Source organism: Mustela putorius, unplaced genomic scaffold (genome assembly GCF_011764305.1).
Source record: "Mustela putorius furo isolate JIRA1106 unplaced genomic scaffold, ASM1176430v1.1 tig00000145_pilon_pilon_pilon, whole genome shotgun sequence".
NCBI classification, from domain to species: Eukaryota; Metazoa; Chordata; class Mammalia; order Carnivora; family Mustelidae; genus Mustela; species Mustela putorius.
The window spans coordinates 49,110,501-49,176,374 of record NW_025421294.1 but is presented as its reverse complement, the minus strand read 5'-3'; the positions used below and the strand labels follow the sequence as shown (position 1 = coordinate 49,176,374).

Here is a 65,874-nt window from a genome sequence, read left to right as displayed (position 1 = left end):
GCAGACACCTGTTTTCATTTGTCTTAGATATATACTTAGGAGTAGAATTGCATTACCTGCTCATATGGTAACTCTATGTTTTACTTTTTGAGGAACTGTTTAGTCTCCAAAGCGGCTGCTCCACTTGACATTCCCACCAGCAGTGTATGAGGAGAGATTTACTCTTAGATTCATATACCCCTACCTGTTAGACATGGGACCCAAGTGTTATGCCAAGTGTTCATAATTTACAAACATTTCCATGTGTCATCTGTAAAACAGGGATAATGACTATTTCACAGGATTACAATAAAAAATAAAACAATGTATGCTAATATTCCTAGCACAAAATAAGCCCTCAATATATGTTATTAGTGGCTCCCTCTGTCTTTGGCATCTTTTGGTTGGCAACATTTATTCTGTAATAAAATCAGATAGAGATAAAATAACTCCCTATTAACAGTAAGAAATGCTAAATAACAGTTGATGCTAAATAAATACTTTTCATAGACAACTGGAAAAGCAATAGAACTTACACTGTTGTTGGGTTTTTTTTTTTTTTAAAGATTTTATTTATTTATTTGACAGACAGAGATCACAAGTAGGCAGAGAGAGAGGCAGAGAGAGGGGGAAGCAGGTTCCCTGCCAAGCAAAGAGCCCGATGTGGGGCTCAATCCCAGGACCCTGGGATCATGACCTGAGCTGAAGGCAGAAGCTTTAACCCACTGAGCCACCCAGGCGCCCCTATCCTGTTTTAATAACAAAATAAACTTATCTTTTTCTACCTCCTGTAGACCTAATGCCCGAGACTACAGGAAGAAAAAAATATACAGAAACAGGTCCTATTTTTGTTTGGTTTGGATTTTTCAGATTTTCCCCCAAACTTTTTTTATTGCCGCAACTTGTTATCTTGAAGAGTTTCAAATTGCAAATTTAAAATTGCAATCAACACTCATATACTCACCATCTAGATGCTACAATTGTTAGTTTTGAGTATTTGCTTTATCTGTATGTGTGTGTTGTTTGTTAAGCTATTTGAGAGTAAGTTGCAGACATCACACCGTACCCCTTAATACTCCAGCCTGCCTCTTCTAAAAATAACAGCTTTCTCCAATATTACCAAATGACCTTACCACACCTAAAAAAATGAATTAGAATTCCCTCATCTTTTACTAATTTCCTACTACTTTTAACTACTTATCTACCACAGCTCTCCCTGAAATACCTGTTAAAGGTTAACTTTTGTCCTAACCAAGATCCAATTAAGTTTTGCTCATTTCAAGTTGGTACACCTTACACAAACCGGCTTTCCTTTTAGTCAACCTGAGTGCTTGTCACTGTTTTGAATCACTAACATCACCAGGGCAGAAAATGTATGTTGTTGTTATTTTCAGATTTGAGCTCTGATGCTGTACCTCTATCCTAACCCAGACACATTCTCTGTATTGATTCTGATGGAGATTGAGATGGGTAGTAATACAAAATTGTGTGTTGCTTTTCAAGCATGATGATATTCAGTTAAATAAAGTGGATACTGATTGTCATAGACATTTGTTAGTTGCCTCCCCAACATCTATTATTCTCTTTTAATATCACCTTGAAGATTCTAGCCATATCTCTTGGTGGATTAATCAGTTTATCCCATCTGGGATTAGTCCAGGGAAAAACCCATGAACTGAGTCATTCAGGGCAAGACTTAACACCAGAACTTGTGACTGAACTATTGAGAGAACAAAGTTTCTCTCTCCTGCTAGATCTAAAAAAGGAATCCTATAATTTTAGGGACTACAGGCAGTCATCTTGGATCCAAAAGGTAAGAATCTGAAAATGTCTCAATGCAGGTAAAAGAACATAAAAAGAAACCAGGACCTGGTCATAGTGTCTTGAGTCCTGTTCTAAAACTCATCTGAAGCCAGCATGTCCCCCTCCTGTTTGTTAACTATAATAGCTGATAAATTACCTTTTTTTGTTTAGTCAGTTTGGGTTGTGTTTTCTGTTATTTGCAGTTAAAAGAATCCTAAGGCATTCAATCCTCTTAATTTGTTAGAGTAATATGCTCTTACAGACATAGGATTTAACTTTAAAAAATTATGATAAGTAGAAACACAGTTGTACCACTTAACAAATTATAAGACACAACTATTTAACCACTCTCCAGAAATAGAAGCTTGCTAATACTCTGGAAAATCCCCCACATACTCTTTCCCATAACAATATCTCACCACAAAGGTAACCATAAAGTCACCAAGTGACTTTAATATAGTCACTTCCTTTTCTTTGTTTAACCACCTAAGTGTGAATCTCTCAATGTTGTTTAGTTTTGCATGTACTTGAATTTTATATACATGGACTCACACAGTATGTATGATTGGTGACCAGCTTTTTCTGCTTAACCTTGTGTTTGAGAGTCAATTATATTTTTATGTGAAACTGTAGCTCAGCATTTTCATCGCACCATACAATTCTCTCACACACAGAGAACATTATGTATTGATTCATTCTGCTATATATGAACATTTGGGTTCACAAACACCCAAATTCCTGTTTGGGGCTACTGCAAATTACACTGCTATCAACATTTTTGCACTTGTCTCCAGTGCACACGGGCACACATTTCCTTAGAAGAGCATGGCTGGGCCATAGTCTGCGGGTATTCAGCTTTCTTACATGACTCCAAATTGTCTTCTGAGGTGCTTACACCAATTTACACTCCAAACAGCAATCCCTCAGAGTTCCTATTGCTCTATATTCTAACCTACAATTGATATTGTCAATCTTCCAAATTTTAAACACTCTAGTGGGGTTTTAAACTTGCGTTTCCCCAATTGCTGATGAGGTTGAGTACCTTTTCATATGTTTACTGGCCTTTTGGACTTCCTCTTTTGTGAACTGTTCAGGTCTCTTGCTCAATTTTCTCCTAGGTTGTCTTTTGCTTTTTGTTTTATAATCCTTTATATGCTGAATGCAAGCCCTTTGTCAAATATATACACTGCAGAAATCTCTTGTTCCATAACTTCCTTTTCTTTCCTTATATGGTGTTTTTAATGAACATAAATTCTTAATTTAATGTATTTTTTTATGTTGAATGCTTCTTTTGAGTCTGTTTCCCCCCAGCTCCACAGTGCCATCTCAAGTTTGGTGTGTATATTTCAGTAGGTCTGTTTCTGAACTTAATATTCCATCCCACAGGTTTTTTTGTCTATCTTTGTGTGGATACCAAACTGTTTTTATTACTATAGCTAAACAAGAATTCTTCAGAAGTGGTAAAGCAAGTTCTCTCCCTTGAGTTTCTTTGTTTTATTTTGTTTTCTTCAAGAGAAAGAAGGGGTTCTTTTCATTTTCTTGTCACTTTTAGAATCAAATTTAGAATTTTGGCTTGTCAAGTTTGTCAAGTCTCCTGAGATCTAGTTGAGATTTTTAGTTTTCAACCTGGAGATTTTATATTACCATTTATCACATTAATTCCTAGGAATTTTATGGTTTTTTTAAGATTTTTTTAAAGATTTTATTTATTTATTTGACAGAGAGAGATCAGAGGCAGGCAGAGAGAGAGATAGAGGGAAGCAGGCTCCCTGGTGAGCAGAGAGCCTGATGCAGGACTTGATCCCAGGACCCTGAGATCATGACCTGAGCCGAAGGCAGCGGCTTAACCCACTGAGCCACCCAGGCGCCCAGAATTTTATGTTTTGGGTGCTACTGCTAATGGTAATTTACATTTTATGTTAGTCTTTGAATATGTAACAATAAATCTCAAGAGTCCCTGTTCCCAACAACTTCCAATCTCTTGGGCTTGGGGACAGATACATAAATGGTTTTACTATAAAGTGAAATGGACTGGTTATACTAAGGTGGGCAAAAGTGACCATGGAAATACAAATGGGATGGACTTGCCCACTCTGTGGGGTCCTGGGTTGGAAGGAAGGGAAAGGCATTCTAAGTGTTGAAAAATAGGAATCAGCTGGTGAGAAAAGAGTGAGGCAAGGAAGGGAAGAGCACACATTTCACATCCACGTTTCAGGAGTTAGCATGGGACACTTCCGGCCTCGGTGTCAAGTGAGGTGCCAAAACAATAGAATCAGATGTCAGCATGGGTGTGAAGCAAATTCTCCTGTGGGCATAATTTATAAAAGGAATGTGAGCAAGCTAGTTTCAAGATTCCTGGACCGATTTAGCCAGACGAGGTTATTAAATGGTATAAAAGTGTGAGCACTTTTGGTAAAGGTTTCTTTGGAGAGAGCTACTGCTCTCAGTACTGCCAAGCAAAGGAGACATAATGGGGGACACTGCCTCCTCCTCTGGTCTAATGGTGCTGAGATCTTCAATGGGACCATTCACAGAGTTTGAAAGGCATCCCCTGCAAAGGGCTGGTGCCTGCTGCACATCTGAGAGAGAGAAAGCCACCTTTGGCTGTTGGGGGAGATGATCATTGTTAGAGTTTGTCAAAGGAAGCAAGAGGTATGTGGGTGTTTCCCATGGGACAGATGTGCACCACATGGGAAACAGGTCTGGCCCCAGTTGTTTGGGGTCCTGTACAACAGGACTAAAAGAAGAGGGGCCTGACAGTAGGAAGTTGGATAGAGATTTAAAAAAATTTCAAGGGTCACATGTGACCACCTAGAATTGAGATGCTTCCACCAAGGTAATTGATACTATAATGAGGAATCTTCAAACAACCCATGAAGTGTCACCAGCTTCTTGCCTTAGTTGATCAGTTATAAAACACAAGCTAGCTTCTCCTAGTTGATATATCAGTAGCAGTCACTGATCATTCCAACTCTACAAAATTACACTCTAGAAGCAGCCTAAGTACACTTATAACCAGGTCCTCCTTCTAAGTTACTGCACGGGCTAGCATCCTGGAGCTATTAGCAAATCAGAGATATTGTGGGTCCTCTCTCATCAATTATGTCACTTCCTGGTGTATTATCCATATATACTTCTCAATCAACTTCTAGTGGGAAAAAAAAAAAAAAAAAGAGGAAGAAGAATGTGTACCAGTCACCAGGAGAGAAAGATTGAAGTTTAGCTACCTGCCAGATTCAGAGAAGTTGAAGGCCACCAACAAGTGTGAACTTCCCCATCCCTGACCTGCCCTGCTTGGGGCAGCTTCCACCCAGGTGGGGTCTGATGGGGCTGCTGGTACAAAGGAAGGAAGGAGGTGGGGACAGAGCAGAAGTCCACCACTTCACATATGGAGAGAACCCTCAATGTTTGAAGGGAGATTGAAGCATTTAATTAATCTCTTGACTAGACACATTCTAATTACCAAATCAAGACTGCGGTTTGTAACTTAAAGTGAGTAGGACTACCTATTAATTAAGAAGTCTTGGAATCTGTCCAAGTTTGCACTGGAGGGCAGGGAAAATAAAATAAATTTTCTGAATAAAAATGTTAAGGGCTGGCAGGTAACAAAGTCAGATACCCCTCAGAGTGTAAAGTACATGCAAGAAATGAAAAGCAATACAATTATGACCAGATCTAAGATTTTGTATACAGAGGGAATGTTAGGAGAGATGAAGGAAATTTAGAACCTGGGGAAAGACTTTCCATGCCATGCTATGGAGTCTGCCTTTAACTGGAAATGAAGCAATACTGAGGAGTTTGTGCCAGAGAGTTTGTTATTGGGGATTTACTGTGTTCTTGGCTCTGTACTAGGTGGTTCACATGAATTACCACACTGTACCCTGCTTCCTGTCAGACTAACCATACCAGAAGAAGTAACTAGTTTAATCGCAGAGTCGCATCTGAGTCTATTTTTTAATTTTTTAATTTTTAAAAAGATTTTTATTTATTTGAAAGAGAGAAGAGAGGATGAGTAGGTGGAGAAGCAGAAGGAGAGGGACAAGCAGACTCTGCACTCAGCAGGAGTTCAATGCAGGAGGCTCAATCCCAGGACCCCTGAGATCATGACCTGAGCCAAAACCAAGAGTCAGATGCTTCTGACTGAGCCACCTAGGTGCCCCCACATCTCGGAGTCCAGAACCCTAACTCCAGTTAAATCTAAGCTTTACTCTTGACTAGTTGTGTGACACTACGCAAGTGACTTGACTTTTATATTCCTTCATTTTTAGGATGAAGATAATTACCCTATTGACTTCAACATAGATAATCCATATAGGGATTTTTCTTTTCCTTCTTTTTTTTTTTTTTTAAAGGGTTGTGGTTGTGATTGTGGTGAAATTCACCTAACATCAAATTAGCCATTTTAAAGTGAACAACTGAGTGTATTTAATATATCCCCAATGTTGTGCAAACACCACCTCTACCTAGTTCTAAAACATTTTTCATTGCCCCCAAACGGAACTCCATGCCTATTAAGCAGCTGTTTCTCATTCTCCCCTTATTAATCTCTTCCTTTAACCCTCTCACATAAATGATCTTTTCCTCCCTTTCATTTTCTCTCATAGTTATGTCCTAAACTGTCATTAACATCAATTTCCAAACCCTCAATTTTGAGCATCTTTTTCTCTGATCACTCCTATAAATATTGTGATTCTTTTCTATATATACTCATGTTTTCTTCTCAGCCTCAAGCTTCTAATCCACTGACTCTACCAACTCTTTACATACATTTATGTCCTTACATCTCTCCTTACCCAGCATAGACTCTACAGTGTATCCTTTAAATTTCTCACTTATAAAGGTCCTTAATTTTCTTCCCCACCATCTGCTGGGCAGCTGCACCTGAGAGGCTACTATTTCTGGATAAACCACAAAAGCAACCATGAATCTCAAGGCTTATCCTTCAGCACTGCTCCACAAACCCACTGCATTGCCTTGGTAAGACTGTTCTCTACTCCCCAGAGTGGCTCACTCTGCTTTCTTCTCAAACCTCCAAAATCACCCATTCTCCTCCACTCAAGTAGTAGCGTGGTAAGTAGCTTAGTAGTAGTAGCTTAGTAAGTAGCTAAGAAGATGGACACAGTCAATCAAATTCCTCATCTTTCTGCTATGATTGACCAGCTTTTGTGGTGATATTCTAGGCCTTCCTTCTCCTCCATAGGAGAGGGTTCCTGGCTCCTTTAAAAGGTCATACCCTCTGCTAGCCATCTGGATCACAGCCTCTCTTGCTGTCTCAAGGACTTAGAACCTGCAATAATTCCCCTCTTCCGTGTACCATGAACTTCTCTTCATCTCTCATAGATTACTGCCACCAGCATACAAACGTGCTTAGGATGGCAAGCTTTAAAAAAATCCCTCCCTTAACTTCATGTCCTACAACCACCACCCCAAAAACAGTACAAAGTTGTCTGAGAAGTTGCCTACAGGCACTGTGTTGACTTCCTCACCTTCCATTTGCCTCTCAACCTACTTCACTTGGTATTGAAGTGAACTCAATTTAGGGTGGACTCACCCTAAATACCTCACTGAAGCCATTCCCAGCATGGTCATGAAAGACTTCCTCATCAGCAGTCCCAGTGGTCCCTGGCCAGCCCTCATCTTACTCACTTCTACTATCAATAGCATTCCAGAGAGTCTGTCATCTTCTTTCGAAAACACTTCCAGTTCTTGATTTCTGCAGTGGATTCCTAGGACTGCTGTAACAAAGAACCACAAGTCGGGAGGCTAAAAACCACAGAAATTTATTCTCTCAACAGTTCTGGAGACTTGGGAGTCCAAAATCAGGGTATCAGCAGGGCCATGTTCTTTCTTGGGCCAGGCTCCAAGAAAGAACCACTCATAACCTGTTCCAGCTTCTGATGGCTCCCAGAAATCCTTGGCATTCCTTGACTTAGAGACAACACATTACTCCAATCTCTGCCTGTCACAAATGGTCTTCTTATATCAGTCATTGATTCAGAGGTCACCATTATCCCATTATCCAATATGACCTTATCTGAATTAACTACTATATTTCCCAATATGGTCACACTCTGAGATTCCAGATGGACATGACTTGGGGCAAGCCCTATTCAACTCAATATAACTTCCGTAACTGCACACTGCTGGTTTTCCTCCTTCCTCCTGGCTGCTCCTCCCCATTCTCCTTCTGGGGCTAGTTTGCTTCCTCTATCTCAGCAATGTTGTAGGTACCTAATAAGGCTTGGCTCAGGGCCCCTTGCCTTCTCTAAATACATTCTCTCTTGGAGGGAAATCATCTAATCCCACAGTTTTAAAATTCCACTGATGGAATTTTATGTTCCATCATCCCAAATTTATGTTCTGGTCCTTACCTGTACCCATACTGTTAATAGTAGTTAACCCTTATTGAATACTTACTATGTGCCAGACCTGCTTGTAAGCTTGTAGTTAATCGTATATTAGTTATTTAATCCTTACAAAAAATTGTGGCATATTATTTTATCCCCCATGAAGAAAGGGAAGCATAAGGAGGTTAAGTAAATTGTTCAGGCCCACATAAAAGGAGCCAGGATTTAAAACTTGGTAGGCAGGATCCATAGCTGTTTCTCTTGACCGCTACATACTCTGGCTTTCCACTGAGCTCCAGGCTCATACATTCAACTTCAAACTTGACATCTGTTCCTATATGTCTAATATGCATCATAGGCATGAACTAAATAGAATGCTTGACACGCCCCCCCACCATTTCCATCTCAATCTTTCTTTCCCTGCTTCCACATCTTAGTATATGGCACCAATCCCCAGTTGCTCAAATAAAAAAAGTCTGGAAATCAAATTTGATTTTTCTCTTTCCACATCCATCCCAGCCTCCATTCCCACCCACCCCCAACAATTCCAAGGAAGCCTATTTGCTTTACCTCTAGAATAGGTCCCCAATCTGTCTGCTCCATTTTCGCTACCACCCTAGTTCCATCTCACAAGTGACTGCAAGTATCTTCTACCTGGTCTTTCTGCTTCCACTTTTGCAGTCTGTATAACCAACCCAAAAGCCAAATGAGTTTTTTGAAACATAAATCAGAACGTGACATGCCCAAGTTTCAAAGAGTCCAAAATGCCAGCTTATATTGAGAACAAAATGCACACTCCTGTTCTTAACCTACAGGTCCCTGCTTGATCCAGCACTGTCTGCCTCTCTACCCTGACTCCTACCACTCCCTTTCTTGCTTATGCAGCTCCAGTCATGATCTCACCCCTACATTCCCAGAAGCTCTTTACGCCTGTACCAGCCACTTTGCACCTGTTCGCTTTCACTCCAGAAATGCTGTTGAAAATGCTGCACCGTCACATCTTCCCATGAGCTCAAACATCACCTCAAGCATCACTCAAGAAGTTCTCAACCTAAATCCTGACCTAATGCTATGCCCAGTCACTTTCTAACACGCTATCCTATGTTTCTGTTTTAAAAGCATTCACTACTATTTGGAAATACCTTAATTATGTATTTGGTTATTTGAACAAAGGCTTTCTCCATGCTATATTTGTCTCTAATGCCACAAACTGTCTAATACATAGCAACTGTTTAATATATATATTTTAAAAGGAAGAATGAATGAAACTGAGTTAGTAGACAAGTAAGGTCAATCACAGAAAGTTTTTTGAAGGTGAGTTTTAAGGCATAGTTTGAAAGAAGAAAAGCTGATTAACTATTAAAGAGGAGAGAAAATTTTAGCAAGGAAAACAAAATAGTGATGGTAGTCTTGAATAAGTGATAAACAGAAGCTATAACTAGACCATGACACGGAAAGTTGGTCAATACGGAAGTAAAATTAACTTATCAAAGCAAGGGTTTATCATCATTTGGTTAAACATACTGAATACCAACCTAAGGGGTTTAAGTTTATTTATGACTTCAGCAAATATTGAATTTCTACTGTGTTAGGTACTATTCTAGGTATTTTTAATACAATAATAAACAAGAGACATGATCTCTGCCCTCACAATGTTTATAATCTAGTGTAACCCTGACATCAAATATTAGTATTCTGTGAACTTTTGGAATTGCCAAACAAACTGCCAAAGTGTATGCTAAGTTAATATTTTTGTAACATTAATCAATGTGTTTTTTATCCCTAGTACTATCTGTTTCCCTTTGGCCCTTAGCCATTCATTCAGCCCAGTGTTCTGTATGTAATGACTCAAAAAAGGTATGACACAGTGGAATATAATACACAACTAACAGGAATCTTGTCCTAGCTCTTGAGTTTCAAAATCTAGGTCTCAGAAGGCACAGAACATGGGATGAACAGGAAAATACCTGATGAGTCAGAAAGGCTTCTGGGTCTACAGACTAGAAATATTTCCAAAGACTAGAGAAGAGGCAGGTCAGAAGGGAAGTCATTAGAGCTTAGGTGCTATTGGATCTCAGGAAAAGGGAGCCTCAATCCTATCTCCTTGCCCATGTCATACTTCATTGAGTGACAGAAATCCAAGATAGGTTTCTGGCACATGAGAGTGGAGAAGAACAATGCTCCCCTTCTCAGAAAGTTGACCCTCAGAGAAGATGGCTTTGTGATAGGTCTAAGCACCTGACCCTTAGAGCCCCAGAGAATCACCTGTGCTTCCCATTGGTGCAGAAACTCAAAGTGATCTAAAAAGGAGTAATATTCCAAAGAAGCATTGCATTGTTTTGTTGACAGCAACTCTTGTTATTTCCTGATGACTAGTTCTCTAATTCTCTAATACTCACTGGCCATCCAACAATCCATCTCAAGTTTGATACAAACTACCTAGAGTTAGCCAGACTCACAAGTTGAGAGCTCAGTCCCACAAAAGTGACCCTACTTCACATGCCTGCCACAAATGGGGTCCCCACGCTACTTGCACCTACCCAGGGCACTACCTGTTTGGGAGTTCCCATGAACCCTCCCCACCCAGGTTTGTCAATTCACTGGAATGAATGACTCAAGGAACTCAGGAAAGTGCTACAGTAGTCCCCCTTATCCATGGGGGATACTTTTCAAGACCCCCAGGGGAAGCCTGAAACCACAAATAGTACTTAACCCTATATATACTGTGTTTTTCCTATATACACATACCTATGATAAGATTTGATTTATAAATTAGGCACAGTAGAAATGAGCAACAACAATAATGAAATAGAACAATTATTACCATATACTGTAAAAAAGTTATATAAATGTGGTTTTTTTCTCAAAATATGTTATTGTACTATACTCACCACTCTTCTTGTGATCATGTGATATGAAAACATGTCTATGTGATGAGATGGAGTGGGGTGAAGGACATAGGCATTGTGATATAGCATTAGGCTACTACCATCCTGATCATTCATCAGAAGGAAGACCATCTGCTTTCAGACTGTGGTTACCACCAGAGATGACAACAGGTATCTGAAGCCGCAAAAAGTAAAATCACAGATAAGGGGGGGAACTATTGTTTACTTACCGATACAGTTTTATTATAAAGGATGTAACTCAGAAACAGCAAAATGAAAGAGATGCATAGGGCAAGGAGTGGGGAGTGGTACACAGAGCTTCTATGTCCTCTCCAGGCTTGCCACCCTCCCAGCACAACAATGTGTTTACCGACCTGCAAGATCGCCAAAACTTCTTGTTCTAGCGATTTTACTGAAGTTTAATGATGAGGCATGATTGATTAAATCATTGGGCATTAGTGATTAACTCAAATCTCCAGCCCCTCTCCACTGACCAGGGTTGGGGCTGCAGCAGAAATTTCCAACCTTCTAATCATGTAATTGATTCCTCTGGTAAACAGCCCCCATCCTGGAGCTATCTAAAGGCCAAGAATCATCTCATTAGAATAAATTCAGGTATGGTGGAAAGGGGTTTGTTATGAATGACAAAAGACACTAAATACTATCAGGAAATTTCTAGAGTTTTAGGAGCACTGTGCCAGGAACCAGAAACAAAGGCCAAATACATATACTTTTATTTATCATAGCACATACTGGTTGTTAGAAGGATTTTCAAAGAATTTTCCATAGCTCAGCAAGGTGCAGGAGCAGCAGAATGGATCGTCTCAGGTCTACAGGGTGCTTGGAAGGAGCAAGGCAGAGCTGCTCCTGTGAAACTGAGAGGACGAGGGACTTCACAGCAGAGATGAGCTTGAATGGATGGCTGTCAGAGACTAGATTCCTCTTCCCTAATGTCATGGCACTCAATAAGCTCCCAGGAACCTAGATAAAACCCCAGGAAGAAAAGGAGGGGTGAGTACTGACTTAAATATTGTTTTCAATTCCTGGTTGAATGAAGAGTCAAATTATTGATTAAGGTGTTATGTATATATAAAAAGTAAGAGTTTTTGCGTACCTGAGTTTGTAGATTGGGATCTAACCCTGTGACTAAATAGTGAACAAAACTACAGGAGATAGGTAAAATCCTATTTAAATATCAGAAAGAGCTGAGTCTGGCATGCTAGGAAGAATAAGAATTTAGAAATAACTTAATTTAGAAAACAATTTAAGAGATTAAATGAATCCAATCATTAAATGAAACAACCTAGGTGAAGGGCTATAGATTCAGATTTGACAAGAATTAGAGAAGTGCACATGGGACCCTTGCTGGCTATGGAATCCCTGTTACTGTGAACTCAGATAGGCCTTGGCGTGTTGGGAGAACACAAAGTCCCGAGTTCCAGGCAAATCATGGGTCAAAGTATCTCCAGTGCCCTCCTCCTCAAAAGATAACCCTAAATTGTGTGGTATAGTATAACTGTCTGCTCTATATGTCCATTTTAATTCCAGCAAGATTTAGAATTGAGATTAAAGATAATGGGATAAATGATGATGACTGATTAATTCATGCCCTTTGTATTTATATATCCGTGGTAAGTAGAGGAATAATAGGGGTATGCTTACTATTTGGAATACTTGTTATGTTTTAGATATTAGTATATTAATGAATCAAACAATTGTGGTTTCAATTTATACTATGTAATTGAACAGTTGATTAGACTTGTGATTTTTAAGTTCAGTTAATAAGAAAATTTTATTAAAGACAGCACTGGAATGTTTAAGAGAACCTCATATTCGCCATATCTATGTGTTTAATATATTACACCTACTTAAGGTATCTTTGTTAGGCACTGAATGTCTTCAAGTAAAAACAATTACATTAAACTTATAAATGTAATTTAGATGTTTGAGAAACTTAAATTAAGTTTGTAACTGGGCTTACATATTAATCAAGTCCCTCTTAAAAGCAAATGTTAATAATATATAAACTTGTCAAATCACTAAGTTGTACACCTAAAACTAATGTAATACTCACTGTGTATTGGCTATTAAATTTTTTTTTTAAATAAAGGGGAATGTTAAAAGTCTTATTTACTTATAAATAGAATGATGTCATTTTAATTTGGAATTTAAAAGCTTATAGATGAATAGATTTTTGATCTTATAACCTTAAGGAGAATATTAATTTTTAAAACCAAACTAATCAGGGCACCTGGGTGGCTCAGTGGGTTAGAGCCTCTGCCTTTGGCTTGGGTCATGATCCCAGGGTCCTGGGATCTAGCCCTGCCTCGGGCTCTCTGCTCGGCAGGGAGCCTGCTTCCTCCTCTCTCTCTCTGCCTGGCTCTCTGCCTACTTGTGATCTGTCTGTCAAATAAATCAATAAAATATTTTTAAAAAAACTAATCATATAAAATCTTTACGGGACATAACTGCCATTGACACCAAAAAACTCATACTGACAGTACCCACTCTAGTGTCTTGAAAGAGAAAGAATATGGTGTCATGGAAGAGACTAATAGAAAAAAAATCCTAGATTGTATTTTATTTTATTTTTAAAGATTTTATTTTTAAGAAATCTCTACACCCAACATCGGGCTTCAACTCACAACCCTGAGATCAACAGTCACAGGCTCCACTGACTGAGCCAGCCAGGAGCCCCTGCATTCATTTTAACTTACATGTAAGAACGGACAACAGTAAACTACAAAGTCTGCTTTTGTGAAAATAAAATTATTCATATTTTTAATAAATAGTCTTTGTCTAGAAGAAAAAGGAGACTAATTAAAGGGACTTAATTTAGATTAGGGCTTCAAGGAAGGCTTCCCTTAGAAAGTGTCTCAAGAGCAGAGACTTCAGAAAAAGGAATTGCCATGGGAAGATCAAGGAGAGGAGAGTTCGAGGTGGGGTCCTGGAAAGGCCTGATGTGCTGGAACAGAATAGACGGAGCTGGATTGAGAGGGGCCTTAGGTCAGATCATATAGCTCCTCAGAGGCCACGTTACACCATCTATTACACAAATACAAGTATTACACAATCCCAGAAGATAAGAAAACCCACCAAGGATTTTAAGCAGAGGCCAGAGGTGCTAAGTAAAGCTGAGTGTATAGCCTGGGGGCTACAGAACTTCACGGAACACAGCTGGCAGAGTCCCTGGTTTGGCACAACACTGCCTCCCTGCAGGTGACATAATCAAATAAGGCATTTTAAAAGATCACTCTGGGTGCTGTCTGGAGAATTTTATGGCCAGAGTGGGGGGAGGGGTCATCTAAATGGCTAATGCAGTCTTCAATCAAGTGGCCTGCATAGGACTTGTGATAGAGAAAGGTGAACAGACCATATTTGCAGTTTCCACAATCAGCATTAGATGTCCAGGCAGATTCCTGAATTTGAGAGTAGCCTGATTTAAATGGTGCTTGAGAAAAATTAATCTCCAGACCAGTGGTGTGCTGGAATGGACCTGTAGTGGCTTGCACTGGCTCGTGAAAGCTGAATGTTTGCACCTCTTTCCAACTCTTCATTCAATGACATTAAGTTGGTAGCTTGAAATCTGCCTTGGTGGGAGTGTTTACACCATGGAAATTGGCAAGTGCTACAAACAGAGCTTCTTTCCCCCAAGAGCCAGTTGTGATATATTTACTAGAACACCACTGCTTCCAGCTTTTTAAAAATATTTCAACACTAAAGAATCACTACATAAAATATGGTAAGAAGTGGTGGAACATTCATAAGGCTGCTGTAGTTAAAATACATGAGATAGTTATGAGGGACACTGGGAGAAAAAATCTCTAGGACTTGGTGGTTTCTTAATGGCAGCAATAGAGAAAGAGAAGCAGATTGTATTTTCTCCCCTGGAGAAAGGAGTCATTTCCAAGCACATCTCTTTGGAGAAGATTACAAAGAGAATATTTCAAAATTTGGTTCTCTGACATGTGTATTTTAAATTTCCCTGCTTCAGCTGATGAGGATTTCAAGTGTCTCTTTAAAATTTCACTTTATTGTAGCTCAGAATTCTGAATTCTATCACCATTTACTGGTATAGTTAAATGAATGGAATAATAATTAAATCCCAAACTTTCAGTCATTGAGCATAACTGTATTGCTAAAACAAAAGCTCTGTAGAGATCTAGAGAACAGTCTTTAAAACTCAAAAATGTCCTCCAGTTTGTGAATGTTGCAGAATCAAGGAAGCCTGTGTAAAGACTGACCCAGGCCTTAAAAAGATATGTGGAGGGGCATGTGGGTGGCTCAGTGGGTTAAACCGCTGCCTTCGGCTTGGGTCATGATCTCAGGGTCCTGGGACTGAGTCCCGCATCGGGCTCTCTGCTCAGCGGGGAGCCTGCTTCCCTCTCTCTCTCTGCCTGCCTCTCCATCTACTTGTGATTTATCTCAAATAAATACATAAAATCTTTGAAAAAAAAAAGATATCTGGAAAGTTCATATAAGGGTTTTAAAAAGGCATCAGGAAAAGAAGTATCTAAGATACTAAGAGACTGCTCCAAACATTTTTTTTCCATGAAAATAAGTGTTCTGTAGAATTTATAACCTATGTCCTAAGAATAATACTGAACACCCTTTATTGTCAGCTTGTACATCTAATAGTTCAGAAACACTAAATGTGTTAACCCTTAATCAATATAAAAAAGTGAAACATAAAAAATGGTTTCATTTTCTCATTCTTTCAGTAAGCCTCTGTTGAAGGCATACTAAGTGACAAGTATTTCCTTAGATCTTGGAGATATAAATAAATAAGACTGTCTTGGTTTTGTGCATAATAACCAAGGAAGACAGAGTCATGAACAGATTAGAGTACAATGTGGACAATGCAGGAGTTCAGTATTTAGAAGGTATTATGGAAGCCCAAGAAGGGGCATAGGACTCAGATTTGAGTGAGGCAGCCTCCTGGAGAAGGGGACACTGAACTTAATCTTAAAGAGTAGGGGGAAACCAAATGAAGTATGTATATGGAATGGGGGAGTTTCAGGCAGAGGAGAGAGCATGATAAAAACCAGAGAAATGAGAAATAGCAAAGCAATCTTCAGATCCTTACTGGAAAGGCAGAAGGGAATAAGGAGAAGAGGCTGGAGACCTCCAGGTTCTCAATGGCATACCAAAGAGAAGGCAACTAGAATGGTCCATCCTGGGGCACCTGGGTGGCTCAGTGGGTTAAGCCTCTGCCTTCGGCTCGGGTCGTGATCCCAGAGTCCTGGGATCGAGCCCCGCATCGGGCTCTCTGCTCAGCAGGGAGCCTGCTTCCTCCTCTCTCTCTGCCTGCCTCTCTGCCTACTTGTGATCTCTCTCTCTGTGTCAAATACATAAACAAAATATTTAAAAAAAAAAGAATGGTCCATCCTGGGTGGACCAAAAGACAAAAATGGGGTGATTTGTCTATGGAATATTTGAAAAAAATACTAAGAATGATTATATCACCAACAATTCTAAACAAGATAAAATAGCCTGTCAAGTGGCCACTCCCCTGGGTAGACCACTGCATGTTCTTCCTCAAGTTATAGAGCAAAGAAATTACATGGCCATATTCCTGAGCTGTACAGGTACAGAAACTCCAGCTGCAGTTATATCTAAGTAAGAAATCCTTTCTTTGCATCCCCATTCCCTGTCTCCAACAAATAGTTCCATTGAACACCCTCAGAGCACTAAGCACTTTTCCTTAATAACCTCATCATTTAAAATCATATCCCAGTGAGAGAGGGCGGGGAGAGAGAGAGAGAATATGCAGGACAAAGACAGAAAGAAGTTGAGTTTTTATTGGCTTGTGGAAGATCAAGAAGAGATATATAAAAACTGGACATTGATTTTGGGCTGGAACTGTACGTTCAGGAGTCAGCATAGAAATAGGAGTTAAATCTCTGGGAGTGGAAGAGGAACCTGGAAAAACAGGGAGTTGGTGGGCCAATGATGGAATGCTAGGAAGCTGAGTATTTAATGGACAGAAGACAGAATAAGAGTCTAAGAAAGAGACACTGTAGGGATGCTCAGAAGCTTAAGACAAATCTAGAAAGCACAAATTGTGACAAAACTTCCCAGGGCCAAGGGGCAGGGGAGAATTGGAGATAATGCAAAAGAGATAAATATTGATAAGTGTCCTTGAGAAAGAAGTCAGAAGGACTCATGGCATGTGCTGGGAGGTTGCTAGGGAGTATAAGATGTAATGGCAGAAACCCTAGAAAGAATTGAGAGTGACAGACTCTCATTTGGTAACTTAAGTGGATTTATGGGCCTCTACTCCAGTCCCATATTAAGCTCTGAATGTGACAAGACCCCAGAGTTTACCCACAGCCCAATGTGGTAAGGAGTAAAGTAAAAATGGCCCAGTGTGGTTCAGGGAATAAAGCAGAGCCAGTGAGTGTCCTCTTTGCCTCAAAAACAGCATGTCCCTAGCAAAGAGATTCACCAGACCAGAAAAGACATGGGTGGACAATGACCAAAGAGAAGGTGGGATGATGCCCATCTCAAAGATGCCACTGTCCTAAGAACTGAAGGCCAGGTGGGCCTCCTATATGATCACACTAATTAAGCCTGTGATTACCCCCTACCTCCACTTAAATGTTACCACAGAAAACTTGCAACATCTGCCACTGGTAGCATAATTACAAAAAAGTAAAAATTAAGCTCAGATAAAGAAAAATAAAATCACATTTCTTGCATACTTCAGTTTGTGAACTGGAGTCTGTATGTTTATTATAGAAGATAATAAACTATAAATCCTAGACTCATTGGGTCTTTTCTCTCAATGGACATTTCATTCAAAAAAGTACAGTCTAGGGGCACCTGGGTGGCTCAATGGGTTAAAGCCTCTGCCTTCGGCTCAGGTCATGATCCCAGGGTCCTGGGATCAAGCCCCACATCAGGCTCTCTGCTCAGCGGGGAGCCTGATTCCCTTCCTCTCCCTGCCTGCCTCTCTGTCTACTTGTAATCTCTGTCTGTCAAATAAATAAATAAATAAATCTAAAAAAAAAAAAAGTATAGTCTAAACAACTAAGAATGATTAAAAAATGAAATGAAATTCTGAGCTTTAATTGCCATTGCTCAAAAATCTTTACAGAGAATCGCACCCCCCTTGTTATTATTCTTCTAGAGTTTTCATTTTTAAACAAGCTCTAGGCTCAATGTCTTGAACTCATGATGACCCCAAAATCAAGAGTCATGTGCTCTATCAACTGAGCCACCCAGGCATCCTCAGAGGATCTCATTTCTGACCCCCAGGTGCATTCTTCCTATGTCCTTTTTCTTTCTTCCACATTTCTCCCACAACCTGTATTGCTTTGGATTCTCTCATTCATAACTCTACCTCCCCAAAACTTTTTCTCCTACAGTTCACACGGACAAGTCTGCTTTCTAAATTCCCTAATCTTTGTATCCTAATTCTTTACTCAATTTAAGTTCCCTTTCCTTCTTCCCCTTCTCCTCTCCCTCCTACTCTTTCTTCCTTCCTCCTTCCCAAGATAGGGAGAGATTATGACTCTAACCAGGCAAAGACCACATCCTTTTTATAAAAGACTAGTGGGAAAAGAAAACTAGAAACACTGGGTAATTTTTAAACCACATCTCTTAAGAGAAGGTGGATAAACAAAAAGATGAAAATGTGAATTACCTGAAATTCTACTACTCTAAATAATGTCTATAATAAATGATGCAAATATGTCTACTATACTTTGAATTTTTCCTATGCACTTATAACACACATACACTTAAGCTACACAAAAACACAAGAGCCTCATAATAGCTCTTGTAGCCCACTTTAACTTAATTATATTGTGAATATTTTCTTCTCTTAACCATTATATGTACTTTACTGTTAAAAACTGTATGGCATCCCACTGTTTGAATATACTATAATTGATGAACTTGGTGTCCCACTGTTAAGACACTTATTTCCCATTATACAATTGTGAACACTATTGCTGTCCTTTGTTCATTTGTGCAATTATTTTCAAAGGATTAATTACTAGGTGTGATAATTCTCGTCAAAGAGTACACATATTTATAATCATTTTCTAGGCTGCTGGAACAGAGTGTCACAAGCCAAGAGGCTTAAACAATAGAATTTTATTGTTTCATAGTTCTGGAGGCTAGAAATTGAAGAGCAAGCTGTCAGAAGGTTGATTTCTTCTGCAGGCTGTGTGTAAGAATCTGTTCCATGACTCTATCCTGGTTTCTGGTGGTTTGCTGGGAATCTTTGGCCATCCTTGTCTTCTATTGCTTTGTCCCAATCTGTCTTTATCTTCACATGACATTCTCCCTATTTGCCTTTCTGTGTCAAAAATTTCCCTTTCTTTAAGGACACCAGCCATATTGTATTAGGAGGTCACCCTACTCCAGTATGACCTCATTTACAATAGCCCTATCTTAAAAAAAATGATATTCTTAAGTGTTAAATGTTAGGACTCCAACATATGAATTTTAGGAAGACAAAATTCAACCCATGACATATATTTAAGATCCCTAATATACATTGCCAAATTTTTAGAGCACATCTTTGAGAAATGCAACTGAGGTAGCAATGATGGAACCTGGTATGACTGATTATAGTTGGGGCAGGGTAAAGGAAAGGAGTAGCACTGGGAGATTTCTAAATATTGGCCATGGGCTACTGAGTAAAATGTAGTAGAAGTATACAAGGAGAAGAAATTTGGTAGTTCAGTTTTAGACATACTGAGTCTGAGGCATTATTTAAAAAGGCAAGTGGAAATGTCTAATCAGTAGCTATATATGTGGGTCTGGTGTTTAGGAAAGACACAATCTGTGAATCATCACAATTTAGTGGAAGTTGAAAGTCATGGGGATGGATGAAATCACTCACTAAGGTCACCCAGCATGAGATAAAAAGAGGACCAAAGACAGAATCCTAGGAACTCCAATACTTTAAAAATGTTTGAAAGGGGAGAAACTTAGAAATGTGATTGGGAAGAAAGGTTTCAAGGATGAGGACATAAACTAATATTTGAAGGATGAGTAAGACTTCAAGGGAAACAAGGAAGCATTCCAAGCTGAGGGAATGGTTTGAACAAAGGGCTAGAGAATGGGAATATGCACAGAATAGCCTAGAAACATTGAGTAACCTGATATGACTGAGACAATAGTACAAGGGGGCAGGGAGTGATAGAAATGAGAAGGAAGATACATCAGGGCCAGAAGTGAGAGGTCTCTTGTGCCTGTTATGGGCCTGTTAGTGCTCAGATCCATTCCCCGTCCCTCTGCTTACCTCTGTATCACAGGGTGCTGACTTTCATAGCCCACATTTCTCGGGTTGCCTTACCCACTAGCTTCTGGTTAGGTTTGGCCAATAGAGGTAACAGATGGCAGAACGAGGGGGAGAAGGCAGAGTATTTCTCCTTCCCTCTCTGCTTTGGGCAGCAGCTCTGGCAGTGACCACAGTCCAGCTCTTGCTGTCCATACCCTACCATGGCTCCTGCATTTTGGGGCAACTCTGACTGCATAGTTAGGCTCCAGTGGTGCTGGAGGCGCTTCCTCTAACCTCCATATCCTGCCATATACCCTGGTTCCTAGGCTCTAATGACACTCTCTCTCCTTTTGTCTTTCTTCTTCCCTAGGGAAGACTGCAGCTCCCTGCAGTTGTTGATTTTGGAGATGCCTCACCTCATTTTCAGCTCTGCCTGTGCTCTAAACTAGTTCTCCATATTAAATACTAAATTCTTTCTGTTGCTTCCAGGGTTTGTTTGTTTGTTTTGTTTTGTTTTGTTTTGTTTTTGCTCCTATGAATAATGTTGCAATGAACTTGTTCATGTCTCCTGGTCCATCTGTCCAGTACTCTCTCTCTCCAGGGTATATACCTTGGAGTAGCATTGCTAGATTGCCTACCCTCAGACTTGTTTTACACGAGAGAGAAACAAGACCATGTAAAAATGGATTCCTACTTAATACCATAGTCAAAATTTAATTTCCATGGATCAAATATAAATGGTAAATTTAAAAGCTTTAAAAGAAAATAGGGAATATCTTTATGACCTGTGCTAAGGAAAAATTTCTTATACAAGATACAAAGAGAGCAACCCATAATGGAAAAGGTAAAACACTGAACATGCTCAGAATTAAGAACTCCTGTTCAACAAGACATGATAAAGTGAATGAAAAGGAAAAGCGTAACTGGAAGAAGATAGTTCACAACACATACAATGCACAACATATTAGTATCCATAATCTACAACTCCGATAAACCAATAAGGAAAAGACAAACCACCATATAGAAAATAGGCAAAATGATTCTTCACAGAAGCAGAAATCAAAATGTCAATAATGGGGGGAAAAAAGCTTAATCCCATCTGTAATCAGGGAAGTGCAGATTAAAACCATGACGAGAAACCACTCAACTCACTAGACTGGCACAAATGGGACACTACCAAGGTTTTTAGGACAGGGTGAACTCATATTCTCTCCATGGAAATAAAGGTTGGAACAACTTTGGAAAGCAATGTGGCATCACCCGGTAAAGTCAAATAAGCACGGATCATATACCACGCAATTCTTTCCCTAAGTATCAATTTAAAATATCTATCTACATGTAAAGCAAAAGACACCATAAGAAACTCCAATGTATAATAGCTCATAATAGTTCCCAATAGGCAAAGACTTTGGAAAGATTTAAATTTCTATGGACAATAAAATAAACAATAAAATTGAGATCTATCAATGTCATGGATTTTTTTATACAGCTGTGAAAATTAATACAAGCACACCCATAAAATGGCTGAACCCTGAAAGAGTAAAAGTTGTCAGAGAATGCCATACACGATTTAACTGATGGAGCTTATTAGACAAAACTGAATAATAGTTTAGAAGTACATACATACGTGGCATGCTCTAAAGCAAAGAAGGGCATGCTTAACACCAAATTCAGGAGGATGGCTATCTCTCAGTGGAGATGGGGCATGTGATTATGAACTATGCTAAGTTTCTGAAGGAAAGTATTGTGTTTCTCTGGAGCTCATAATCATCTAGTCTCTGAGTTCACAAAAGCCTACATGAGGAACAGGGATTTGAGCTAAGAGCTGAAGAATGAAAAGTCAATTAGAACAACGCTTCTCACAGATCTCCACCAGTAACTGTGAGATATAATGGTAATTCTAGTCATAGTCAGATTTTTATTAAAAATACAGTTTTATGCAAATAAAAACAAAAGACTGCCCATCAGAGTTCCTGCCCTTATGGAGAAAAGGCATCAATAGTTTCAGAAGCTTAGCCTTATTCACAGAGAATTTGGGGGTCTTCAATCTTTTTTACTGTAAACCCGGCTTGACAACAAGATCATCAATACAAAAACTGGTGGCCACTAATTAATACCTGGAAATATCCAACTCTTTACTTGGGGCTAAAAGAGAGACTTTGAAGAGATTATCGAAGCATTTGGAACAAGTTAAGCGGATGGTTGATATTATAAGAGAGACTTAATCTTTTAAAAATGCACCAGAACAAGGTACCTGGAAGGCTCAGTTGGTTAAGAATCTGGCTCTTGATCTCAGCTCAGATCTTGATCCCAGGATGGTGAGCTCAATGCCCTCCCCATCACCCCCGGTCCCCCTACTCCCCCGCGTTGAGCTCCACACTGGGCATGGAGCCTACTTTAAAAAAAAAATGCATCAGAATGAATCCAGTTTCAAGTAGCTGCAACCAAAACAATATTAAAAATACAACAGCTAATGAACAACTCAAAGTGGCAATAAAGCATGATTTGGATGAAAATGCATACCTGCAGCAAAGCATAAATCTGCTTCCCTAAGAAGCTAAAGGATGGAAAGAAAGAGTGAATGAACTTAAAAAAAAAAAAAACTTGCAAAAGATGGGAGACAGGGTTGCTGTTCTTAGAAAAAACGAACATGAATAAGATCTTGGAACTGGATATAATGAATGCATCAGACAATGAAGAGTTCATAGGATATTAACAAATTTTTTTAACTGAGGTAAAATTCACACAAAATTCACCAATTTAAAGTTTACAATTTACAACACTACAATTTACAATGTTTTACTAAACTCACAATGTGTGTAATCATCCCAACTCTCTAATTTCAGAACACTTTCATCACCTCAAAAAGAAACCGCAGGCTCAATAAGTACTCGACTGCTTCCCCAGTCTTGCCCCCACCACCACCTGGCAGCTACTAATCTGCTTTCTATCTCTCTGGATTTGCCTACTCTGGACATTTCATATAAATGGAATCGTACAATATGTGGCCTTTTGTATTTGGCCTCTTTTAGTTAACCTAATGCATTCAAGGTTTATCTATGTATCAGTCCCATTTCTTTTTATGACCAAATACTATTCCAATGCATGGATCTACTACAGTTTACTCATTCATCCACTGATGGACATTTAGGTTGTTTCCACTTTTTGACTATGATGAATAATGCTATGAACATTCACATATACATTTTTGTTTCAAAATATGTTTTTAATTCTCTTGGGTATACATCTTAAGAGCGTAATCACTGGATCATACGGTAACTCTATGTTTAGCATTTTTAGGAAGTGCCAGATTGTTTCCCTAGCTGTACCATTTTTCATTCTGACCAATAGTTTACAAGGGTCCATTTCCTCCACATCCTTGCCAACATTAATCTTTTTTTTTTTAAGATTTTATTTATTTATTTGACACAGAGAGAGATCACAAGTAGGCAGAGAGGCAAGCAGAGAGACAGGAGGAAGCCGACTCCCCGCTGAGCAGAGAGCCCGACTCAGGGCTCAATCCAAGGACCCTGAGATCATGACCTAAGCTGAAGGCAGAGGCTTTAACCCACTGAGCCACCCAGGCGCCTCTATTTTTTTTTTTTTTAATAGCCATCATAATGGGCGTGAAGTTTCATTATAGGTATGATTTGCATTTCCCTAACAACTAATGATGTTGAGCATCTTTTTAAAGTTTATTGGTAATCTATATGTCTTCTTTGAAGAAATATTTAGCTCCTTTGATCATTTGTAATTGAGTTGTCTTTATGCTGTTGAGTTGTAAGAGCTCTTTGTATATTCTGGATACTAGACTGTTATGAGATATAGGATTTAAAGGATTTGCAAATACTTTCTCCCATTTTGTAGATTGTCTTTTCACTTTCTTGATACTGTCCTTGATTAAGGTTTTTGCTTTTGGTGAAATGAAACTTACCAATATTTCCTTTAGTTGGTTGCACTTTTGGTATCATATTTAAGAAACCACTGCCTAATCTAAGGTCATGAAGATTTATTTATGTTGGCCAACTGGAGTTTTGAATAAACTGGATTTATGTGGCTAAAGTAAATGTGACTTTAAAGACTTAAAGAAAAAAAAGCAACAAAATATACATTAAATTATCCAAAGAAGTAAAAATTGTAAGTGTACTTAGAGATCATATTAAATAGTCAGCAAAAACTCACAAGCTTCACTGCAGTCAGAACATCCAGTTTTGGAGGGCACCTGGGTCGATCAGCTGGTTAAGCATCGGCCTTTGGCTCAGGTCACGGTCCCAGGGTACTAGGATCAAGTCCTGTGTCAGGCTCCCTGCTTCTCTCTCTCTCTCTAACAAATTAATATATAAAATCTTAAAAAAAAAAAAGAAAGAAAAATGAGATTCCAGAGCTTCAGCAGAAACTTAGTAATTTCTAAACTGTATCAATAAATTAAAATGACTATGGAGCACTCCACCTAAAGTGATTTACTTTGGAAAGGAAGAAAACAATCTGTCCAAAGCAGAGGAGAATATCCTTTATGCATGCGAAGAGGTGGACATCTACAGAATATAAGTCAAATCCTTTTAGAAAACCAGAAGGAATCATTGAGTCTTTGACTATCAATTATCATGAGAAAAAAGGCTCATGATATTTGGTGAGGTACCTGTTAGCTAAAAAAAAATTCAATAAGAAAATAAAATCCATACTTCAGAGCAATAATGATTTAGGAAGAATTTAAATCTCAACTTTGCAAAAAGTATCTTTATGTCCCTGAGGTTCCAAAAGAGGACTTCGAAGAGGTTCAAAGAGGTGCTGGAATTCCCTGGTATGAGGAAGGATGTCCTTAAATTATGATGGCTCAAAGATCTAGAATCTTGTGCCTGTGTGGATCACATTCCTCAAATCAGGCCAGCTCCATCCTGACACATTTCAGCAAGACAGCAAGACAGAACATAATAGCAAGACAGAAAACTTGTCTTGGTGCTCCTCATGCTGGCCTCATGCTCAAGATCTTCCTTGGACAACTCTAAGAAATATAAAATTTTCAGAAATACAGGCCAATAGAAAGATAAAACATATGATTTTGGCCATTTAAATATGCCAAATTCAATCCTCTCACCTGAATGGAAGGCAGTTGACCCAGTTTCTAAGTCATCCGCCTATCAGAGGTCAGGTATCACAGGTGGGTCCCAGTTAACGGTTCCTGACAAGAGACCTCCTGTTCATGGTCATTTTTTCTGGAAATCCAATTTGGGCCTCCCCAAGAATCCTTTCCACAGAGGGATAGTCATAGCCTAGTACATTTTCCACTGGCAACCAGAAACACCTCTAAACAAGTGCTGGATTTGGGTTTTTTGTTTTTTGGTTTTTTTTTTTTTTTTTTTTTTTGCCAACACTACATGAAAACAGAAATCATAATGTATCTAGCTTTCTAATATTTCTGAAAATCAGAATCATAGGAAAAATGCACTTTTGATTTCTCCTAAAGTAATTTTTATATTTTCTCTTAGTTTCACTGCTATTAAGTGATCATTCCAGCCTTCAAGTGGAAGATGGAGAGAATTGCCAATCTTAAGATAGTGTATTACCATTGTAGATTATGTAAGCATGAATCTTAAAAGGAAATTGCTTCCATTTTATTCTGTTTGTAAGTATGGTTATTACACTATTTTTGTTGTTGTTGTTGACAAGTCCACTAAAATAATCCAGGAACACAGCAAGAATTTTACCTTATACAATAATTTTGAGTATTTTCTCTTTTAGCTTTATTACCATTAGTTAAGTGATACACAAGTGCTCAAGTGGAAACATGATAGACTTACAATTCTTAGGACAGTGTTTCACAAATATACAATACATAAATGTGAATTTCATTAGTAAATTGCTTGCATTTTATTCAATTTCTACATAAAGTATAGTATTTTTGATGTTGCTACTCAACAAGCCTCTTCTACTGACTCAGAAAAACACAATAATTTTGTCTCCTAAAGTATTTTTCAATTTTCCCTTCTTTAGTTTTTCTGCTGTCATTATGTGATTACACAACTGTGCAAATGGAAGCTCAATAGAACTGTAATTTTTAAGATAGTGTTTATAATTTTATTTAAAAGTGAATGTCATTTTTTCTGTGTCTAGATAGTCTGAAGATAGTATTTCAATTGTTTAACTTAAACTTCCCAGTAATATGGTCATAAAAGTACCATGTCCATATTAGTTCTTTATGAAAGAAATCTGGAAGGAATGGTATCGAACATCAGATGTGCTAACAGCTGATTGTAAATAAAAATCAATACATGTAAAAAGCAATGCCAATGAGATATCTGTGGATGTTAAATGGAGTCCTAAGGTTGCATTCCCCAGTAGAAACTGAATTGAATCAAGGTCAGAAGCAGAGTACCAAGCAACTGATTCTAGTTTTAAACAGACTGCTGCCAATGATTTTCTCAAACCATAGCCAAATACAGAACATAGTTTGCCGCCTTTTTTTGTTTTGGGACAAAAAAAATTTAATCTGAATCCATAATGCTGCTGTGAGAATTAAATGAAATAACACAAATATGGTGCTTGCAGGAGTATCATTATTAGATCTATCATTGTTAGAAATGTTATTATGGGAAAGTAATGAAGAGAAAAAAACTACAGGTCAGATTCACTATATCAAAAAGAGAATAGTAATCGTGACTCATGTCAAAATTGAAGTGATTAAAATGTAATCAAATTCAGAGGGCACAGTTCTAAGGAAAAGTTAATGGAGAGACTCACATTAATTTAAAATATGAAACATTTTAATATTTGAGAACCATGAATTAATTTGGAATGGTTCAATAATTCTTATAAATGCTAGTAAGTGACAGCATAAAATACATTTGCAGGTGGCAAATTTAAAATTAATGTAAATCCCAAAAGCTGCGATATGGATGGAGAGAAAGAAAATGAATGATTTGCTTATCGATAAATTGTAACTATCATTAAACGAGAGAATGGAAAAATGAATACTGACTTAGCTAGAATGCTAAGAAGAGAAAAAGAATAATATTGAGAATGGTCAGGAAGAGAACTGACCCCATTAACTGTCAGTGTAGAGGCCACTTCAGGAATGGCTGTTTGGCCTGCAGAGAAGCCTCTTCCCCAAGAACCCTCCCCAGTAATCAGGGGCAGGCTCAGTCAGAACCGGATGCATTTTGAGGAGGTTATCAGTTCAGAGGCAGTGTGATCTAAGTTAGGCTACTAAGATCTTATCTCAGGATTTAGGGATTTGGAGCTGAGTGACAGAGAGACTGGGACTCAGAGTGATATTAGTAGTGGTACTCTAGGGATAAATCAGGTGTTATATAGATTTATTGTTAAGGACCTTAAACTTGCCCTGGCTCTTGGTTCAACAACATTCAATGAATTCCCTATGCCGGGTACTGTGCCCTCCTGACACCTCTCTTCTCTCTCCAGCCCCATCTTTTTAGGCCAAGCTAGCTGATTAAGTTTCTATTATTTAAAAATTTAAAACAAAATTTAAAAACAAATCATTTGAAGTAATAAACAGCATCAAAAAATGTACTACTTTTACATTACCAATGAAATTCTAAATAGTAAATATAGATTCTCTATGAAGTTTATTTCAAAATGAGTAATGAAGTTCTGGAAATTCCAGGAAAGATAAATGTGGATGAGAGAGGTAATAATAGTTATCAGTAAAAAGAAAGAACATGGTTTTTCCATTTGGCTTTATGACCAATGCATTACATGATCTTTTTTTTTTCTCATTTTGTAAGTGGAAGACTGATGGAAACTATGCTAAAATCTAGTAGAGGTCTATAACTTGTTGTTTGGGAACTATTGAATTAAACCCTAGAGATTCTGAAATACAGAATTTTAAAAAATCTGTTGGTTATTCAATAAGCTCATTTTTATAAACAGGGATTGAGGTCAGGGGAAATTGACTACCTCAAGGTCAGGAGGATAATTTTAGGCAAGGATGCTTCTAGAATCCTGTCTAATGCTCTTTGGACATAAACACATTGCTAAAGAAATGTTTCCTGACAATAAGAACTATAATGAATAAAATAATGGTAGCCTATTCATTACAGATAGCTTATTGGTGATCAAAGCTTGCTTTGTCATGCTGTAAATGTTTAGATTGTAACAGTCTAGACATTTCATTAATATATCTTGAAGAATGGGAGATATTAATTTATCCGCTTATGAGTCACCATGGATATAAAAAACAAATAAATGAAATTGCCTCATAATGTGATATGCTACAACATAATGACAATTTGATGTTCTTGTTTAAGATTTCAAGTTGAATGTTGATTAGTTAGCAATATATCATACTAAAATTTTCATTTCAGAAATAGTTCATTAGTCTATAATTGGTGGATAGGGACATTCATAATTATTTCTCCCATGGTTGAAAAGGTATTATCTCCTATGCATGAACTTTGGATATAAACAAGAAGCACAGGTTTTGCTATTAACACTTGGTATAGGAAACTGTCTGCAGAGTCAAATATAGGGCTGTGTTTAAGGTTTTATACTTCAACTTTTATACTTCAACTCCTCTTAATATTTTCCCTATAAGATGATGGCAAAGTTAAATGAATCTGGATCATCTGTCACCCTGACTTTAAAAGTCTCATTCCATTTACTAAATGAAGAAAAATAAAATCAACTTTCTATGATGAATATGTATGATTTTCATAATTGGGAAAAATAAACTTTACTATTAGCATAAGTAGAATCAAATCATGACTTTTTTCCTAGAGCTGGTAATTTTTAGACCCCATATTAAATTAAGCCTATCAACTTTAGGTTTAAAATTAAGTTCTAGAGATCAACCATACAACTTTATGCCTATAGGTAACAGTACTATAAAGTACACTTGAAATTTTTTTAAGAGGAGAGATCTCATGTTAAGTGTTCTTAATTCTATAAAAAAATTAAATCTATGTCATATACACATTTTGTTTTCAATGAAAAATTTTAAAATCTCTTTTTTCTTAATTATAAAAGTAATACAGAGACTTGCAGGTCACAGACAAGATGGAGTTGTTGCTCTTCTCCCCATTCCTTCTCTTAGATACAACTAAAAGCTCTGGATGGTATTAGGAAACAAAAACATGAAGACTCTGAAAGATAGAGACAAAGCAGACTGGCTAGTTACCTCAAAAGACATGGCAGTGAGTTCCCTAGGTTTTCCTTTTGCTTCATATTCCTCAGACTGGGTGCTATAGATGCAGGCATCCTAGAAATGTCAGCAGGCTCCGACAAAAAATGCTCCCAAAAGTCTGCTCTCTCTAGACAAAGGACCGGGAAAGGCACAGCCTAACAAGGAAAAACAAAAACAAAAAAACATTTGTTTAATAACCACTCATGCCTCAGGGGAGGCCTGAGCCATAGAAAATCTTGCTTGAAGGTTGGCCTTTAGGCAGTCTAGAAGCATCACTGATTAAACTGTTCCCTACATTGATACTAAACTTTCTCCAAATGATATGGATTCATGCAAATTATAATGGTTTATGCTGTACACCTGCTTTCCTTCTGGGGGTCTGGGATTAGTGCTAGGCAGTGGGTATATATATGACACTGCAACAAAACAAAACAAAACTATACTAAACACCCTTTGGTACTGAGTCTCTAATAATTTCCTGGAAGACTCGGGGTGCCTGGGTGGTTCAGTTAGTTAAGCATCTGCCTTCGGCTCAGGGTATCACTGAGATGGAGCTCTGTATCAGGCTCCCTAGGGAGCCTGCTTCTTCCTTTCCCTGTGCCTGCCCATTCTGCCTGCTTGTGGTCTCTGTAAAATAAACAAATGAAATCTTAAAAAATAAAAACTTCCCCCCCAAAAATTAAAAATAAAAACCTCCCTGGAATACAATACTCAATACTTGTTGCCCCAATTCACTGATGGAAAAATTAAGTGCATCCTGGGCAATTCTATTGGGAGAGAACTCTTAGAATTTTGTGCCTGGTTTTGGCTCGAGTTCACTCTATAAAACTTTTCCCTTTGTTGATTGTGCTTTGTAACCTTTTGCTGAAAATGTCATCAGTGAATACAACCATACATTGAGTCCAGTGAGTACACAAGAGTGTTCGTGGAGACCCCACCACAGTGCCATACTCCAACAAAATATCACAGAAAAAGTCATGGTCCCACCCCTACCTCTATCAGCAATAGCTCCTGGGGGAACATAGACTTTCACTCATGTCATACTATAATGAGTTATCCCAACCCCTCTATGAGGATAGTGTCAGAGAAAGCTGCGTGGGAAGCCAGAACTTTTACCATCTTCCAGTGGTAATGAGGTCCTCCCCCACACTACCCATAATGTCAGTGGAGGCCGTGTAGGGAGTAATGATGAGGCATCCTTCAATCTCCCAACTAGGCAGGTGGCGTCAGTGGAAGCCTGGTGGAGAACCTGAACTCCCACTCCTACACAACAGTAATGAGGTGCCCTTTCCTACTCATTTGGGGGTAACAAAGAAAGCCTAGCAGGGATATGAGTTTGTACCCCAAACAGGAAGTTATAAAGTGGCATCTCTCTAACTTCACTCTGTGGTATCAGAGAAGGCCTATTTAAACAGAAGATTTAAATAAGATCCAGAGTATCATAACATAATATCCAAAATATTCCGTCTACAGCAGAAAGGTACTCGTCATACTAACCACCAGGAAAATCTCAATTTGAATGAGAAAGACAATCAACAGATGTCAGCAGAGATAAGAGAGATGCTGGAATTAATTATATAAAAAGGATTTTAAAACAGCCAGCATATGGGGCATCTGGGTGGTTCAGCATATGGTGGCTCAGTGGGCTAAAGCCTCTGCCTTCGGCTCAGGTCATGATCCCAGGGTCCCAGGATCAAGCCCTGCATGGGGTTCTCTGCTCAGTGGGGAGCCTGCTTCTTCCTCTCTCTGTCTCTGCCAGCCTCTCTGTCTACTTGTGATCTCTGTCTGTCAAATAAATAAATAAAATCTTTAAAAAAAAAAAAAGCCAGCATAAAAATGTTTCAATAAATAATTAGGAACATGCTTGAAACAAACAAAAAAGTTTCAGAAAAGAAATGGAAGATATAAAGAGGCAGCAAATGGAAATTTTAGAACTGAAAAATTACAATATCCTAAAATGAAATTTTAAAACAATTAGTGGATGGGCTCAACAGAAGAATGGCAGATTATAGAAGAATCACTGAACCTGAACACAGAGAATAGAAATGACCCAATCTGAACAATAAAGAAAGTAGAGTAGTTCTGGGCCCCTGTGGGCTACTCTCAAAGATCTAATATTTGTTCCAGTAGAGTCCTAGAAGGAGAGGAGAAAGAGGGTGGGCGTGAAAAGGTATTTAAATAATTTCAGAAAAACTTCCCAAATTTAGAAAAAGACATAAGCCAAGATTAAAGAAGCTAAGTAAACTTCAAACAATAAATCTAAATACATCTCCACCAAGACACATCTTAGTCAAACTTCTGAAAACTAAAGACAAAAATAATAATAGCAATAATAACCCTGAAGCAGTAAGAAAGAAACAACAGCTTACAAAGACTAGGAAAGAACAGTTCACATGAGATTTCTCTTCTGAAACTTTGGAGGCCAGAAGAGAGTGGCACATTTTTCAAGTGCCAAAAGAAATATCAACCCAGATTCTAAATCCAGTGAAATTATCCTTTAGTAATAAAGGGGAAGTCAAAACATTCTCAAATGAAGAAAGTCTCAAGGCATTTTTTCACCAGCAGACCTATCCTAACAGAATGGCTAAAAGAAGTTCTCTAAACAACAAGGGAATGATAGAAGGAACTTGAGACATTAGGCAGAAAGAACAATGAAAGGAGTGAAAATATGGGTAACTAAAATAGACTTTTCTTCTCAAATTTTCTAAATTATAATCGATGATAGAAGCCAACATTGTAATATTGTTTGATACGGCTTTCAATGTATGTAGAAGAAATGTTTAAGACAATTATAAACCGTAGAGAGTAAAGAAACATAAATAGAGTTAAGGTGTTTTTTTTTTTTTTAAGATTTTATATATTTATTTCAAAGAGAAAAGGAGAGAAGGAGAGAGCACAGCAGCGGGAGTGACAGAGGGAGAGGGAGTAGCAGGCTCCTCATGAGCAGGAAGCCCAATGCAGGCCCCATCCCAGGACCAATCCCAGGACAGATCCTAGGACTCTGGGATCATGACCTGAGTCAAAGGCAGATGCTTAACCAACTGAGCCATCCAGGCGCCCTGGAGTTAAGGTTTTTATACTTGACTCAAACTAGTAAAACACCATCACCAGTAAACTGTGCTAAGTTAGGTATATGTAATGGAATACCTAGAGCAACCACTGAAAGAATCATACAAAGAGATATACTCAAAAACACTACAGACAAATCAAAGTGGAATTGCAAAATCATGTGCAAATAACCAACAGAAAGACATGAAAAAGAAAACAGAAAAACCAAAAACAGAAGGAACAAATAGAAAACAACTGGCAGACTTAAACAATGAATTGGAAGCCTTAACATATCAATTATATTACATACAAACAGTCTATGTTGTTTATAAAAGTCATAAACTGAAAAAAAAAATCCAAACAGGTGAATAATTAGACAAACTGTGGTAAATCCATACCAGGAAATGCTACTCAGCCATAAAAGGGAATGGACTTTTGCTACAGACAATAGTTTGAATAATCTCAGGTGTCTTATACTGAGTGAAAAAAAAAAAAACTCAAAAGGCATATATGTAGGATTCCAGTTACATAATATTCTGGAAATGACAAAAATGTAAAGATGGGAAAGAGATTATTGACCAAGGGTTAGAAATGGTAAGAGGAATGGGGGTGGGGGTTGGTATAAATGGGTAGCACAAGGGTATCTTTGTAGTGATGGAAGAGTTCTGTATGTTGATTGTAGTGGCTTTGTAAATCTATGTCTGATAACATATGATATAGAATTATAAGCATATACTATTGTACCAATGTCCAAGTTTTGATACTAAGTCTATGAGAGAAATAATAATTAGAAAAAAAACGGTGAAGGGTGCACATGATCTCTTTGCAACCTCCTATAAATCTATAATTATTTTTAAAAAGTATATACAAACTGTATATACAAATGTACATACATCTAAAGTATAAAAAAGATTTGCAAGGATAGGCATAAAAATTATGTGTTAAGGATATATCTGTATTATTTGAATTTTTAAAAAATGCCTTCATGAATTTTTTTATATTAAAAAGAAAAAGAATGCGAAATTATTGTAGAAAATCCAAATATAGCAAAACATAAACAAGATGAAAAAACACTTTCTCTGATACCATCAAGAGATAATTTCAATTCACTCACTAATGAATACTGAATGTATCCTACGGTGCCATGAACTGTTAATATTTTGGTGTATATTTCAGAACTTTCAGAACTCCTGTGCATCAGGAGCCATATACATATTATAATCATTCATGGATATGCATTATTATATGCATCATATATAACAAGCTCTCATTACTTGACATTCTATTCATGAACATTCATCCATTGCTTTAACCCACATCATGCTAGACTCTGGGAATATAATGGTGAATTAATCAGACATGGTCTGGTTCCTCACAAAGCTTACAGTACAGTGAGAGACTGCCACTAAAAATAATCTTCTGAAATAAACATGGAATTACAGATTGTGTCAAGTTTAGACAAAGGTAAACAATGTTTTGAAATGTCCAACTGTGAAAGGAAAGATATCTTTATGGCAAGATACCATCACATGCTTATCATTGATGGAAATGAACCAGTAGAAAGATTAAAAATACAGGTGCCAGATTTAAAGAAGGCTGACAAGTAAGGAGCCAGAGCACAAGTATAAGGGCTGGTTTCAGGTAGAAGGAAATTGCCATATAAAAACAGAAGCAAAATAAGCAAAGACAGGTGCAGGATGTAACTTAGTTCATAGATTCAGAGGTCTGAAGTTAAGGCAATTCCTCTTTGAAATCTTCTATTTTCTTTCTTTCTTTCTCTCTCTCTCTCTTTTTTCTTGAGCGGGGAGGGGAAGAGGGAGAAGGAGAGAACCTCAAGCAGACTCCCTGCTGAGTGCAGTCTGACATGGGGCTCAATCCCATGACCTTGAGATCATGACCTGAACCGAAATCAAGAGTCAGACATTTAACTGACTGAGCCACCCAGGTGCCCAGAGACCTTCTACTTTCTTATAAAAAAATATAAGACAAGGTCATCTGCCAAGAACAAGGATGTAAACTGGAAGATCTGAGGTTTAAAGAGAGTTGTGGTTTTAAGTTGTCATTTGGGAAAGCAAGCTAAATAGAGAAAGATAGTAAACTTGCCAGGCTGAATTAAGAGCCTGTAGAGTGTGCCCTACGGGGCAGATTCTAATCATCTTCAGCACACTGACTGCAGTCAGAGAAAAGGCAAGGGAACAGGTATCAGGAGAAACTAAACGCTATAGTAACTAAATAAGAAAGGAAGGAAGGAAGGAAGAAAAAAAGAAAAGAGAGAGACAAGAAAGGGAAGGAGGAAGAAAGGATAGGTTTTCAGTAGGGAGGAGAGTGAAAATATCCTGAGAAAAGGGTAAGGAAATAAATGGGTTAGGGGAATGTGGGGATAAAAGTAAGGTGGTGGTGGATTTCTGGTTTGTGTGCAGGGAAAGTCCTTTAGCCTTCTAATCCAAACATGATCAAAGTGATGTCAGCAGTTTATCATCTGGCTTTATGAAATCAGTTCCATATTTCCTCTAGTCTCTTAGAACTAACAACTTAGTGAAACCTAGGGAAGAATTCCTAGGCATCTTTAGTTGTTGCAAAGAATTACGAGTGAGGCACAAGTATATTACTCTCCACACATTAGAAGGAAAGATCTAGTGAGCAACAGGAGGCAGAAATTTAATTATTCTCTTCCTAACGACACTTGTGAGTTGCTCTGAGCACCTTTTTTTAAAAGTTCATTTTGTATTTATTACTAGTTACCAGGAGTCCAGCTCCTTTTTTTTTTTTTAAATTCAACTAGCCAACATATATTACACCACTAGTTTCAGATGTAGAGTTCAATAATTCATCAGTTGCATGTAACACCCAGTGCTAATCACATCACATGCCTTCCTTAATGCCCATCACCCAATTACCCAACCCCCTACCCACCTCCACTCCAGCAGCTCTTAGTTTGTTTCCTATAGTTAACTCTCTGTGGTTTGTCTCCCTCTCTGATGACTTCCCATTTCCCCCTCCTTTTCCCCATGATCCTCTGTGCTGTTTCTTATATTCCACATACCAGTGAAACGATGTAATTGTCTTTCTCTGAGGGATTTATTTCCCTCAGCATCATACCCTCCAGTTCCATCCTCATCAATGTAAATTTTAAGTATTCATCTTGTCTGATGGCTGAATAATATTTCATTGTGTGTGTGTGTGCGTGTGTGTGTGTATATAACACATCTTCTTTATCCATTCATCTGTCGATGGACATCTCGGGTCTTTGCATAGTCTGGCTCTTGTGGACATTGCTGTAATAAACATTGGGGTGCACGTGCCCCTTTGGATCATTACATTTGTATCTTTGGGGTAAATACCTAGTAGTAGAATGGGCGATAGGGTAGCTCTATTTTTAACTTCTTGAGGAACCTCCATACTGTTTTCCATAGTGGCTGCACCAGATTGTATTCCCACCAACAGTGTAAGAGGGCTCCCATTTCTCCCCATTTGCACCAACGTTTGTTTTCTTTCTTCGTAATACTCCAGCTCCTTTATTCTTAAGATAATTTTTTATTTCATGAATGTTTAGATAAGCAGAAATGGACTTGGAAAAACAGAGATAGGGACAAATCATCTGTTAAATGGATGATTTGTCCAAAATAGGCTGCTACCATTATTCTCTAAGAAATATCATTGTTCAACACTTGCAATCATTAAATTATCTACACTTGAGTAACATCAAACTTATCAGATTCTTTGCACAATGGCTATTTTATAATTAAAAAGAATTTTTTATGTATTCTTTTGCTTAATTTAAAATTTAAATGGTCTTAGTTGACATTTATGATTAACAAAACCAAGGTTCTCTAGTAACATTAAAAAATATAATGTGGCCAAGCAGCTGGTTAGCACCTGAACAAGGAACAGACTGGGTTGAAAGAAAACTACAATTAATTCTGAAGTTCAGTCCCTTGTTTTTTGACAATCTTTTGACTGGACTGTTAAAGTGTGATTTTTCTACAAATTCTTTTAATTTGGGATTTTTCCTTTTTTTTTTTTTTTGAGAGAGTGAGTGTGTGTGTGTGTGTGTGTGTGTCTGTATCTGTGTGGATTACTTGGAAGCCAAGGTGGAGGGGGAGAGGAAGGATAGAATCTTAAGCATGCTCCAAGACCAGCATAAAGCCAAGAGGGTTGGGTGGGGTGGGGGGCTCTATCTCAGCACCCTGAGATCATGACCTAAACTGAAATCAAGACTGGGATGCTTAATCAACCAAACCACTCAGACATTACCCCCCGCCCCTTTTAAGGAGAAGGTGCTTTTTTATTTTCACTGAAAATGTTTCATTTTTAAAAATGAGCAGCTTCTCATGCACTACTCATGCAATAAAAGTTACCAATGGACAGAGGTACGGAGAACATAAAATAGTGTTTGTCTTAACTAAAAAACTGTTAGGACACAAAAACTTGGCTCTTTGCTTCCCTTCCATCACAGCCAAAAGGGAAACATGAATCAGTTACATCACTGTCAGGAGAAGGAAAAATATACGTAACTCAAAGACAGGTGCATATCTGAAGCCAGTACTATGTTCGCATTTCCTCTTCCTTTTCAAAATCGAAGTCTTGTCTGGTGCCATATAGAACAATCTAGCTGCCATGACTTTTTTCTTCTTCTGCCGATAGCTTGCTGTCCGAATCAGACGGGGACTGCTCTGAATTTCCACTAAAGTCTACAATTCTTTCGTCAGGGTTTGTAATTGGCTTCCTCAAATTCAGAGGTGGGGCGGGGATGGGCAAGGGGAGATAAAATTCGATACAATACTTTAGTGAACTCGAAGGCAGCTGCCGTATTGAGATTTGCGTCTTTGGTTTTCTGAGTGACTTAGGTGGGCCCCTTCCCTTTCCCCGCAGGTCCTCAGTTTACCCTTGCTTTGTTTAAAATGGGTAGAAGTCGAAGCTCCTAAAATTACTCAGGTTGGAGGCTCCGGTGCCGGCGCGCGGGGGCGGGAGGGAGGGTGGCGGTGGTGTGTGTGTGTGTGTGTGTGTGTGTGTGAAGTCTTCAGTCTTAAAAAGTCACCTTTCATCCCTCATCCGGAACAGCACAAAGCCACACGAGTCCTACGAAGGTCTCCGCACACCTGAGAAGCCAGCAGCCCGCTGGCTGGGTACCGCCACGGACCCACCTCCGACTTTCGACGAAACAATACCAGAGACGTCATACACCTGAAGCACCCGCCCAGCTCGGCGCCCCTTACCGGGCGCATGCGCCAAACAGGGGCGGTCCGGCAGCCGGCCGGGGCCCTAGCTATCTGCACCGTGGTTAAAAGTCTCGGAAAGGCCTGGCTCCCTCGCCCGGTGAGGAGATCCCTGGCAGCGGCTCTCTAGGATTACCCCCACCAAAGACCAACGCGGGAAAGAGCCGCGCGGTCTCCAGCGCGTTTCCGTTTCCAACCTGAACTTCCGGTTCGTGAGCCGGTTCCGGGCCCCGTTTTTCACTTCCGGTCGCCCTCGGTTCCGCTGCGGCCGGTTCCTGCGTCCGCTGCTGCCGGTTCCGCCGCGCTCCAGGTGAGGGGACGCAGGACACCCCGGGGCGCTGCCCATGGAGAGGCCGTTGGGGCCGGGGGACCGCAGCGCAGTACCGCTGTTCGCGCGCCGCGGCCACCGCTGCGGCGGGCCGCGGCGGGCTGGAGGCTGCTCCTGGGCGCCCTGGGCCGCGTCCGACCCAGTCTGCGGCCCAGGCGTCCGGCCCCGGCCAGCTCGTCGCAGGGGCCTCCGACCGCCCATCCGGCCTTCTCGCTTCTGTCGTGGGCTTCTCGATCCCCAGTGGGTCTTGCATCCCCTAACTTCATTCCTCCCTCCCTCTGGGGTTTGTGCGTCCGTCGTCCTCACCCTCACCGGCCTCGGGGGTTTGGAGCCTCTACCCTGCGTGTGTGCTGTCCGAGACCACTCACTGCCCACAGCCGTCGTCTCTGCGCTACCTCGCGGCGGGCTGCCGGCGGGCTGTAGGCTTGTGGAGAACTTCCCCTCTCAGTCCCCCAGCTGTTAACTTTTGCTGCTGTTAACTTTCAAATTTTCGCCTTTGCTGTACGGTTTTAGTCGTGTGGTCTGGGACAAGTTGTGTTCCTTCTCAGTTTTCTAACGTGTCTCATGCGGACAGCAGTCGTGAGATGAGGATTGCGAAAACCAAGGGAGATAGGTTGTGGAGCATGCTGTCGTTCCTCCGTCCCCGCCACCGTTCGTCTGCAGAGTTTGCGAAGTGCTGTCACGGGTGGTACCTCGCGCCTTAGCAACTCTTCTTGTGAAGTAACTAGCAGTCGCCTCATTTCGAGGCAGGAGTTTTGGCATGGATGAGGCAAGTCAGTACCGTATGGTAGGCAGAAGAACTAATCCCAGCAGCTGCCCTTGACTCGAGGTTCACCGTAAAGATGAGATCCTTGCTTGTGTGGGTTTAATTGCCAACCTCTCCCATCCCCTCCCCCAATCGGTTTTCCGTTTATAAATCTGATAGGGTCTAGAATGATACAAAATATTCGAATTGTGTGAGTAAGAAGGTCAAATGTGAAAACATAAAAGGACTCAGGGATTTGCTTTGTGTGTTTTGTTGTGAATGATCTGAATATTGAAGAGAGGAGATTCAAAAGCAGTTCTAAGGACTGTGCATTTAAAATTTGGGTGGGGTTTGTTTTTTTTTATGCTTGGTCCTGTAGGGCAGTTGCCAACTTGGAATTCCCACTAGCGGTGTAGGTGTACAATGTATAACATTTGTGTACTACTTTACTAAGCATGCAGAGCCCACGCCATCTGGCAGATTTTCTTTCTTTTTTTTTTTTTTTTTTTTTTTTTTTTTTTTTGCTGAGAAAATTGAAGTCTAGAGCACTGGCTCTCAAACTTTTAGTATGTCTCGAGATGTGGGTGAGGGGGAGGCTGGGGCAGGGATTGTTAAAACACAAATTGCTAGGTCCTTTCTCTCCAACCCCAACTGTAATTTTAACAAGTTACCGTGTAGGGTTATGCTGCTGATTGATCTGAGGCCACACTTTGAGAATACTGGTCTAGAGGTGAAATGACTTGTCCAGGCTCACCCAGACAGAGCTCAAGTGATCTCCAACACCCCCCCCCCACCCTCAATAAACTGTGTAAGTGCTCTTTGTACTCTCAGCTCTTAGAGATTTTCATTTTTATTTCCACTTTCACAGAGAAGTAATATTTAAACCATATTTTAGTTTGGCTCAAAAGGCTTCTTTGGCTCTTTATTGAGAATCATAACATTTGCTAGGGAAAGTTATCTCTAACAATACATTGCCCTAAATTAACCCCTTATGTAAATTTCAGTAGAGCAGATAAAACATAAGAGAATCGGGTTGGGGGGGCGGGCATGGGTGGCTCAGTGGGTTAAAGCATCTGCCTTCAGCTCAGGTCATGATCCCAGGGTCCTGGGATGGAGCCCCACATCGGGCTCTCTGCTCCGCAGGGAGCCTACTTCCTCCTCTTTCTCTGCCTGCCTCTCTGCCTAGTTTCTCTCTGTCAAATAAAATATTTAAAAACAAACAAACACATAAGAGCATAAGTATAAATGATTTTTCTGGTGTTCTCTTCCAATGGACATGTTGAAGACATCTTAAGTTTCTAAGTTACTTTTGCATATTATGATTCACAATTTGCCTTCCTGCAGCTGGTCATAATCCAGGGAGAGTGCCATCAAATATTTCATTAAACAAGCAATAACATTTGGAAATGGAGATTAGGAAATTCAGTTCTCTGAACTGGAGGTGGAGGAATGGATTTAGGAAAATTGATAGAAAGTTTCAAGGAAGAAGAGACCTACATGCTATTGTTGATGAGTATAACACCCAAGACTTGACTTATCTGTGCTTGTATCTGTGCCTATGGGTTTTGTATTTACTGATCTTTGACACCTTGCCTCCTGTAGGTCCCAATTTAAAAGCAGTTGTGATGTAGGGGAAGAAACATGAGATTTAGTCAGAAGACCTGTTACCAGCTGTGTGCCCCTGAGCAGATTACTTAACCTCTCTGAAGTCCCATTTCCTTAATTATAAAAGAGGGACAATTCTTATCAACCTTGTTAAATGACATTGTATTAAAACTGTCCAGTTTGTTAAATATGAAACACGTAATGGCTGTACTTTTCATTTAGAACAGTGCCTGGAACACTTCTACTCAAGTTGTTAAGAAAATTTATCTAGCCAGTACTTATTTATGTAGTGCTTACTATGTGCCAGGTCTTTGTGACTTATAGATATTAGCTAATTTAATTTTCGTAAGAACTCCAAAGTAGATAGTATTCTCATCTTTAGTTTACAGATAAGGAAACCTAGACAACTTCCCAAAGTCAAATAGCTAATAAGTGGGATAGCTGGGATCTGAACCTAGGTACTCTGGCTCTAGAGTTTTAACAACTCACTGTGCCACTTCTCAAGCGTTAAATGGGTATGAAATTTCCATCATGGAGGAACTTACCTATAGCATAAACCTGGTCAGAGAGGGAGGGATAAGTAGCTGATCATTGCAGCTTAACAGTCGAAAAGGGAGAATTGGACAGATCTTTAGGAAGTAGTAACTTTAAGCCAAAAATTGGGAGGGTAGAGTTATTTTAACTTTGAGCCCTAACTACTTTGGGTGTTCTAGTAGCATTTCTGTAAGGAGAAAATGTTATTTTTCCACCATCAAATTGTAAATTCCACCATCAAACTGCATTGCTCCTAAAACTTAATTACAAGTTTAGCTACACCTTTGCTATATCTATTTTAACTTAATTACTTCTATGTCCCTTTCTTTTTAGGTATCTTTTTCTGAGGGAAAGCTGCTTGATCATATGTTTCAAGGATGGCCCTCCCTATCATCGTAAAATGGGGTGGACAGGAATATTCAGTGACCACACTTTCAGAAGATGATACCGTGCTAGATCTCAAGCAGTTTCTGAAGACCCTTACAGGAGTGCTACCAGAACGCCAAAAGTTACTTGGACTTAAAGTTAAAGGTAATTCTCTCCTCACTTTAAACTTTTTGCATTGATATATTTATGAATTTTTATGTTAGTTATATTTTCTCTTTATTAAGTTTTCCCCTTGGAGATTTCTTTGTTAGGGATATTCCTAAAATTGTTTTATTATAAAAGTCAGAATATTAAAAATTACTTGAAAATACCACCACTATTAAGATTACTTTTGATTCCTGTGACAGTTGGTGTTTGCTGGTTAAATCTTTGGCCCACGAAGTCTCAGGTAAAACAGTGTAATTTCTGACATCTGTGTTCTAGCACAGATTTTTCATTACAGCTTGGTTCTTGTACTCTCCCTAAATTATCTTTTTTGCTTCAGAAGTAGTGATGATTTAAAATGATGATTTAAAAATTATAAGTAGTGTTCATATCCAGTCTGAAAGGGATTTACATGGTGTTTGTGTTTGTCATATCACTGAAAGGTGAATCTTGGATAGCAGTAAATTCTAGTTTTATCTTGTGCTCAATGTTCAGGACTTTCTGGAGAACATCTTTATCTTGAATAACAAAATAAAACATGGATTTATTTGTTTAGCTGGTTGAATAAAGGTGTTCCTCTGAGATGGAGTTGGGGAAAAAACAAATCTTGTATTAGTTGCTACTTCTTAGTGTGTTAGGCATTGCTAATTCAGCAGTGACCGTTTGTTAATTTAAGGAAAAAAAAACTGCTGTGAAATCTGTACGAAAACTTTTAATGTTAGGGTTTTGTATAATGGGATAGTGAAACTAGCACCTGAACTTTAGTGAGAAAACAGTCATTTGCTTGTATTGTAGGCAAACCTGCAGAAAATGATGTTAAGCTTGGAGCTCTCAAACTGAAACCAAATACTAAAATCATGATGATGGGAACTCGTGAGGAGAGCTTGGTAAATGTTTACTTTTGTTACCATTTGTCCCTTTGAAGATATGATTTATATTACATTGTTGTATCATGGTTTTAATTGTGGTAAAATTGTCAGTTTGGCAGTCAGTGAAAAAAACTTCAGTGTAGGTGGTATTAATTCAGCAGAAAACAAATACTAGGGAACTTGTTACTATATAGTTAGCCATAAGCATAGTAGTAGTACAAATGGTAAAATTTAACATGGTTAATCTGCCCAGTAAATATGTACGGTGAATTACAAAATATGGAAATTTTCTCAGTGTGTGTTTGAAAGATTCTTGAACTCAGACTGTTTCTTTTATTTGCTTTTTATGTTGTGCATGTATTTGTTATGTTGAAGACAATCTAGTAAAACAAAACTTTTTTTTTCATCTTAATAGGAAGATGTCTTAGGTCCACCTCCTGACAATGATGATGTTGTTAACGACTTTGATATTGAAGATGAAGTAGTTGAAGTAGAAAATAGGTAAGTGCTTGATACTATAAAAGGAAATGGGTTGTAATGTGATAAAAAAGTGAATGTTTCACCTGATTTTATTTTTCCATTAGGGAAGAAAACCTATTGAAAATTTCTCGCAGAGTAAAAGAGTATAAAGTGGAAATTTTGAATCCTCCCAGGGAAGGAAAAAAGCTTTTGGTACTAGATGTTGATTATACATTATTTGGTAAGTCAGCTAAAATTGTGCATCTTCTGTTACCCATAACAATTCTCTTTTTTCCTTTTGTTCGTTTTTTTCCTTCCAATATAAAATATCTCATATTTTATATTAATACATTATTATTAAAATACAGAAGTAGAAGTAGAAGATACTGAAGTCATCTGTAATCCCAAACCCCCAAAATAACTATTCTTATATTTTGAAGTGTATATGTATATTATATTTTGAAGTACATTTTGCTCATCTTTTTCCTTCCAATATAAAATATCTTATATTTTAAATTAATACATTATTACAAAAATATAGAAGGAGAAGTAGAAGATACTGAAGTCATCTGTAATCTCAAACCCCCGAAATAACTATTCTTATATTCTGAAGTGTGTCTTCTAGGGTGTGTTTGTATTTATATCCTTTTTACTTTTGCTTAATGATATTTTGAGTATCTCAGTCATTTAATATTATTCATTATGAATTAAAGTTACATATTTTTTGGTCACCACTACTCTAGTTTATGGATGTATCTTAATTTAGCCACATCATTCTCGGTTGATTAACATTTAAATTTTTTGAGGATTATTTAAAAATCATTTTTTATATTTTTCCACTGATTTTTCATTTAATTATGTTCAGATCCTTTTTTTTTAAATATTTTATTTATTTGACAGAACACAAGCAGTTTGTTTTTCATATCACAAAATAACATCTATATTTTATAGACTATTTACTATTACTATTGCAATTTACTATTACTGTTGCAATTTACTATATAAGCCTGAATTCTGGGTATTGCTCTTTCCAAAATAAATAAAATTGATTAATTAAAATGGAATCACAGTGATACTAAATTGTATGTTTTCGAAGACTTCTGTTTGTCAACCAATATAATTCAGTCTCAAGTAGTTTGCATTTGAATGTTTATATTACATTTCATAATTTTCATATATCAGGTACTTGTCCAGGATAACAAACTAGTAATCATCTATGACTGGTTTTCTTTTAGACCATAGGTCTTGTGCAGAGACTGGAGTAGAATTAATGCGGCCATATCTTCACGAGTTCCTAACATCTGCATATGAGGATTATGACATTGTTATTTGGTGTAAGCTATAGTTTTTGTTTAGATTTCCATGCAAATAAACTTGTTCTATAAATTATTCTGCTTTGTAAAATATGACTTAAAATGACTTGTGGTTAAATATGATAAATTTTTCGTTTGTCTCAGCAAATTGCTGATGAAACGTATTTGACTTTCTTGCATCACAATATAAACTTATACGTGTATTTGCCAGTACCACTGAAGTAGATAAATATGGGAAAAGAGTAGATTGTGGTGTCAGAATAAAAATGATCTTGTTTTCATAAACCCCTCCTTGATTAGGACCTTTTATTTCTTATCTTTACTGTAGAATCTTTGATGCTTCAGGATTTTGTTGCTTTATCCTTTCTTTATTACTCTAGTTTCAAAACACTTGGAGAAAGACGTATAAAAAAAAATCACAATGATGTTCTTCAGAATTAAAGGAATATGAATTAACTTAAGGAAAATTAAACGGACTAAAGCAGTATTACTCAAATTGTGGTCTGTGGACCATTCCAGGAACTTAACAGGTCTGTGATAAGATCATGAGTTTGCTCCAAAAACTAAATTTACTACATTGCTGAGCACACTGTTTAGTTCAATGGACATTTTGTTGTGGCAAGAGTTTATTGAGAAGGAAAACAGTGCATTAATTTATATCTTACCTACCCACAGACATTTAAAGTTGCTTCTTGGCAAGCCGTAGGCAGAAAAGAGCTATCCTGATTGTGAATTAAATAAAATCTCATGAAAAATGCTACATTTAATTGTACTAGGTTTTAGATGAGTGACCACAAAGATAATACTTCAGTCTTTAAATTTTCTTTGTACTTTTCTTTTTAATCAGAGTATCTCCATTGTTCAGTATGAATATGAGTTCACAACCATTTAGAATAAATACCGGTTTTCTGGTTTTTAATTTAAGGGAGGAAAGCTTCTTGGGAACAAATTTTTCTTCAGCTGACACCTGAGATAACATTTGAGAAAAAAGTTTTCTTCTAAATATTATTAAAGTAGACTTAGAAATTTAGAAAACTTTTTACAATCTTATATTTAAAATAAGTTATTTGTGTAAATTATGATATCTTATGGTAGTATGTTGAAAAGGGCACTTCACTTTGGAGCTAAATAAATTAAAGTTTTAATTCTGACTTTGTCCTTACTTTGCGATACTCGACAGGTCAGTTGTTATCTCTGAGCCATAAGTTCCTCATTAGAAATGAAGATAAGTAAACTGTATTATAGGGTAATTTTAAAAATAAGTGTCAGTATAACAACTAGTACTATGTCTGACATATAATAATTACTTAATTGGAAACCCTTTTTATTAGCTATGAATATTTTTGCTTTTCATCTGGAAATTGTAGACCTAAAATAGGTAGTGAATTTAAAAAATTGTTTTTTGCTATCTCATGACTTGTCATCATAGATATATTAGTCTCTAAAATTTTAGTTCAACTGACCAGTTTCATGTGTAATGTGATTCTTTCAGTTTGTGTTTGTGTACTAAAGATTTTTATTTTGAGAACTCATGTACCTCTCTCATCCTTAAAAAAATAGATGCACACATAAACATGCTGTAAACATTTTAACTCCTTTTCCCTTTTTAAACATTTTACTTGGTAATAGCTATGTAGTTTAATCCAGTAACTTGGGACCAGAAGGGTATGTAAAACTGAGGGTTGAATTTTAATATCAGTGATCTCAAAACTCCGTGGTGTCTGACAGTGAGCAGATATGTATGTAACAGAATTTATGAATTTAGTTGTCTCAGTCTCATTATTTAAAGCTCTTAGACTGAGTAAGTTTCCTGAGCCTGGCAAAATGTTGATTTTTACTGGACCTAGTGATTTTTTTTTTTTTTTAAGATTTTATCTATTTATTTGACACAGAGAGAGAGAGAGAGAGAGAGATCACAAGTAGGCAGAGAGGCAGGCAGAGAGAGAGGGGGAAGCAGGCTCTCTGCTCGGCAGAGAGCCTGATGCGGGGCTCAATCCCAGGACCCTGGGATCATGACCTGAGCCGAAGGCAGAGGCTTTAACCCACTAAGCCACCCAGGTGCCCCTGGACCTAGTGATATTTAACATCAACTTTTGGCACATAACATTAATCTGCTTATATTGACATATATGCCAGTGCCTTGTGTGGCCGTGGCGACATGGAAGTAAATTGAAGATCCAGGCACCCTATATATATGTGGATTGGTAGAGAATTGTGTCAGGGCTGTTTTTAAACAGGAATTTCGGTCTTGATTTATAAATTTCCTAGATTCAAAATTCATTTGAACGTTGGTTACCTGTATCTTTTAGTTGAAAGTTGTTAACATTCTATTCTGCATTGATGCACTAAAAGTAAGTTTATAAAAACTTAAAATTACCATAAATATATTAGGAATTATATATAAATATATTTTATCCTAAATAAAATTTAATTATATCCTAAATATATTAGAAATTATTATTTGTGATGCATTTGAACTTTTAATCTTGCTTAGAAAACTTATTTATACAGAAGAACAAGTTTTTAAACGAAATTCAAGCTTTTCATTTGTATCGTATTATCATTCTTCATATTTTAGCCGCAACAAATATGAAGTGGATTGAAGCTAAAATGAAAGTAAGTGTTAGACAATCCATTTAAGAATGTTTTGGAATTGCATATGTCTTTTTAGAAGTTCCAAGTTGAATTAATCTCATTCTCATTGGAGGGCATTTAATAGATAAACAATTGCCATTATCAGGAGTAGAGGTGTGTTTAAAGTCTGATTAATCGTGGAATGTATTGTGTAATTAAGTGTTTTTCAACAAAAAGTACAGCAGAGCTCCACTCCTTTTTACCCCCATTTTACAACAATGCCTTTTTTCCGCCTACTTTTGCTTTGGTGTGTAATGAAGAAATGATGTTCTTCTGAAATATATAATGGGATGTAATCTATTTCTAGTTTATATTCTTTGGACTATGATTTGTTGGCTTAAACAAAACTAACAACCTTGGTAGTTGTTGAGCAAGGTGTGGTGGCCAGTTGGGTAAGAAGTTGGCATTGTGGGAAATTATAGCTGGAATATTCAGAAAACCTGGAATTTTTCATACTATATTTTAACCACATGGATATTTGGATTTATAGGAGCTGGGAGTGAGCACAAATGCAAATTATAAGATTACCTTCATGTTGGACAGTGCTGCTATGATAACCGTGCATACTCCAAGGAGAGGATTAATAGATGTAAGAAATCATTTTACTTCTGTTTAAAGACTTTTTTCTAGTATACTTTTTGTATTTATGTTGATGCAGTTAAGTACAGAAAAAGTTGAGAAGTACATCTGGATACTAGTAAAGTATCAGTTAACTATCAGTGGATAGTAAAGTATCAGTTGAGTTGGACATGGAAAGATGTATGTAAGGTTAATAGATTGGAATATTAATGATAGAATTAAGGATCTTGAGCAAGACTGTCAAGAATGATCATGGATAATTGTCCCTTGATGATGGTAGCACAGTGTTGCTCAAAACAGAGTAGGTGAGAAAAAATACTGAAATACCATCAAGGAAGATACTAGAAGCAAACCAAAACATACTCACCCTGCCCTATATAAAACTGATAAATAAAAGCAGAAATCATGTAATTTGGTGTGATATATGTGTAACCCTGGAGAAGAGCAACAATAACCATCAGAGAAAAGGGTTGAGCTAAAAAGATGAGGGTTCTTTACTTTGTTTACTCATCAAGTAACCAGTCCTGTTATTGAGTTCTTACTCCTCATCAAGTAACCAGTCCTGTTATTGAGTTCTTACTCCTCATCAAGTAACCAGTCCTGTTATTGAGTTCTTACTCCTCATCAAGTAACCAGTCCTGTTATTGAGTTCTTACTCCTCATCAAGTAACCAGTCCTATTATTGAGTTCTTACTCGAAGGTGTTGTGATAGTCACTGTTTTTTAGGGGAATGTTAAATGTAGTTGTGTTTATAATAGTGAAAAATTAGAAAAATAAAAATAAATCTGGTGGTTGCTGAAGAGCAGATAGGTGAGGGGATGGATGAAAAAGATGAAGGGTATAAAGAAAGACAAATTTCCAGTTATGAAATAAATAATGGAGATAAAAGTACAGAATAATGTATGTAGTCAGTAATGTGATAACGTTGTATGATGACAGAGGGTGACTATACTTATCATGGTCAGCATGGGGTAAGGTATAGAATTGTCCAGTCACTATGTTGTACACTTCAAACTGATATAACACTGTATGATTGTTATACTTAAAGAAAAAAATGAATAAATCCTCAATATCTAGTAGTAGGGAGTTGGATATAAAAATTTTTGTTCATCCATAAAATGGAATGAAGCCATTTGATATAACAGAATATTTAGTGATTAAAATTTTTTCATGATTCTTCATAAAGAAGTACTTAGCAATATTTGCAGACTGTTAGAAATTGTTTTGTTTTGTAAAGATTTTATTTATTTGACAGAGAGAGAGACAGTGAGAGAGGGCACACAATCAGGGATAGTGGGAGAGGGAGAAGCAGGCTTCCCGCTGAGCAGGTAATCCAATGCGGGGCTCTGTTGCAGGATCCTGGGATCATGACCTGAGCCGAAGGCACACTCTTACTGACACCCAGGTGCCCCTAGAAGTAGTTTTTAACCTTTATTCCATTCTGGTTTCCCCTTAACAAAAGATCTATGAATTCTAAGCTATTGATGTTTATAAAAAAGAGTGGAGGAGGGGCACCTGGATGGCTCAGTCAGTTAAACTTGGACTCTTGGTTTTGGCTCAGGTCATGATCTCAGGGTTCTGGGCTCCAGCCCCACAAGGGGTGTGGTAGGCATGGAGTTTGCTTGAGATTCTCTCTCTTCCTCTCCCTCTACCCGTTTCCCTGCTCCTGCACTCTCCATATCTCTCTCTAAAATAAATAAAATCTTTAAAAGAAAAAAAAGACCAGAGGTAAATATATCCTTGGTAATGACTGGATTATAGGTAATTAAAAATTTTCCTGTGTGCTTTTCTGTGTTTTCAGTTTTTTTGTTTTGTTTTGTTTTGTTTTTTTTTTAACAGTCAGCAGTATTATTTCTTTAACTGAGAACTAAGTAGTCCACATTTTAGGGAACAAATGGCACTTGGCATAATTAGAAAATGACAGCACTATTTAAGAGGATGTAGGAGTTTAACCCTGGGTGTCATAAACTAAAGTTCTTGTCCTATTTCTTGAAGCTTTTGTTAGCCAAGAAAATGAAGACTCTGGTTTACTGTGTCAGTTCCATATTTATCTTGAAGTATTTGGGGGGTTTGTTTCAGTAGTAAACAGTAAAAACTAAGGCAAATGAAAATATTTTAGAATAATAAAATAATTTTAAAAAACATTTTTTAAGGTAGCTAGGACACTAAGAATAAAGTGTCTCTCTATATTAAAATAAGTTCTAGAAAGAAAAAGAAACATTTTTAAATGACAACCTTTTAACCCTTTATTTACTACCATTTAATCTCCTATAATTATTATTCTCATATAACTTCATATTACCATAAAATAGACTCTTGTCTTCAGCAAAAAGTACTTTCTAAAAATTACTTTATTAAAAAAAATTGTCTGATTGTGTGAAATAAACTCATATGATTCAAAAATAAAAATAAAGTATGTAATGAAAAGTCTTCCTCCCCCTGGTCCTAGCCACTTAGTCTTCTCTTCCTACTGTTCTTGTGTGGTCTTACAGAGACTTTATGCAAGTACCAACAGGTAAGAATATGTAAGGAGTTATCTTTTTGAAGGCTCATTTTAACAACTCAGAAATAGAAGTAGTAATTTGCAAATTATAGTGCTTTTGAAGTTAACCAGTTGCCCTGTGGAAATTGTGCACCTGTGCCACTGAATTTAAGACAATCGGTTTTCCTCTACAAAATAATTAAGTTCTGTATTAATAGAACCGGGCACATTGTTTGTTATTAACGGTTTGCTAGTTTTGAAAACACACCCGCATGTGACACTCAAGCTCTGAGGGCCATGTATTAGCCTAGGAAGTCATGTGACTGCTCAGCAGACAATTAGACAATTACTTTAAATTCTTATATTTTAAATAATTACTCCTCCTTTGACCCCAAATCTTCATGTTAAAATTATGGGAAGTCTTGTAGTGGGTTTAGTTAGGTAGACGTGAGCAGACCTTTCAGAAGTTAACATTGTGAGATGCATTGTGCTTTCTGGTGTGTTGCGTCTCAGCTGTGGTCTGTTCACACAGCGAGTGGTCAGTGTCCTGCAGGAGGAACGGAGTCCTCTGATATAGTTTGGGCATTTTGAAGTATATCTGCTTTTAAGAAAGGATGAACTATTGATAAAATTTGAGTTAAATCTAAACTTTTGTTCTAAGGTAAAGCCTCTTGGTGTTATATGGGGGAAGTTTTCAGAGTTTTACAGCAAAAAAAACACCATAATGTTTGATGACATAGGAAGAAATTTTCTAATGAACCCACAGAATGGACTAAAGGTAAGACATAATTTTGCTTGCTATGCCTGTGTAATCTGGGGTTTATACTAGAACTTGAGCGCTGTTGAATTTCATACGTTTTCAGAAGTATTATATTATGGTCACAGGCAAGAAAGCTTACATCTTTAGAAAATTCATGTACAGTTGAATATTCTCTCTCCCACATTGATATCTTCTTGGTTTGCCAACTCACCCAGGTGATTTCTGTTTAGTTACGTCTGTGGAACAACATAGGCTTACTCACATTGACTTTCAGCATCTCAAGTGAAAGCAGCGGACAGTTTATTAGGGATACAAATCTTAGGATTTCTGATGTTCTGGTTAGCTGGAAAGCTGGCAGTAAGGGTTTATTATTTCTTTTTTAAACTGAAACTAAGGTTTTTGAAAATTCATACAGGTAAGTTAGATATCTTAGAGTTATAAAATGCCAGAGCTAGGAATTTCAGACACCTTGTCTCCCTTCTTAACTTTATATAAACAATCTGAGGATCAGAAAATTTGTAATTTGCCCAAAATCATGTATGTAACTGGTTGGTGACAGAATCTGAGTTAGAATCTTAAGTGACTTGATTCCTAAGGCCAATGATGATCTTAGCAAGAAGTCATATGCAATCTTGTGTAGGCATGATAGTAATATTTAATACTGGTAGCACATAAAATTGGTAAGATAAACTTTTGAAACTTGACATTTCTGGATGTGGTCTTTAGTGTGTGAGGAAAGATTAGAGACAATGCTGATCTTGGTTGTGAATTGCCCCCATTATAAAAGCTGCTGACTTGGAAGAAGAGAACTTGAGGTGGATTGGTGATTATGTTGCTCTCTAAAAATAGTTCCTGTTTGAGGCTTTGGGTGAAGTGTTTGTCTTGTGTGTAGTTTACCAGGTGTGAGGTATAGGAATAAATTCTTGAGAAAAGTTTCAATTGCTCGAAACCAAATTCTCTATGAAACTAATGTTTAATACCTGTTCAGGAAAAGAGATGAAGTAATGATCTTCAAGGATGATTTTTTGAGGAAAGCTTTATCTTAAAAAAAAAAAGTCATTAGTTTCATATGTGTTTAGAACAAACTTTATTTTCCCAGCCCATATTTAGGCCCTACTTATCTCTGGAGGTAGAGGTGATATAAATGTCTAGTTTTTCATATTGCTTTAGAGCAGGATTTTTTTTTTTAACTAGGTATTCCATAGAATCATTGAAGGAATTTCTAAAAATACATGTCTACAATCCCCCCAAATTTTAATTCAGGGGAGGTATTTTTAAACATTCCACTGATAATCTCTCACATGTCTCTTTTTGAAGACCTCTTTTAATAAGGTAGTTATTAATGATTTGCCCACATTGACATAGAAGCAGTTTTGAAATTGAGAACTATTCTGTGTTTTATTGTCATGGTTTCATAATGTTGATAGAAGAGATTTCACAGAGATCTTAAAGATGACTGCTTATTTTTAGAACAGTAAACTTCTAATAATATAAACTTGCTAATCTTAAAGTTTGACACAGAATATAGAAGGCATTGTGAATTATGAGTACAGTACTGAACTAAAAAAAAAACTTAAGTTTTGGTCGTGGATTAATCAGCACCCTGAAAATTTCATTTTTATTTATATACGGAAATGATGATATAAGAGAATGCAGATAATCTAGACTATCTTAAGTTCCTAAAAATTGATATGAGATAAAAAAAAATTTCTTTGATATGAGACTACAGTGGTCATATATATTCTGCCCTACTAGTGAGATCTTTTTTGTTGTTGTTGTTAAAGATTTTATTTATTTATTTGACACAGAGAGAGAGATCACAAGTAGGCAGAGAGGCAGGCAGAGAGGGAAGTAGACTCCCCACTGAGCAGAGAGCCCCATGTGGGGCTTGATCCCAGGAACCCGAGACCAGGACCTGAGCTGAAGGCAGAGGCCCAACCCTCTGAGCCACCCAGGCGCCCCTAGTGAGATCATTTTTAAAGAATGATAGAGTAATAAGTGATTATGCTAGAACAAGTGGAGTTAAGTGAATAGTAGACTTTTTTCCACTTAACTAGTTTAACTTTTGAATCCAGAGTCATAGGAATATTTTAGTTTTGCAATTTAATAGTGCTTACAATCAAATGTATAGAAAGTAAAAGTAACTTAGCAGGGCCTTGGTAAACTAGGGATCACATTGTACATTGTATCTTAATAGTTTGAAAGTTACCATGTTGTTGTTACAGTTTTTATTTGAATGAAGGAATACTTTGAAATATTATAATATTACTCAGGATTATGTAGAAGCTCATTTCACAAATCATGATATCATGCCTCTTTACTCTTTACTTCCAGCCGCAGGACTTAAGCAGGGTCTGATTCTTCAAGAGAACCTTGTCTTGATCTCCCACATTCATTGCTGCTGCTGTGAAGCAGCACTGCCCACTCTCCCTATTTGGAAGCAGGATCTCCTACAGATGCTTGCTTCTGCACAGACTCACTCTGGTGCCCTTAAAGTTATGGGAGCCTGGCTGACTGATAGCTGTGGAGATCCCTGGCACCAAGCTGTTCTGATGGGAGTAGAACATGTGGAAGAATAGTGGTGTGTTTTTCCAATAATAGAAAAGTATATAAGAAATACTTAAAACCTTTCCTGTTCTTGATAGGGTATGGACTTCTTTAGGTTCATTGTTCTCAACCAGAGACAGAATTAAATGTCATCTGTTTTTCAGTGTTACTGTGTAAAATTAATAACTAATAGGCAGTTTATATTTTCTCTAAATTACAATAAGGATATATTAATGCCTTACTAAGTATGATTTATTCAGTCCTTATATATGTGTTTTAGGAGCATGATTATAAAAAAATAATTTTTATAAAATGAAAAAATCCAAATATAAATAGAACTGTATAGGAATTATGCAAGGAGCTCCTACCTATGCATCATTCAGCTTAAACGACTTATAAATTCACAGATGATTATGTTTGCTCAGTATGCTACCTACTTCCCTCTCTAATATTTTGAAGCAAATCCCAGAATATCGTTTTATCTGAAATTAATTAAAAAATTTTGGAAGGCTGTCTTGAGTTTTATAAAGATATTTGAGCTGATATCTGAAAAAGCAAAACTGTTTGAACTGTGACATAAAGAAAAGTGCTTAAAATTATATATATATATAAATTTATAATTTAAGGGGCACCTGGGTGGCTCAGTGGGTTAAAACCTCTGCCTTTGGCTCTGGTCGTAGTCCCAGGGTCCTGGGATTGAGCCCTGCATTGGGCTTTCTGCCTAGCAGGGAGACTTCTTCCCCATCTCTCTCTCTGTCTGCCTCTCCTGCCTACTTGTGCTCTCTCTCTCTGTCAAATAAATAAATAAAATCTTTTTTTAAAAAATCTGTAATTTAATAAATCATTAAGAAGATAATGATTATTATCTATCTATAATTACTACCCAAGTCAAGGTATTAATATCCCTTACTAATTACAATTCTGCTCTACCATCCTGACTTTCATGCTTTTGAAATGAATACTTTTAATCATAAAATATATCAGCCTTTAAAATTTGGAAAATAGACTTCTTTTTATGGGAAAATTCTTGTATAATTAAAAAATATTTTTATGGAGACTTTAATGATAATGTGATAAAATGTGAGAGGACACATTATATAAATGTATGATATATTAACTGTATAAAATTTTATAGAAAAATACTGAAATGAATATCATTATTCTTAAAATTTATCTCACTCCCCTGTTGGATCATGCTTCTATTTGGGTTAACTTTTTATAAACTGGGTGACATAATTTAAGGTATTTATTTAGTAAGAAGCAGCTGAGTTGATAGAAGAGAAAAAAATCTAGCAGTTTTGTAAACTAAGAAGCCACATAGGGCTCAAATGCTAGAAGAAAGTTGGTGTTGTCAGGTTCAAACTGCAAAGATAACAGTAAGGTACATGAGGTAGATGGGTTCTTAAGTGAGCACTGTAAATGTTGTACATGGACTATCAGTTTATTACACTGAGATAGTGCAGAAGTCATTTTTAGTACTGACATCCTTAGTAATATTTTCATCTTGTTAACTGAATTTGAATGAGAGGATAGTGTAGATTTGTGCTAGTTTCCTTATTGCAATGTGAAGTGTTGAATATTTGTTTTCTAACAGATAAGGCCTTTTATGAAAGCGCACCTAAATCGAGATAAAGACAAAGAACTTTTAAAGTTAACTCAGTACCTCAAGGAGATAGCAAAATTAGATGACTTTTTGGACCTTAATCACAAATACTGGGAAAGGTAAGTGCTAAATGCTTATTCATTTCCCTTTCATGGTAGTGAATGAAAACATTGTCTGGTGACCCTGGTATACACATAATTCTGAACTTTTATTTAAAATAGGTGAATTCTAAAACTATTTTCTAATGCAATAACCGTTCTCCTAAAAGTTTGTTTCCCTTTCATCTTATTCTCTACCTTGTTCATAAACCTGCATCTCTTAAGATCTTTAATACTTCAAGGAGAGAGGATTTGAGACTGGTATACATTTGTGTTGCTACTTACAAATTATTTTGTGACACTGGATAGGTCACTGTTTTATGAATCATATGGGAAGGTAGTCCCTGTTCTCATACTATAAAATAAAGTCACGATAAAACAGACTAAAAAGTTTCCTGTTAAAATAACTCTACAGGTAACCTTTCTGTATAGCAGAAAAATTACAAAACTGTAATTCAGTATTGAAACAGTTACTTAATGATTTTCCTTTCTGAAGAGAACCACTATCATTATCTTGATGTGTGGTCTTCTAGTCTTTTTTCTAAGCACAAACATATGCACACATTTACATATAGCATGCATATGAACATCAAGATTCTGAGGCAGGGAATATCTCTGGGGAAGTGGACAGGGTCATAGTATACTGCAAGTCAGTTTTTGGAATTTGATTTTTAAAGATCTGCTTGCATTAATACAGCAACAAAAGAAATTATTCATGTAATAACAACAGTTTAGCTTTTCAGATCACTGATAGCTTCTTATTAGATGATTCTCATAATCCTATTAGGAAGGTAAGGCAGGCATTTTTAATCCTTATTTTATCTTATTATTTATCTTCTCTTATTATTATTATCTTATCTTATTATTGATGATGTAACAAAGGCATGAAGTTAATAAATGCCAGAAAGTAAGCAAGTTTTGCTCCATTAAAACATGTCCAAGTCTTCTGATTTTAAGACCTCATTCCCCACCTCCCATACTACTGAGTATAGTAATTTGTAAATGTGAGAAATAGAAATGTAAAAATTTGAATTTAATGGTAGATTCCTGTAAAATAATATGAGGGAAAAATTGTTTACTTAGTAAATAAACATCTTTTTATTTTTACACTCTTGATCAGAGTCCTTCAGTGTCTGTTTCCCACAATCTTTACTCAAGAAAAATAAGATCTTTAAATGAGTTTGAGGTTCTTTTCAGATATTACACTGTTAATAGATCACTTTCACTTTAGGAAGTCGGACAGTACAAAGGGAGGGGAGCACAATTTTCAGAGCCTTGTTTTGAATCTCAGCTCTGCCACTTTCTAGTTGGTTGAACTTGGGCAAATTGCTTAGCCTCTTTGTGCTTGTAAAATAGGAATAAGTTCTAAAAGAAAACTCTTCATAGAGCTATTGTGAGGATGAATGAATTAATACCTGTACTTAAAATAGTGATAGGCACATAAAAACAGTCAGCATATGAGCGATTACTAACCATTATTACTCATCTGGAGAAGTTTTATTATTAAAATGAACCTCTGCTTTTGGGAGGAGAGTTAGATTGTTATTGTGAATATATCATGATACAGCTAAGACATCTTTGTTTCTTGCAGGTATCTGTCAAAGAAGCAAGGACAGTAGTTACAAGTTGTACTGGCAGTTATTGAGGATACTTGAGATCACGAACTTCCTGCTTTTATGCTAGAAATCATTATGATAGTGCTGGACACTGCAGTGAATATCAGACTGCTTATACTTGGTCTTCCAGTTTTTTGTAAATTTAATTTTATATTTTTTGAAGATCATAGCAATATGCTAAAAAAAAAATCCTTTTTTTCCCCTATATGAATATACTGTTACTCTTAAAAAATATTTTCTCCAGCATTGAGTACTGAGTCCCCCCCCCCTCACCCTCCACACACACACACACAAGTCGACAAAAATGTATACTCAACAATGTCATTTTGTGCTTTGGAAACAAGTTATGTCTTGTTTTTTTGTCTCCTTGTGTTATTGTCTGACTAAATCTAAGACCAAATCCATCTTGAAACTACTGCTTTTCCCTTTAAAACCAAAAAAATTTTTTTGTGTGTAAGGAATCTAGTTTGGTATGCTTAAAATCACCAAGAATTTTTTATTCTTTTGTCATAGACACAGTTTCTCTTCTTACTGTGCACTATTTACATATCTAAATTTTGAGCTGTCCCAGCTTGGTCTATATGTGTGTCTGTGTTCTTTGAGTAAAACTGGAAAACGTCAGCTGTGATACAAGTGTGTCTCATAGTATGAGAAATAGAAAACATAAGACTGAAGAATAAAAACTAAGGAAAAAAAGTTATTTTTTTGGTGGCTAAGTAGAAGCACTTCTGCCTAAAACCATTGTCATAAGATCAATTAAAGGCAATACATTTTTAAGGGGACATCTCACTGGTTCAGCCCTAGAAAGCATGAACAAAAAGTTTTTGTTCTGTTCCACCTATATCTTGTCTAAGTGCAAACACGGCGTCTCAGTGAAAATATTTAGCCATAAGATTAAAAAAAAATTATTTGCAATGCTTACGCCTGCAGATATGTAATGTGACCACTGTTTTGTCTTGACAGTATTGCTTTATACAGTTCTTGTATTTGAAAGGAATCTGACCCTTTCAAATAAACTTGGTGTATATTGTTCTTACGGGACTATTTCAGTGGTGTAAATAATAAATACTTTTTTTTTAAAACGTTGGTTTTGCTCTCTACTGTCCCAAATATTTTGCCTCTTTGTTGAATCACAAAGTGAAACAAACTTTAGGCTGAAGCAGGACCTCTTAAAAAAAACTGAACGTGTATGGTTTAAAAGTGTGCCTATCATTATTCATTCAGAATTGGTTTTAGCAGCTACTTAGATATGTTAAATTACTTAGTTCTAGTAAGTACCATGTTTTCCAGAAGATAAGCTGTTTTCTTTGTGACAAGTTATTATAAAGATATACGGTGCAGAAGAGTTTGAGAACACTTAAATAATTAAAATGATTCAATTAAAAACATATTAGTAAATTATGAGGCTAAATTTAAATATTTAAAGATGGAGTAGAATTTTTTGGAATATTCCTTTCACTGGGGCATTTTCCCATTATAAAAGGCAGTTTATCATTCCAAGGTAGGCATGGAAAGGGCTTTAATCTTGTTGAGAAAACTGAACACTTAGAACTCTTTAGTTCAATAAAGAACAGAACGTTTTCTAAATGAATATAAAATACAAAGGTGAGCAAGCCTCAGAAAGCAAAGTAGGATTTTTTAAAAAAACATCCTCTGCCATTAGGTGGTGCTCAAACCAAAGTTTATTAGCTGATAAGCACAATTTAACAGTTCTGGGGGAATGTTGTCACTTACTGAGATCATGTGTTTTCTAATAGAGTACTGGAGTTTTACTTTGTTTTCTGCATCTCATGATTTACTGAGCAGATCAATCAGTCTATCTCTGTGTATGTGGTTCATACCACAGAACCAGGAGATGACTTAATTCAGATTCATAGGCTGATGAAACAGCAAGTTAGTTCTATGATATATTACGTTCCAAACTTTTAAGCAGTTGGCTCTTAGTAAAGTATATTTAATCTAAAAATTGCAGAACACCATTAAAACTTTGATTCAGAGGGCACTTTGAGATCTAGTAGCTCCTCAAGTCCTTTATGAAAATCAGTTATTTGGACTAATGATACCCATAGGGGTTACTCCGTTTTAAAGGCAAAGAATAGATACACGGATCATTACAGTGAGCAACTGAAATGTTCTTAATTCACAAAAAGTGAAATGACTCACAGTTTGTGGAGGAGGTGGAGCTGTGTAGAGAGAGGGGGGCTGGGAAGGAAGGATACGCAAAAAGGAAAAAAGGAAAACGGAAATTACTTAGGTTATTGCTTGGTTTTAAAATGACAGTTGGTTGCCAAGAATAGTAATAAAACACGCAAATAGGGACTAAATTGGTTGAGGGATTTTCTCATCCCAGGTAATCAACAGAACTCTCAAGGTGGAAATTGTTGCAGTTTCCCCCGAAGTATTTTTTACATCAGAATTTACTCTTATTAACTGGAATAACAGCCCAAGAGTTATCTCTAGAGGATAAACACTTAGAAATTTATGTAAGGATATACTAGTTTTTGGAATTGCTTTGGAGAAGCTGTGTCGGTCTTGATGGGAATGCTAAGTGTTTAGAGCTTAAGGAGAAATCCTTGAAGATTAGGTTGACAGATTTATCAAAGACTTATGAGAAATTAATGCATTATAAGAACTAGAAAAGAAATGTCAAACATCCTGTGGGTTTTAAAAAAAGACTGTCAATTACTTAATATCCATGAGTTTCCATGTAGAATGTAAAACGTACAAAATCTCTGACACTAATGATTTTTTAAAACTCTTTGGAAGTAAGCAAGTACTTCTCAAGTGCTGATATAAAGATAACTTTCTGATATAAAGTGTTACTTATTAAAACCTTATTTCCTTTAAAAGTTCAACCTGTTGTTTATAAAACCATTTGTAAACAATGGGAACACAGTCATTAAAAATAACAAAAACAGATTGCTTAAACATAGTGCTATTTCCATAAGTCAGTATAAGTCAGTATGGCTACAACAAAGAGTTACATTGTATGTGTGTAATTTGTGAGAGTAAAGGCCAAGCTGAGGACTTTTTAGGAAAATACAGATTATTAAAATGAAGTAAACCATTTTAATTGAATATAAATCCCTCTTTTTTTTTTTTAAACTTTATTTATTTATTTGACAGACAAAGATCACAAGTAGGCAGAGAGGCAGGCAATACCTACTGCGTGTCGGTGCCGTTCTTCAGAGGTAATCACAAAAAGATTCTCTTCCCTCACAGAATTTGTCTTTGAGTAAAGGGAACAATATGATATGGTAATTTTCAGAGAGTGAGAAGTGCTATAAAAACAATATGATAGAAAGTAGAGTTGGAGGTTGGTGATTGGCAATAGCATGGGCCAGAGTGGGAAGACCAGAATGCAAAGAGGCATCACTCATAATATTATGGAGAAGAGTAGTGCGGGTAGAGCCAGGAGCATGGGCAAGGCCTTAAGGCAGGAGCAAGGTAGGCAGGTTCAGAGACTAGTGAGAGGTAAGTGATGGCTGGTGGGAGAAGAGGGTAGGAGAGGTAGTGGGAGAGGTAGCCAGAGCCCATGGGATAGGATTCTGCAGGTCACCATAAGTAACCTGGTGAATTCTAAGTGAAACAGGGGGAACCAGTGGAGGGTTTTAAGTAGGGGAATGATAATTTTTTAATCACCTTATTGAGATCAAATGTACACAACCTAAAATTCATGCATCTAAAGTATGCGATTCAGTGATTTTTAGTATATTTACAGAGTTGGCAGCCATCACCATGATCTAATTTTAGAACCTTATTTGTTTTTAAAAAGATCATTCTGGCTCTTGTGTGGAGAATGGACTGTAGAGGGGCAAAAGTAGAAAGGACAAGATCAGTTAGGAGGTGACTCTTATCCAGGTGAGAGGTTTCCAAAGTGTCAAAGGAAAGTTTGCCTTCCTTCACCTCTTCCGTGCATCACGTCCTCACTACCTGTGGAGGCCCCGTGGTGTGCGAGGTCCTGTTTGAGCTGCCAGGTCTCCAGTGGTGAATGAGGCAGACATGATCCCTGCCCTATGGAGCGTGTAGCTGTGGGACCGTGCATGGTAAATTCATCCCTCTGGGGGCTTCACCACCTGCTATGGTATGTCATCTGAAGAATGGAGATGAGGAGATCGAGCCTACCGAAAGTCAACATAAAGAACCTTCCTTACTCCATCTACACCCACAGTGAAAAAGCCCTCTGGGGCGTCAGCCAACCCTGCTGCCCAGAGGCTGGCCCTGTGGTGACACGGACAGCGTGAGCATGCATGGCCTGGGACGGTGTGGAGGGGAGCAGGCAGGCGGAAAGGTCAAAGACCCCTTCCCATTTCTCTAGGGAGTGTTGCAGGGAGTACAGAACATCCTTCTTGCTGTTTGGTACATGGGCAGCAGAGAAAGTCATTTACGGAGGACTTTGTATTTATGCTCAACATAACCGCTTCCTCCCCAGCATTTAATGGGGCTTCAATGGGTGCCCTCAGTCGGTGGCTGAATTCTGCTGCCAGACGTTTCCTCAACTCTCAGTCCCAGACACCCTTCCTCCAACACTCAGGTTCAAAGGTGCTGCGTTACAATCCAGTCTTTCAGAGCATCACTGCTGTAAAATCTTTGAAATTTTAGTCAAAGCATAAACAAAATAAAAAACTAAGCCGGAGCTTCTGCGGAGGGGGCGATAATGAACACTTAAGCGCCATTGCTGATTTTACTGTTTTAAGAAGACAATTAAAGAGAAAGAATATGGGACTGTGAATATTCTTTATTTCCCCCTAATTGGTTCTTTGCTCAAAGAAGGATGAGTGTGCATCATTGTTTTGGTGGATTTGGTGAATCTGTTTAGTCAATGTTAGACCTAATTAAAAGACTTTTTGTTTTTAAGGACTATTTATTTGAGAAATACAAATAAATTTTTAAAATTATATATAATCTCACCATCTTGGGGTGACCCAATTAACATTGTGATGCACTTCCTTCCAGGCTTTTCTCTGTGTCCATGTGTACTGATGAAATATTTGTATAGGAATGGCTAGACATGTTTCAGTGGCTCTTCGTGCTTGAATTAGCCTGTGTGGTTATTTTTAGGTACATATAATCAAAAGGCTCTGGAAACAGAGATCACATTTCTATTGCTTTTGTATTCCTTCCAGGTACATAGTAAATTTCTGAACTTGGCAGACCTGTGACAAATAAGAAGTTAACAGATGTGTAAATAAACCATAAAATATGCACTTATTGTCATTATTTTTAACATTTGCTTCTTTAAATGCTTCCAACTATAACACGACTCATGATGGAATAGAATACATGTATTTATTTCCCTTTTGTTTTGTATCCCTGCAAAAGAATCAATCCCTGTATTGATTTTTTCCATCTACCTTAATAGGAGGATATAGGAGGATATAAGGAAAATATTTTCATGAAAGCTTACTGTAAAGAAGAAATTTGTAAGTTCTGGTTACTGATACATTGATGTTAGGTGGGTGAACTACTATAGTCTTAGGTCTCTGTGATATACGAGAGATATTTTCATCCGTCTCTTAGATAACATTTTGCCTTTAGTGTAGTAGTAAATTGATTCATGTGGTTTACAGATACCTTCACCAGACAGTAATAGAAGTGCAGAGCACCATATCTAATGTCATAATTATTTCTCATACACTGATATTCTCAGGGAATTCTGGGAGCTCAAGACTAGATGATTGTCTGTTCTGATTAATAGGACACGGGTAGGTATTATACTGATGCCACTGAACAGCAAATCATTGAAAGCAAAGTGCTGCAATTTGCCTGCCACCGTCCAGTTCACTGAGTAACTAACTAAGCGTTCACACAGCCAGCCGCACTGTGAGGGCAGTGAATGTGCATGGGAGCCCACGTGTTGAGGAAGTCCTTCCAGGGCCACTGAGCTCTGACACTTCTCAAATAGGGCCCGAAATGGCCCCATATGATTTCTGCTGCATCAGGCAGCTTTGGCATATGAGAAAAAATGGATATCCTGGGGGATCTGGGCCCCGGATGATCTTGTGGTTTGAGTGACCGGAGGAACTCAGCGAAGTCACGTTTTGGAGTGCAGATTGGGATCTCACGCAGTCTTGAAGGCAGCACTTGGGGGCAGTAGGTGGGGGTATGGCGCCCATAAGCATGGACTTGGGAGTCAATAGGTCTGGGTTAGACAGCCAGTCCCATAACTTCTGGGGGAATCTAGGATTAAAAGCTTAACCTCCCCGTGTTTGTTTTCTATTGCTGCATAACAAATTACCACAAGCTTGCACTGATAATCAGTGCACTTAAAACAGCATGCACTGATTATCTCATCGATTTCCATGATTAGCATGGTTTAGCTGGATCCTCTGTTCAGGGTCTCACAAAGCTGCATCATCAGGTGCTGGCCAGGCTGGATTTCATGTGAACGCTTGTCTGGGGGAGAATCTGCTTCCCAAGAATCTGCTCATTCGGGTTGTTGGCAGAATTCATTTCCTTGAGGCTATATGGCTGGATGTATGACTGATGGCCCCCCTACTTTTCAGTGGCTGTGAGCTCTCAGGTTCTAGAGGCTTCCCATAATTCCTTCCCACACGAGCTTCTCCAATATGGCTACATACCTCATCCAGCCTTCAAGGAGAGTCTCTGACTCCAGTCTGCCAGAACAGAGTCGTCTTACATAATATGAAGTAATCTTGGGAGCAACATCTTATCACATTTGCCATATTCTGTTAGAATCCAGTGACAAATCCCTCCCACCCTTCGGGGAGGGAATTACACAAAGGTGTGAACACCAGGAGATAGAATGATAGAATCATTGAGGTTTATTTTATGGTTTCTCTGCCACAATCCCTGATGCTAATCTGTAAGGTTGGTATCAAAATTCTTCCCAAGGTGATTAGATTCAAAATGAATAACACTTACGGAATGTTGGCATGGTGCCTGGGACATCGTGAGCATGCAGTGAATGTCAGTGATGATCCTGGTCAAAGTCATTGGTGATAATCAATGAATAGCCTTATAATTACTTTCAATCTTTCTAAATCATGGCCCTTTTAAGAACTCAGACTGTAGAGAATTTTGAGTTTTGAACTTGAGTCTTTCAAAGGATAGCATCAAACCAGTTATCTGTGATATGGAGAGGAAGACAAAGAAAGGCATTGATTATCTAAGGCAGGATATGTTTCAAGAATAATATCTAACTTGACTTTGAAATAAATGGTAAGATTTATTTTCTTTCTCTGATTGTTTTGCTTAGGCACATTATTCCATGTTACAGAGTAGTCTAATTATTCTACATCACTTGACTCTTTCCCTGGTGATGCTCATTTAGTTTGAATCATTTAGTATTATTACCAGCAATCCTGCAATAAAAATTTTTCTACATCTAGGCACTGGAGTGTTTCTGTAGGAAAAAGTTACTCAACCATCTATTGAGAGCCGGTTAGGTATCAAACGTTATGTTAAGTCCTGGGTGTGGAAGACAGATATGGTCCCTTCCCTTGTGGAGCTTACAGTTCATTAAAGATATAATGAGGAGGTAATATCCAAGGACAGGAAGGTATCAAAGTTCTGGGGGCCAAGGAGAACAGGTAGGTCACCTCTAGAAAAGAGATAAAATCTTATGATCCAGGGAATAAGAAGAACTTTGACAATGTTGGAGCTATGTTCCTGGTTATCATTGAAGTAGTACTCTTTTAAAAACCCCACATGTACAAATCTTAGACCACTAACTCAGAAGTATACTTTTCTTACATGTCACTTAAGAGCCCTATTCTTCTGAGTAGTAGAAACTTAATCTTTGTAAATTATAGTTTTACCTATTTTTTTTTTAAATTTTGCCTGTTACCTATACCAATTGGCCAATTAGTGTTGGTCAATTATAGTTGCCTCTCTTTTCCCCAGTGTTGAGTCTAAATCTGTGGTTTTTTTTTTTTTTTTTTTTAAAGTCTGTGGTCTTAATGTATGCCAAGACACTGGGGACATGGGGTTGAGATGGGAAGGTGTCTGGTCTTTGGTTGGTATTTAGCCATGCTGATATAAGGTCTCCCAATCTGGGCCAGACCTAGTCACTGGTGTCCACATAGGTCTGTGCTGCATCATCCCTTGCTCCGAGTCAGGTCTGAAGGACACCCCTTGTGTCTGTGCTGAATGTACAGAAAACCTGGTCTTCCCTCAGTCTTGAGACACTCAGTGGAGCTAAAACCCTGTGCTTACCTCAGAGCCACTCTTGGCAGCAGCAGGTCACTCTTCTGCCTTCTCAGAAGGTGAAACAGAGCCAAAGGAAGACTACAAAGCTGTCTAGGCTCCTTCCCCAGGCTCACCAGGCAACCATTTCTACTCTGAGATCTTGGAACCTCTCGTGGGCTCCACCTGAAAAGAGAGGCGTGCCTTTACTGTGCTCTCTGATCTCACAGACCTTCATAGAGTTCTTTCATATTCCCCTCCTGGGCTCATTTTTCCTCCTACACTCCTTTTTCTTCAATTCTGGAAGAACTTAATCTAGTTGGGGGGCAGAGGGACAGGAAGCTTTGATCTGACTCATCACTTAAGTTCCCAAATTTATTACCAGGCTTTTGCGATTCAAAGGCCAAAAGCCAATTACTTCGTTCTGCTCTCCCTTCCCCTCCCCTTCCCTTCCCTTCCCCACTTCTCCCCTTCCCCTCCCCTCCCTTTCTCCTCTCCTCCCCTCTCCTCCTCTTCTCGGTTATCCATTGCCTGAGACAGGGAACGGCTGACTGGAGAGAGAAGTGGGTTCAAAGAAAAACACAGAAAAATATTGTTTAATATTTCGAAACTATTAATCCACCACAAACAGCATGGTACATTTAGTAGGCATGCAGTAGTGTGTGTGTTTGAATCCGTTAAAGGACCAAATGGTTTTAGGAGAGGCTTTCTTTATGTTTCCAAATCAGGCTGTGAGACGTTTCCCCGGGAAAACACAATTTATGGTTGGCAATCTTTGACAAGCAAAGTTTGCTTTGCAGAAGTTTGCTTTGTATCCACTTTCAATGGATGCAATGGATGCTTTGCATCCACGCCAAAAAGCAAGAACTACTTAAGTTTAAAATTATTCTTAGGTACACGAATATTCTTAGGGGCACTATTCATAATAGCCCAAACCCGGAAAAAACCCAAATGTCCATCAACTAATAAATGGATAAATAAAACATGGCCTATCAATGTCATGGAATGTTGTTCAGCAATAAAAAGAATGAAGTCCCGGGGCACCTGGGTGGCTCAGTCAGTTGAGCGTCTGCCTTTGGCTCTGGTCGTGGTTCCAGGGTCCTGGGATCGAGCCCCACATCAGGTTCCCTACTCAGCAGGGAGTCTGTTTCTCCCTCTGCCTCTGCCTGCTGCTCTGCCTACTTGTGCTCTCTCTCAATCTTTCTAATGAATAAATAAAATCTTAAAAAAAAAAAAAAAGAATGAAGTCCTGATACATGCTATCACATGTTTGAACCTTGAAAACATTATGCTACAAAGGAAGTCACAGAGGACTGCATATTGTGTAATTCTATGTACATGAAATGTATAGAGCAAGCAAAACCA

At 37.8% G+C, this 65,874-nt stretch overlaps 1 protein-coding gene across 1 annotated transcript; it reads left to right on the top strand.

Annotated features, from left to right (window-relative positions):
- The first annotated feature begins 37,830 nt into the window (after positions 1 to 37,830).
- Positions 37,831 to 57,443, top strand: UBLCP1 (ubiquitin like domain containing CTD phosphatase 1). The gene is made up of 11 exons (XM_004737710.3): positions 37,831 to 37,968; positions 41,204 to 41,401; positions 42,197 to 42,288; positions 42,686 to 42,771; positions 42,855 to 42,970; positions 43,965 to 44,063; positions 46,621 to 46,658; positions 47,167 to 47,265; positions 50,399 to 50,515; positions 54,639 to 54,766; positions 56,337 to 57,443. Exons 2-11 carry the CDS (start codon positions 41,248 to 41,250, stop codon positions 56,362 to 56,364), a joined length of 957 nt encoding a protein of 318 aa, XP_004737767.1. The 5' UTR covers positions 37,831 to 37,968; positions 41,204 to 41,247; the 3' UTR covers positions 56,365 to 57,443.
- Positions 57,444 to 65,874: the final 8,431 nt, after the last annotated feature.

Excerpts from the sequence above, each read along its gene's own strand:
- UBLCP1 (XM_004737710.3), top strand. The coding sequence starts at position 41,248 with ATGGCCCTCCCTATCATCGTAAAATGGGGTGGACAGGAATATTCAGTG. Across the intron at positions 42,971-43,964 it reads TGTTGATTATACATTATTTG|ACCATAGGTCTTGTGCAGAG; the intron begins GTAAGTCAGCTA and ends GTTTTCTTTTAG. Across the intron at positions 54,767-56,336 it reads AATCACAAATACTGGGAAAG|GTATCTGTCAAAGAAGCAAG; the intron begins GTAAGTGCTAAA and ends TGTTTCTTGCAG.